This window comes from Coloeus monedula, assembly GCF_965178545.1.
Source record: "Coloeus monedula genome assembly, chromosome: 18".
Lineage (NCBI taxonomy): Eukaryota > Metazoa > Chordata > Aves > Passeriformes > Corvidae > Coloeus > Coloeus monedula.
Window position 1 is genome coordinate 14637461 of NC_138798.1, and position 70016 is coordinate 14707476.

Below are 70016 nucleotides of genomic sequence, written 5' to 3' on the forward strand. Positions count from 1 at the left end.
CTCGTGCCCTGGGCAGCCCACCCGCCAAAGCCAGGGCTCTACAGTGTGGGGATTGGGCCGGTGAGTGGGACCGTGGCCAAAGCCTCGCAGAGGCCAAGGGCTACAAGTGCCCAAGTCCAGGGCCTGCTCAGTGCTACTTCCAGCAGGCTCGGCTGCTGGAGGGGCGCCGGCTACGGCCCTTTGTGACCCAGGCGCGTGGTGTCACAAAGGGCCCTTGGCCATGCGGAACATGGCGGTGCCCAGAGAGCCTTGTGACATCAGAGAGCCCCGCCCTGGCTGAGGGTAGCTAAGGGGCGCAGAACCTGGCAGTGCCCAGTCCGCTGAGAGCCCCTGTCGCAGAAGGAAGCAGCTCCCGCCATCCTTCTGTGCTACAGGACCTCTGAGATGGAAGAGGACAAGGCAAACCCCAGCTCCTCCCAGCCACCCACCCCTGTGCCCAGCGGGCCACAAGACCAGACCCTCAGCTGGCACTTGGTGGGGGCAGAGAGTGCCTCAGTCAGGCCCCAGAGAGACACTGAAGAGGAGCAGGGGCCCTTTGTCATCAGGGAGGCGGAGAGGAAACCTGCCGTGGATGAGGAGCCTTGCCAGGGGAGAGACACTCGACCCCAAGAGCTTTGCCTGTGCGAAGAGGCGACAGGCCGTGAGTTGTCCCAGTGGGTCCCAGCAGTGCCAGTGCAGGAAGTGTCCCTGTGCAGAATGTGGAGTCCCCAAGGGCTGAAGCCGTGGAAGATGGGCCTGAGCATGGAGTGGGGACATGGGGCACAGCAACTGCTCTACCGGTGGCAACAGAGAGTGGAAGTCCAGGAGCTGCCCCACGGGGAAGAAGAAGGGAACGACCCAAAGCTGTCCCAGCGAGGTGAAGGAGGTGCGAGCGGCCAGAAGAACCAGCCGTGTTCTCCTGCCCCCAGTGAGGAGGTGCCATCAGCAGGGCCATGGAGCCTGGTCCCTGCCGCACACAGCAGCTGGGAATACACCTGCATCTTCAGCTTCAGGGTCCCGCCCTCGCTGCCCAAGGCCGCCGCCTGGGACGGAGTCAGCGTGCTCGAGGTAGGCGAAGAAGGCAGGCGCCGAAGCCTGGCAGCTCTTGCGGCAGACGAGCTCCCGCCGCCCGTCCCTCAGGAGGCCTGGGCCGAGCGGCCGGCACGGGAGCCGCTCTGTGCCTCGCTTCCCCCCCTGCAAGGCCGAGCCGCCACGGGACCCGCAGCTTCTCCTGTGCTGGCCTGGCAGGAGCCGGGGCCTGCCCCGCAGAGCCCCCGCGGCCCCTCGGCTGCCCCCAGCAAGCGGCCCGGCCGCCTCAGGCGGGCGCTGCGGGCGCTGCGGGCGCTGCGGGCGCTGTTCCGCTGCCGCTGCCTGGCGCCGCGGACGCTGGAGTAGCGCCCGCCCGGCCCGGGGCGGCCTCGGCCTGGACGGGCCCCGCAGCCTGAGCTGCCCCGGCTGCTTTGGGCCGTGCCGGGGCCGTCTCCGCGACGCCCAAAGTCACCGGCCTGGCCGCCCCCAAACAGCGCCCGTGGAGCGCGCTCGGTGCCGGCGCGCTCGGCGGGGAAGCCCAGGGAGTCACCGAGGTGCCAAAAGAGACCCTGCCGGGCACCCGGTGCCACTGGCACCCTGGCAGCGCCACCGCCGCCCCGAAACCACGTCCCCAAGGGCCACATCTGCACAGCTCCTGACCACTGCGGGGACAAGGACTCCACCACCGCCCTGGGCAACTTCTTCCAGTGCCTCACGCCTCTCCCAAGGAAAAGCTCTTTCAGATATTGAATCTGAACCTCCCCTGGTGGCATCAAAGGCTACGGACAAGACTTCAAGACTTGGACTCAACAAACGGAACTTGACTTTAAGAAAGAGTAGTAGTAGTAAAAAAATAGAAAAAAAAATTTAAAAACCTCCTCATACAGGAGAAAAAAAAAAAGAATAGGAATAGGAATAGGAATAGGAATAGGAATAGGAAGAAGAAGATTATGATGATGAAGAAATAGTAGTAGTAAAAAAAAAGAAAAAAAATTTAAAAACCTCCTCCTCCAGGAGAAAAAAAAAGAATAGGACTAGGACGAGGAATAGGAAGAAGAAGATTATGATGATGAAGAAATAGTAGTAGTAAAAAAAAAGAAAAAAAATTAAAAACCTCCTCCTACAGGAGAAAAAAAAAGAATAGGAATACAAATAGGAATAGGAAGAAGAAGATTATGACGATGAAGAAATAGTAGTAGTAAACAGGAGGAAGAAGAAAAAGGAATAGAATAATAATAAAAATATTAAGTTGAATAAGAATAATAGGAGCATAGGAATAAGTAGAAGAAGAGGAAGAAGAAATAGTAGTAAACAGTAAGAATATGAAAAAGAAAAAAATAACCATAAGCATAACAAGTGAAGAAGATTAATTACAACAAGAAGACTATGATAAAGAAGAAGAAGAAATAGTAGTAGTGAATAAGAAGAAAAATTAAAATAGGAATAAAAAGAATAAGAGTAAGACAAAGAAGAAGCAAGAGTAGTAGTAGTAATTAAAAAGACAGCAAAGAAGAAAAGAAGAAGCAAGAGTAGTAGAAGTAATTGAAAAGAAGGCAAAGAAGAAGATGACTTAGATGAAGAAGAAGAAATAGGAAATAGTAGTAAGCAGAAGAAGAATATCAAATTAAAATACACATCCTCTAGAACGCCATCCCTCGTTCAATAAAATGCATGTCCAGTAAAATCCGTTTGTTGCCCTCATGTGGTCTCACTTGCACCTTCCCTGCGGCACAGGCGTCTCTCTCTCCCCCTCGGCATCCTAACCCACGGGCAGGGTCCCTTCCAGCCACAAGCATGCCGGGATTCTGTCAGCGACTCCCTTCCCTTCCCTCCTTCCCTCTGCTTCCCGCTGGAGAACGTGCAGCAAAGCAGCCTTTGCTGGCTGCTCTGGGAGCCCTCCCAGCTGCTGGACCTTGTCCCCCGGCCCTGCGCAGCTCCCTTGGGAGGCACGGCAGGAGCAGCAGCCTGGGAGCCTCGGGAATGCCCCTCTTGGCATCCATGGCACACACTGCAATGGGCTGCAGTTCCAGTTCCCAGCGAGGAAAAGATCTTCCTGCCCTTCAAGGCAAAGCTCTGAAAGGGCTGAAACCCAAGCGGAGCAAGATCTTACCGTGACATTTCACTGCCAGCCTCCGTAACTTCATCCAGGGCTCTTTTAGCTCCTGGATTGGGGAAAAAAAAACCATCAGGGCAGGCTCTTTGGCTGGGAGCTGCCCTGGGCAAAGGGAGACACTGGGAGGGAAAAAGAGCAGGCAAAGGAAGGCAGGAGAGAAAGGAGGACCCGGCCAAGAGCATCGCTCCGGATCTCTGAGGGAAGGGGAAACCTTTTGTTGTCTGGAAACCAACAAAAGCTCTGAGTATCTCTGCCAGGCCACTGAAGGCCTCTCCTGCCCCACTCTCCCTAAGCAAAGTGCCCCTCCTTGCCCATCCTCGCAGCACTGTCCTCATGCCCTTCTGCTCCTCGGGGATGATGGGGCAGAGGCTTTGTTCCAGGGCATCCTGCAAGCAGCAGGCAGGACAGTTCCACCGGCATGGGAAGCCAGCTCAGGGCTGCGGGACTCAGAAAATCTAAACACCAACACAACACCAGCAGGGCACATTTAATCACTTCTGCCACAAAAGGCAGCACTGAAAATGATGCGTAATGAGAGCCTCCTAATCACCCCAATCCCTTCTCCATTTTAAACCTTCTCCAAAAGAACCAAAATAGCTCTTAAGATTCCTTCATCTTTGTCAGTCCCACATCTTTTGAGAGCAGACTGGGGAAGAGAGCACAACATCAGCATCTTGTTAATCAGACACGGCTTGTTGTCCCTTTCTCCTTACTCAGTTACAGCGGTACATATTGGGAATAACCAGCAATCCTGAGGAATTTTTTCCTGCAGCAAGTTATTTTCCTATCATGCTCCATCTGTCATTTTATTACTTATTCAAACACCAATAGCAATACAGTACAGCACCTTGCAATTACTCCCCCTTATATTTATATACCTCAAAGTTCACCTCAACACCACCACATTCCTGAAACCAGTCTGTGTTCAGGAACACTGATGGCTCTCCAAGCCAGTGCCCACTTTGCCAGGAGTGGCCCTGCCTGCATCTGCTGCCTGGAAAGCCTGGGCAAAGCCTGGCACCCTCGGCATCACGAGGCTTCTGGCACGGAGGCCAAGCACACCCAAACACAGGGGAGAATTCAGCTCAGCATTGGTGTCACCACTGCCAGCACCAATCTGTCAAAAGCTTCATTCATTACGTGTGATTTCAGCTGGAATTGTCCCTCCAGGAGCAGCACTCAGTGGCCCAGCACTGGCCCAGCCGCGGCAGGCTCAGGGCAGGACGTGCCCAGGGAAGCTGCCCACAGGGGCTGTGGGGCAGAGGCACGGGCTGGGCGTGCTCCCCTCGGGCCAGCCCTGCTGGAAGTGGGCAAGGGCACCGGAAAGGCCCAAGGCCCAGCCAGTGCTGCTTCTGGACGTGCTGGGAGCGGCCAGGGAGGCAGCACCAAACGGAGGGATATGAAGGTCTCTCCCGGCCTGCACGAATCCGGGACTCGGGGATCGCCCCGGGCCAGGCGCAGCACCCGGCACTTGGCCTTGTGAGACCTCGTAAGGTTCTCGTTGTGCCCCTTCTCAAGCTTGCCCAGGTCCCTGTGCACGGCCAAATCCTGCCATGGTGCCCCTGCCACGCTCAGCTGCCCGTCCCCTGCAAACGTGCTGAGGGGGAGCTCGAGCCCCTGCCTGTGTCATTGGGGACGCCACTGAAGAGCCCCAGGGCCAAGGCAGAGCCCTGAGGGACACCCCTGGTCCCCGGCCTGCAGCTGCACATGGAGCCAATGCCCCCAAGTCCCTGGCTGCGGCCATCTGGCCAATGGCTCGTGCCCTGGGCAGCCCACCCGCCAAAGCCAGGGCTCTACAGTGTGGGGATTGGGCCGGTGAGTGGGACCGTGGCCAAAGCCTCGCAGAGGCCAAGGGCTACAAGTGCCCAAGTCCAGGGCCTGCTCAGTGCTACTTCCAGCAGGCTCGGCTGCTGGAGGGGCGCCGGCTACGGCCCTTTGTGACCCAGGCGCGTGGTGTCACAAAGGGCCCTTGGCCATGCGGAACATGGCGGTGCCCAGAGAGCCTTGTGACATCAGAGAGCCCCGCCCTGGCTGAGGGTAGCTAAGGGGCGCAGAACCTGGCAGTGCCCAGTCCGCTGAGAGCCCCTGTCGCAGAAGGAAGCAGCTCCCGCCATCCTTCTGTGCTACAGGACCTCTGAGATGGAAGAGGACAAGGCAAACCCCAGCTCCTCCCAGCCACCCACCCCTGTGCCCAGCGGGCCACAAGACCAGACCCTCAGCTGGCACTTGGTGGGGGCAGAGAGTGCCTCAGTCAGGCCCCAGAGAGACACTGAAGAGGAGCAGGGGCCCTTTGTCATCAGGGAGGCGGAGAGGAAACCTGCCGTGGATGAGGAGCCTTGCCAGGGGAGAGACACTCGACCCCAAGAGCTTTGCCTGTGCGAAGAGGCGACAGGCCGTGAGTTGTCCCAGTGGGTCCCAGCAGTGCCAGTGCAGGAAGTGTCCCTGTGCAGAATGTGGAGTCCCCAAGGGCTGAAGCCGTGGAAGATGGGCCTGAGCATGGAGTGGGGACATGGGGCACAGCAACTGCTCTACCGGTGGCAACAGAGAGTGGAAGTCCAGGAGCTGCCCCACGGGGAAGAAGAAGGGAACGACCCAAAGCTGTCCCAGCGAGGTGAAGGAGGTGCGAGCGGCCAGAAGAACCAGCCGTGTTCTCCTGCCCCCAGTGAGGAGGTGCCATCAGCAGGGCCATGGAGCCTGGTCCCTGCCGCACACAGCAGCTGGGAATACACCTGCATCTTCAGCTTCAGGGTCCCGCCCTCGCTGCCCAAGGCCGCCGCCTGGGACGGAGTCAGCGTGCTCGAGGTAGGCGAAGAAGGCAGGCGCCGAAGCCTGGCAGCTCTTGCGGCAGACGAGCTCCCGCCGCCCGTCCCTCAGGAGGCCTGGGCCGAGCGGCCGGCACGGGAGCCGCTCTGTGCCTCGCTTCCCCCCCTGCAAGGCCGAGCCGCCACGGGACCCGCAGCTTCTCCTGTGCTGGCCTGGCAGGAGCCGGGGCCTGCCCCGCAGAGCCCCCGCGGCCCCTCGGCTGCCCCCAGCAAGCGGCCCGGCCGCCTCAGGCGGGCGCTGCGGGCGCTGCGGGCGCTGTTCCGCTGCCGCTGCCTGGCGCCGCGGACGCTGGAGTAGCGCCCGCCCGGCCCGGGGCGGCCTCGGCCTGGACGGGCCCCGCAGCCTGAGCTGCCCCGGCTGCTTTGGGCCGTGCCGGGGCCGTCTCCGCGACGCCCAAAGTCACCGGCCTGGCCGCCCCCAAACAGCGCCCGTGGAGCGCGCTCGGTGCCGGCGCGCTCGGCGGGGAAGCCCAGGGAGTCACCGAGGTGCCAAAAGAGACCCTGCCGGGCACCCGGTGCCACTGGCACCCTGGCAGCGCCACCGCCGCCCCGAAACCACGTCCCCAAGGGCCACATCTGCACAGCTCCTGACCACTGCGGGGACAAGGACTCCACCACCGCCCTGGGCAACTTCTTCCAGTGCCTCACGCCTCTCCCAAGGAAAAGCTCTTTCAGATATTGAATCTGAACCTCCCCTGGTGGCATCAAAGGCTACGGACAAGACTTCAAGACTTGGACTCAACAAACGGAACTTGACTTTAAGAAAGAGTAGTAGTAGTAAAAAAATAGAAAAAAAAATTTAAAAACCTCCTCATACAGGAGAAAAAAAAAAAGAATAGGAATAGGAATAGGAATAGGAATAGGAAGAAGAAGATTATGATGATGAAGAAATAGTAGTAGTAAAAAAAAAGAAAAAAAATTTAAAAACCTCCTCCTCCAGGAGAAAAAAAAAGAATAGGACTAGGACGAGGAATAGGAAGAAGAAGATTATGATGATGAAGAAATAGTAGTAGTAAAAAAAAAGAAAAAAAATTAAAAACCTCCTCCTACAGGAGAAAAAAAAAGAATAGGAATACAAATAGGAATAGGAAGAAGAAGATTATGACGATGAAGAAATAGTAGTAGTAAACAGGAGGAAGAAGAAAAAGGAATAGAATAATAATAAAAATATTAAGTTGAATAAGAATAATAGGAGCATAGGAATAAGTAGAAGAAGAGGAAGAAGAAATAGTAGTAAACAGTAAGAATATGAAAAAGAAAAAAATAACCATAAGCATAACAAGTGAAGAAGATTAATTACAACAAGAAGACTATGATAAAGAAGAAGAAGAAATAGTAGTAGTGAATAAGAAGAAAAATTAAAATAGGAATAAAAAGAATAAGAGTAAGACAAAGAAGAAGCAAGAGTAGTAGTAGTAATTAAAAAGACAGCAAAGAAGAAAAGAAGAAGCAAGAGTAGTAGAAGTAATTGAAAAGAAGGCAAAGAAGAAGATGACTTAGATGAAGAAGAAGAAATAGGAAATAGTAGTAAGCAGAAGAAGAATATCAAATTAAAATACACATCCTCTAGAACGCCATCCCTCGTTCAATAAAATGCATGTCCAGTAAAATCCGTTTGTTGCCCTCATGTGGTCTCACTTGCACCTTCCCTGCGGCACAGGCGTCTCTCTCTCCCCCTCGGCATCCTAACCCACGGGCAGGGTCCCTTCCAGCCACAAGCATGCCGGGATTCTGTCAGCGACTCCCTTCCCTTCCCTCCTTCCCTCTGCTTCCCGCTGGAGAACGTGCAGCAAAGCAGCCTTTGCTGGCTGCTCTGGGAGCCCTCCCAGCTGCTGGACCTTGTCCCCCGGCCCTGCGCAGCTCCCTTGGGAGGCACGGCAGGAGCAGCAGCCTGGGAGCCTCGGGAATGCCCCTCTTGGCATCCATGGCACACACTGCAATGGGCTGCAGTTCCAGTTCCCAGCGAGGAAAAGATCTTCCTGCCCTTCAAGGCAAAGCTCTGAAAGGGCTGAAACCCAAGCGGAGCAAGATCTTACCGTGACATTTCACTGCCAGCCTCCGTAACTTCATCCAGGGCTCTTTTAGCTCCTGGATTGGGGAAAAAAAAACCATCAGGGCAGGCTCTTTGGCTGGGAGCTGCCCTGGGCAAAGGGAGACACTGGGAGGGAAAAAGAGCAGGCAAAGGAAGGCAGGAGAGAAAGGAGGACCCGGCCAAGAGCATCGCTCCGGATCTCTGAGGGAAGGGGAAACCTTTTGTTGTCTGGAAACCAACAAAAGCTCTGAGTATCTCTGCCAGGCCACTGAAGGCCTCTCCTGCCCCACTCTCCCTAAGCAAAGTGCCCCTCCTTGCCCATCCTCGCAGCACTGTCCTCATGCCCTTCTGCTCCTCGGGGATGATGGGGCAGAGGCTTTGTTCCAGGGCATCCTGCAAGCAGCAGGCAGGACAGTTCCACCGGCATGGGAAGCCAGCTCAGGGCTGCGGGACTCAGAAAATCTAAACACCAACACAACACCAGCAGGGCACATTTAATCACTTCTGCCACAAAAGGCAGCACTGAAAATGATGCGTAATGAGAGCCTCCTAATCACCCCAATCCCTTCTCCATTTTAAACCTTCTCCAAAAGAACCAAAATAGCTCTTAAGATTCCTTCATCTTTGTCAGTCCCACATCTTTTGAGAGCAGACTGGGGAAGAGAGCACAACATCAGCATCTTGTTAATCAGACACGGCTTGTTGTCCCTTTCTCCTTACTCAGTTACAGCGGTACATATTGGGAATAACCAGCAATCCTGAGGAATTTTTTCCTGCAGCAAGTTATTTTCCTATCATGCTCCATCTGTCATTTTATTACTTATTCAAACACCAATAGCAATACAGTACAGCACCTTGCAATTACTCCCCCTTATATTTATATACCTCAAAGTTCACCTCAACACCACCACATTCCTGAAACCAGTCTGTGTTCAGGAACACTGATGGCTCTCCAAGCCAGTGCCCACTTTGCCAGGAGTGGCCCTGCCTGCATCTGCTGCCTGGAAAGCCTGGGCAAAGCCTGGCACCCTCGGCATCACGAGGCTTCTGGCACGGAGGCCAAGCACACCCAAACACAGGGGAGAATTCAGCTCAGCATTGGTGTCACCACTGCCAGCACCAATCTGTCAAAAGCTTCATTCATTACGTGTGATTTCAGCTGGAATTGTCCCTCCAGGAGCAGCACTCAGTGGCCCAGCACTGGCCCAGCCGCGGCAGGCTCAGGGCAGGACGTGCCCAGGGAAGCTGCCCACAGGGGCTGTGGGGCAGAGGCACGGGCTGGGCGTGCTCCCCTCGGGCCAGCCCTGCTGGAAGTGGGCAAGGGCACCGGAAAGGCCCAAGGCCCAGCCAGTGCTGCTTCTGGACGTGCTGGGAGCGGCCAGGGAGGCAGCACCAAACGGAGGGATATGAAGGTCTCTCCCGGCCTGCACGAATCCGGGACTCGGGGATCGCCCCGGGCCAGGCGCAGCACCCGGCACTTGGCCTTGTGAGACCTCGTAAGGTTCTCGTTGTGCCCCTTCTCAAGCTTGCCCAGGTCCCTGTGCACGGCCAAATCCTGCCATGGTGCCCCTGCCACGCTCAGCTGCCCGTCCCCTGCAAACGTGCTGAGGGGGAGCTCGAGCCCCTGCCTGTGTCATTGGGGACGCCACTGAAGAGCCCCAGGGCCAAGGCAGAGCCCTGAGGGACACCCCTGGTCCCCGGCCTGCAGCTGCACATGGAGCCAATGCCCCCAAGTCCCTGGCTGCGGCCATCTGGCCAATGGCTCGTGCCCTGGGCAGCCCACCCGCCAAAGCCAGGGCTCTACAGTGTGGGGATTGGGCCGGTGAGTGGGACCGTGGCCAAAGCCTCGCAGAGGCCAAGGGCTACAAGTGCCCAAGTCCAGGGCCTGCTCAGTGCTACTTCCAGCAGGCTCGGCTGCTGGAGGGGCGCCGGCTACGGCCCTTTGTGACCCAGGCGCGTGGTGTCACAGAGGGCCCTTGGCCATGCGGAACATGGCGGTGCCCAGAGAGCCTTGTGACATCAGAGAGCCCCGCCCTGGCTGAGGGTAGCTAAGGGGCGCAGAACCTGGCAGTGCCCAGTCCGCTGAGAGCCCCTGTCGCAGAAGGAAGCAGCTCCCGCCATCCTTCTGTGCTACAGGACCTCTGAGATGGAAGAGGACAAGGCAAACCCCAGCTCCTCCCAGCCACCCACCCCTGTGCCCAGCGGGCCACAAGACCAGACCCTCAGCTGGCACTTGGTGGGGGCAGAGAGTGCCTCAGTCAGGCCCCAGAGAGACACTGAAGAGGAGCAGGGGCCCTTTGTCATCAGGGAGGCGGAGAGGAAACCTGCCGTGGATGAGGAGCCTTGCCAGGGGAGAGACACTCGACCCCAAGAGCTTTGCCTGTGCGAAGAGGCGACAGGCCGTGAGTTGTCCCAGTGGGTCCCAGCAGTGCCAGTGCAGGAAGTGTCCCTGTGCAGAATGTGGAGTCCCCAAGGGCTGAAGCCGTGGAAGATGGGCCTGAGCATGGAGTGGGGACATGGGGCACAGCAACTGCTCTACCGGTGGCAACAGAGAGTGGAAGTCCAGGAGCTGCCCCACGGGGAAGAAGAAGGGAACGACCCAAAGCTGTCCCAGCGAGGTGAAGGAGGTGCGAGCGGCCAGAAGAACCAGCCGTGTTCTCCTGCCCCCAGTGAGGAGGTGCCATCAGCAGGGCCATGGAGCCTGGTCCCTGCCGCACACAGCAGCTGGGAATACACCTGCATCTTCAGCTTCAGGGTCCCGCCCTCGCTGCCCAAGGCCGCCGCCTGGGACGGAGTCAGCGTGCTCGAGGTAGGCGAAGAAGGCAGGCGCCGAAGCCTGGCAGCTCTTGCGGCAGACGAGCTCCCGCCGCCCGTCCCTCGGGAGGCCTGGGCCGAGCGGCCGGCACGGGAGCCGCTCTGTGCCTCGCTTCCCCCCCTGCAAGGCCGAGCCGCCACGGGACCCGCAGCTTCTCCTGTGCTGGCCTGGCAGGAGCCGGGGCCTGCCCCGCAGAGCCCCCGCGGCCCCTCGGCTGCCCCCAGCAAGCGGCCCGGCCGCCTCAGGCGGGCGCTGCGGGCGCTGCGGGCGCTGTTCCGCTGCCGCTGCCTGGCGCCGCGGACGCTGGAGTAGCGCCCGCCCGGCCCGGGGCGGCCTCGGCCTGGACGGGCCCCGCAGCCTGAGCTGCCCCGGCTGCTTTGGGCCGTGCCGGGGCCGTCTCCGCGACGCCCAAAGTCACCGGCCTGGCCGCCCCCGAACAGCGCCCGTGGAGCGCGCTCGGTGCCGGCGCGCTCGGCGGGGAAGCCCAGGGAGTCACCGAGGTGCCAAAAGAGACCCTGCCGGGCACCCGGTGCCACTGGCACCCTGGCAGCGCCACCGCCGCCCCGAAACCACGTCCCCAAGGGCCACATCTGCACAGCTCCTGACCACTGCGGGGACAAGGACTCCACCACCGCCCTGGGCAACTTCTTCCAGTGCCTCACGCCTCTCCCAAGGAAAAGCTCTTTCAGATATTGAATCTGAACCTCCCCTGGTGGCATCAAAGGCTACGGACAAGACTTCAAGACTTGGACTCAACAAACGGAACTTGACTTTAAGAAAGAGTAGTAGTAGTAAAAAAATAGAAAAAAAAATTTAAAAACCTCCTCATACAGGAGAAAAAAAAAAAGAATAGGAATAGGAATAGGAATAGGAAGAAGATTATGATGATGAAGAAATAGTAGTAGTTAAAAAAAAGAAAAAAATTAAAACCCTCCTCCTACAGGAGAAAAAAAAAGAATAGGACTAGGACTAGGAATAGGAAGAAGAAGATTATGATGATGAAGAAATAGTAGTAGTAAAAAAACAGAAAAAAAATTTAAAAACCTCCTCCTACAGGAGAAAAAAAAAGAATAGGAATAGGAATAGGAATAGGAAGAAGATTATGATGATGAAGAAATAGTAGTAGTAAACAGGAGGAAGAAGAAAAAGGAATAGAATAATAATAAAAATATTAAGTTGAATAAGAGTAATAGGAGCATAGGAATAAGTAGAAGAAGAGGAAGAAGAAATAGTAGTAAACAGTAAGAATATGAAAAAGAAAAAAATAACCATAAGCATAACAAGTGAAGAAGATTAATTACAACAAGAAGACTATGATAAAGAAGAAGAAGAAATAGTAGTAGTGAATAAGAAGAAAAATTAAAATAGGAATAAAAAGAATAAGAGTAAGACAAAGAAGAAGCAAGAGTAGTAGTAGTAATTAAAAAGACAGCAAAGAAGAAAAGAAGAAGCAAGAGTAGTAGAAGTAATTGAAAAGAAGGCAAAGAAGAAGATGACTTAGATGAAGAAGAAGAAATAGGAAATAGTAGTAAGCAGAAGAAGAATATCAAATTAAAATACACATCCTCTAGAACGCCATCCCTCGTTCAATAAAATGCATGTCCAGTAAAATCCGTTTGTTGCCCTCATGTGGTCTCACTTGCACCTTCCCTGCGGCACAGGCGTCTCTCTCTCCCCCTCGGCATCCTAACCCACGGGCAGGGTCCCTTCCAGCCACAAGCATGCCGGGATTCTGTCAGCGACTCCCTTCCCTTCCCTCCTTCCCTCTGCTTCCCGCTGGAGAACGTGCAGCAAAGCAGCCTTTGCTGGCTGCTCTGGGAGCCCTCCCAGCTGCTGGACCTTGTCCCCCGGCCCTGCGCAGCTCCCTTGGGAGGCACGGCAGGAGCAGCAGCCTGGGAGCCTCGGGAATGCCCCTCTTGGCATCCATGGCACACACTGCAATGGGCTGCAGTTCCAGTTCCCAGCGAGGAAAAGATCTTCCTGCCCTTCAAGGCAAAGCTCTGAAAGGGCTGAAACCCAAGCAGAGCAAGATCTTACCGTGACATTTCACTGCCAGCCTCCGTAACTTCATCCAGGGCTCTTTTAGCTCCTGGATTGGGGAAAAAAAAACCATCAGGGCAGGCTCTTTGGCTGGGAGCTGCCCTGGGCAAAGGGAGACACTGGGAGGGAAAAAGAGCAGGCAAAGGAAGGCAGGAGAGAAAGGAGGACCCGGCCAAGAGCATCGCTCCGGATCTCTGAGGGAAGGGGAAACCTTTTGTTGTCTGGAAACCAACAAAAGCTCTGAGTATCTCTGCCAGGCCACTGAAGGCCTCTCCTGCCCCACTCTCCCTAAGCAAAGTGCCCCTCCTTGCCCATCCTCGCAGCACTGTCCTCATGCCCTTCTGCTCCTCGGGGATGATGGGGCAGAGGCTTTGTTCCAGGGCATCCTGCAAGCAGCAGGCAGGACAGTTCCACCGGCATGGGAAGCCAGCTCAGGGCTGCGGGACTCAGAAAATCTAAACACCAACACAACACCAGCAGGGCACATTTAATCACTTCTGCCACAAAAGGCAGCACTGAAAATGATGCGTAATGAGAGCCTCCTAATCACCCCAATCCCTTCTCCATTTTAAACCTTCTCCAAAAGAACCAAAATAGCTCTTAAGATTCCTTCATCTTTGTCAGTCCCACATCTTTTGAGAGCAGACTGGGGAAGAGAGCACAACATCAGCATCTTGTTAATCAGACACGGCTTGTTGTCCCTTTCTCCTTACTCAGTTACAGCGGTACATATTGGGAATAACCAGCAATCCTGAGGAATTTTTTCCTGCAGCAAGTTATTTTCCTATCATGCTCCATCTGTCATTTTATTACTTATTCAAACACCAATAGCAATACAGTACAGCACCTTGCAATTACTCCCCCTTATATTTATATACCTCAAAGTTCACCTCAACACCACCACATTCCTGAAACCAGTCTGTGTTCAGGAACACTGATGGCTCTCCAAGCCAGTGCCCACTTTGCCAGGAGTGGCCCTGCCTGCATCTGCTGCCTGGAAAGCCTGGGCAAAGCCTGGCACCCTCGGCATCACGAGGCTTCTGGCACGGAGGCCAAGCACACCCAAACACAGGGCAGAATTCAGCTCAGCATTGGTGTCACCACTGCCAGCACCAATCTGTCAAAAGCTTCATTCATTACGTGTGATTTCAGCTGGAATTGTCCCTCCAGGAGCAGCACTCAGTGGCCCAGCACTGGCCCAGCCGCGGCAGGCTCAGGGCAGGACGTGCCCAGGGAAGCTGCCCACAGGGGCTGTGGGGCAGAGGCACGGGCTGGGCGTGCTCCCCTCGGGCCAGCCCTGCTGGAAGTGGGCAAGGGCACCGGAAAGGCCCAAGGCCCAGCCAGTGCTGCTTCTGGACGTGCTGGGAGCGGCCAGGGAGGCAGCACCAAACGGAGGGATATGAAGGTCTCTCCCGGCCTGCACGAATCCGGGACTCGGGGATCGCCCCGGGCCAGGCGCAGCACCCGGCACTTGGCCTTGTGAGACCTCGTAAGGTTCTCGTTGTGCCCCTTCTCAAGCTTGCCCAGGTCCCTGTGCACGGCCAAATCCTGCCATGGTGCCCCTGCCACGCTCAGCTGCCCGTCCCCTGCAAACGTGCTGAGGGGGAGCTCGAGCCCCTGCCTGTGTCATTGGGGACGCCACTGAAGAGCCCCAGGGCCAAGGCAGAGCCCTGAGGGACACCCCTGGTCCCCGGCCTGCAGCTGCACATGGAGCCAATGCCCCCAAGTCCCTGGCTGCGGCCATCTGGCCAATGGCTCGTGCCCTGGGCAGCCCACCCGCCAAAGCCAGGGCTCTACAGTGTGGGGATTGGGCCGGTGAGTGGGACCGTGGCCAAAGCCTCGCAGAGGCCAAGGGCTACAAGTGCCCAAGTCCAGGGCCTGCTCAGTGCTACTTCCAGCAGGCTCGGCTGCTGGAGGGGCGCCGGCTACGGCCCTTTGTGACCCAGGCGCGTGGTGTCACAGAGGGCCCTTGGCCATGCGGAACATGGCGGTGCCCAGAGAGCCTTGTGACATCAGAGAGCCCCGCCCTGGCTGAGGGTAGCTAAGGGGCGCAGAACCTGGCAGTGCCCAGTCCGCTGAGAGCCCCTGTCGCAGAAGGAAGCAGCTCCCGCCATCCTTCTGTGCTACAGGACCTCTGAGATGGAAGAGGACAAGGCAAACCCCAGCTCCTCCCAGCCACCCACCCCTGTGCCCAGCGGGCCACAAGACCAGACCCTCAGCTGGCACTTGGTGGGGGCAGAGAGTGCCTCAGTCAGGCCCCAGAGAGACACTGAAGAGGAGCAGGGGCCCTTTGTCATCAGGGAGGCGGAGAGGAAACCTGCCGTGGATGAGGAGCCTTGCCAGGGGAGAGACACTCGACCCCAAGAGCTTTGCCTGTGCGAAGAGGCGACAGGCCGTGAGTTGTCCCAGTGGGTCCCAGCAGTGCCAGTGCAGGAAGTGTCCCTGTGCAGAATGTGGAGTCCCCAAGGGCTGAAGCCGTGGAAGATGGGCCTGAGCATGGAGTGGGGACATGGGGCACAGCAACTGCTCTACCGGTGGCAACAGAGAGTGGAAGTCCAGGAGCTGCCCCACGGGGAAGAAGAAGGGAACGACCCAAAGCTGTCCCAGCGAGGTGAAGGAGGTGCGAGCGGCCAGAAGAACCAGCCGTGTTCTCCTGCCCCCAGTGAGGAGGTGCCATCAGCAGGGCCATGGAGCCTGGTCCCTGCCGCACACAGCAGCTGGGAATACACCTGCATCTTCAGCTTCAGGGTCCCGCCCTCGCTGCCCAAGGCCGCCGCCTGGGACGGAGTCAGCGTGCTCGAGGTAGGCGAAGAAGGCAGGCGCCGAAGCCTGGCAGCTCTTGCGGCAGACGAGCTCCCGCCGCCCGTCCCTCGGGAGGCCTGGGCCGAGCGGCCGGCACGGGAGCCGCTCTGTGCCTCGCTTCCCCCCCTGCAAGGCCGAGCCGCCACGGGACCCGCAGCTTCTCCTGTGCTGGCCTGGCAGGAGCCGGGGCCTGCCCCGCAGAGCCCCCGCGGCCCCTCGGCTGCCCCCAGCAAGCGGCCCGGCCGCCTCAGGCGGGCGCTGCGGGCGCTGCGGGCGCTGTTCCGCTGCCGCTGCCTGGCGCCGCGGACGCTGGAGTAGCGCCCGCCCGGCCCGGGGCGGCCTCGGCCTGGACGGGCCCCGCAGCCTGAGCTGCCCCGGCTGCTTTGGGCCGTGCCGGGGCCGTCTCCGCGACGCCCAAAGTCACCGGCCTGGCCGCCCCCAAACAGCGCCCGTGGAGCGCGCTCGGTGCCGGCGCGCTCGGCGGGGAAGCCCAGGGAGTCACCGAGGTGCCAAAAGAGACCCTGCCGGGCACCCGGTGCCACTGGCACCCTGGCAGCGCCACCGCCGCCCCGAAACCACGTCCCCAAGGGCCACATCTGCACAGCTCCTGACCACTGCGGGGACAAGGACTCCACCACCGCCCTGGGCAACTTCTTCCAGTGCCTCACGCCTCTCCCAAGGAAAAGCTCTTTCAGATATTGAATCTGAACCTCCCCTGGTGGCATCAAAGGCTACGGACAAGACTTCAAGACTTGGACTCAACAAACGGAACTTGACTTTAAGAAAGAGTAGTAGTAGTAAAAAAATAGAAAAAAAAATTTAAAAACCTCCTCATACAGGAGAAAAAAAAAAAGAATAGGAATAGGAATAGGAATAGGAAGAAGATTATGATGATGAAGAAATAGTAGTAGTTAAAAAAAAGAAAAAAATTAAAACCCTCCTCCTACAGGAGAAAAAAAAAGAATAGGACTAGGACTAGGAATAGGAAGAAGAAGATTATGATGATGAAGAAATAGTAGTAGTAAAAAAACAGAAAAAAAATTTAAAAACCTCCTCCTACAGGAGAAAAAAAAAGAATAGGAATAGGAATAGGAATAGGAAGAAGATTATGATGATGAAGAAATAGTAGTAGTAAACAGGAGGAAGAAGAAAAAGGAATAGAATAATAATAAAAATATTAAGTTGAATAAGAGTAATAGGAGCATAGGAATAAGTAGAAGAAGAGGAAGAAGAAATAGTAGTAAACAGTAAGAATATGAAAAAGAAAAAAATAACCATAAGCATAACAAGTGAAGAAGATTAATTACAACAAGAAGACTATGATAAAGAAGAAGAAGAAATAGTAGTAGTGAATAAGAAGAAAAATTAAAATAGGAATAAAAAGAATAAGAGTAAGACAAAGAAGAAGCAAGAGTAGTAGTAGTAATTAAAAAGACAGCAAAGAAGAAAAGAAGAAGCAAGAGTAGTAGAAGTAATTGAAAAGAAGGCAAAGAAGAAGATGACTTAGATGAAGAAGAAGAAATAGGAAATAGTAGTAAGCAGAAGAAGAATATCAAATTAAAATACACATCCTCTAGAACGCCATCCCTCGTTCAATAAAATGCATGTCCAGTAAAATCCGTTTGTTGCCCTCATGTGGTCTCACTTGCACCTTCCCTGCGGCACAGGCGTCTCTCTCTCCCCCTCGGCATCCTAACCCACGGGCAGGGTCCCTTCCAGCCACAAGCATGCCGGGATTCTGTCAGCGACTCCCTTCCCTTCCCTCCTTCCCTCTGCTTCCCGCTGGAGAACGTGCAGCAAAGCAGCCTTTGCTGGCTGCTCTGGGAGCCCTCCCAGCTGCTGGACCTTGTCCCCCGGCCCTGCGCAGCTCCCTTGGGAGGCACGGCAGGAGCAGCAGCCTGGGAGCCTCGGGAATGCCCCTCTTGGCATCCATGGCACACACTGCAATGGGCTGCAGTTCCAGTTCCCAGCGAGGAAAAGATCTTCCTGCCCTTCAAGGCAAAGCTCTGAAAGGGCTGAAACCCAAGCGGAGCAAGATCTTACCGTGACATTTCACTGCCAGCCTCCGTAACTTCATCCAGGGCTCTTTTAGCTCCTGGATTGGGGAAAAAAAAACCATCAGGGCAGGCTCTTTGGCTGGGAGCTGCCCTGGGCAAAGGGAGACACTGGGAGGGAAAAAGAGCAGGCAAAGGAAGGCAGGAGAGAAAGGAGGACCCGGCCAAGAGCATCGCTCCGGATCTCTGAGGGAAGGGGAAACCTTTTGTTGTCTGGAAACCAACAAAAGCTCTGAGTATCTCTGCCAGGCCACTGAAGGCCTCTCCTGCCCCACTCTCCCTAAGCAAAGTGCCCCTCCTTGCCCATCCTCGCAGCACTGTCCTCATGCCCTTCTGCTCCTCGGGGATGATGGGGCAGAGGCTTTGTTCCAGGGCATCCTGCAAGCAGCAGGCAGGACAGTTCCACCGGCATGGGAAGCCAGCTCAGGGCTGCGGGACTCAGAAAATCTAAACACCAACACAACACCAGCAGGGCACATTTAATCACTTCTGCCACAAAAGGCAGCACTGAAAATGATGCGTAATGAGAGCCTCCTAATCACCCCAATCCCTTCTCCATTTTAAACCTTCTCCAAAAGAACCAAAATAGCTCTTAAGATTCCTTCATCTTTGTCAGTCCCACATCTTTTGAGAGCAGACTGGGGAAGAGAGCACAACATCAGCATCTTGTTAATCAGACACGGCTTGTTGTCCCTTTCTCCTTACTCAGTTACAGCGGTACATATTGGGAATAACCAGCAATCCTGAGGAATTTTTTCCTGCAGCAAGTTATTTTCCTATCATGCTCCATCTGTCATTTTATTACTTATTCAAACACCAATAGCAATACAGTACAGCACCTTGCAATTACTCCCCCTTATATTTATATACCTCAAAGTTCACCTCAACACCACCACATTCCTGAAACCAGTCTGTGTTCAGGAACACTGATGGCTCTCCAAGCCAGTGCCCACTTTGCCAGGAGTGGCCCTGCCTGCATCTGCTGCCTGGAAAGCCTGGGCAAAGCCTGGCACCCTCGGCATCACGAGGCTTCTGGCACGGAGGCCAAGCACACCCAAACACAGGGGAGAATTCAGCTCAGCATTGGTGTCACCACTGCCAGCACCAATCTGTCAAAAGCTTCATTCATTACGTGTGATTTCAGCTGGAATTGTCCCTCCAGGAGCAGCACTCAGTGGCCCAGCACTGGCCCAGCCGCGGCAGGCTCAGGGCAGGACGTGCCCAGGGAAGCTGCCCACAGGGGCTGTGGGGCAGAGGCACGGGCTGGGCGTGCTCCCCTCGGGCCAGCCCTGCTGGAAGTGGGCAAGGGCACCGGAAAGGCCCAAGGCCCAGCCAGTGCTGCTTCTGGACGTGCTGGGAGCGGCCAGGGAGGCAGCACCAAACGGAGGGATATGAAGGTCTCTCCCGGCCTGCACGAATCCGGGACTCGGGGATCGCCCCGGGCCAGGCGCAGCACCCGGCACTTGGCCTTGTGAGACCTCGTAAGGTTCTCGTTGTGCCCCTTCTCAAGCTTGCCCAGGTCCCTGTGCACGGCCAAATCCTGCCATGGTGCCCCTGCCACGCTCAGCTGCCCGTCCCCTGCAAACGTGCTGAGGGGGAGCTCGAGCCCCTGCCTGTGTCATTGGGGACGCCACTGAAGAGCCCCAGGGCCAAGGCAGAGCCCTGAGGGACACCCCTGGTCCCCGGCCTGCAGCTGCACATGGAGCCAATGCCCCCAAGTCCCTGGCTGCGGCCATCTGGCCAATGGCTCGTGCCCTGGGCAGCCCACCCGCCAAAGCCAGGGCTCTACAGTGTGGGGATTGGGCCGGTGAGTGGGACCGTGGCCAAAGCCTCGCAGAGGCCAAGGGCTACAAGTGCCCAAGTCCAGGGCCTGCTCAGTGCTACTTCCAGCAGGCTCGGCTGCTGGAGGGGCGCCGGCTACGGCCCTTTGTGACCCAGGCGCGTGGTGTCACAGAGGGCCCTTGGCCATGCGGAACATGGCGGTGCCCAGAGAGCCTTGTGACATCAGAGAGCCCCGCCCTGGCTGAGGGTAGCTAAGGGGCGCAGAACCTGGCAGTGCCCAGTCCGCTGAGAGCCCCTGTCGCAGAAGGAAGCAGCTCCCGCCATCCTTCTGTGCTACAGGACCTCTGAGATGGAAGAGGACAAGGCAAACCCCAGCTCCTCCCAGCCACCCACCCCTGTGCCCAGCGGGCCACAAGACCAGACCCTCAGCTGGCACTTGGTGGGGGCAGAGAGTGCCTCAGTCAGGCCCCAGAGAGACACTGAAGAGGAGCAGGGGCCCTTTGTCATCAGGGAGGCGGAGAGGAAACCTGCCGTGGATGAGGAGCCTTGCCAGGGGAGAGACACTCGACCCCAAGAGCTTTGCCTGTGCGAAGAGGCGACAGGCCGTGAGTTGTCCCAGTGGGTCCCAGCAGTGCCAGTGCAGGAAGTGTCCCTGTGCAGAATGTGGAGTCCCCAAGGGCTGAAGCCGTGGAAGATGGGCCTGAGCATGGAGTGGGGACATGGGGCACAGCAACTGCTCTACCGGTGGCAACAGAGAGTGGAAGTCCAGGAGCTGCCCCACGGGGAAGAAGAAGGGAACGACCCAAAGCTGTCCCAGCGAGGTGAAGGAGGTGCGAGCGGCCAGAAGAACCAGCCGTGTTCTCCTGCCCCCAGTGAGGAGGTGCCATCAGCAGGGCCATGGAGCCTGGTCCCTGCCGCACACAGCAGCTGGGAATACACCTGCATCTTCAGCTTCAGGGTCCCGCCCTCGCTGCCCAAGGCCGCCGCCTGGGACGGAGTCAGCGTGCTCGAGGTAGGCGAAGAAGGCAGGCGCCGAAGCCTGGCAGCTCTTGCGGCAGACGAGCTCCCGCCGCCCGTCCCTCGGGAGGCCTGGGCCGAGCGGCCGGCACGGGAGCCGCTCTGTGCCTCGCTTCCCCCCCTGCAAGGCCGAGCCGCCACGGGACCCGCAGCTTCTCCTGTGCTGGCCTGGCAGGAGCCGGGGCCTGCCCCGCAGAGCCCCCGCGGCCCCTCGGCTGCCCCCAGCAAGCGGCCCGGCCGCCTCAGGCGGGCGCTGCGGGCGCTGCGGGCGCTGTTCCGCTGCCGCTGCCTGGCGCCGCGGACGCTGGAGTAGCGCCCGCCCGGCCCGGGGCGGCCTCGGCCTGGACGGGCCCCGCAGCCTGAGCTGCCCCGGCTGCTTTGGGCCGTGCCGGGGCCGTCTCCGCGACGCCCAAAGTCACCGGCCTGGCCGCCCCCAAACAGCGCCCGTGGAGCGCGCTCGGTGCCGGCGCGCTCGGCGGGGAAGCCCAGGGAGTCACCGAGGTGCCAAAAGAGACCCTGCCGGGCACCCGGTGCCACTGGCACCCTGGCAGCGCCACCGCCGCCCCGAAACCACGTCCCCAAGGGCCACATCTGCACAGCTCCTGACCACTGCGGGGACAAGGACTCCACCACCGCCCTGGGCAACTTCTTCCAGTGCCTCACGCCTCTCCCAAGGAAAAGCTCTTTCAGATATTGAATCTGAACCTCCCCTGGTGGCATCAAAGGCTACGGACAAGACTTCAAGACTTGGACTCAACAAACGGAACTTGACTTTAAGAAAGAGTAGTAGTAGTAAAAAAATAGAAAAAAAAATTTAAAAACCTCCTCATACAGGAGAAAAAAAAAAAGAATAGGAATAGGAATAGGAATAGGAAGAAGATTATGATGATGAAGAAATAGTAGTAGTTAAAAAAAAGAAAAAAATTAAAACCCTCCTCCTACAGGAGAAAAAAAAAGAATAGGACTAGGACTAGGAATAGGAAGAAGAAGATTATGATGATGAAGAAATAGTAGTAGTAAAAAAACAGAAAAAAAATTTAAAAACCTCCTCCTACAGGAGAAAAAAAAAGAATAGGAATAGGAATAGGAAGAAGATTATGATGATGAAGAAATAGTAGTAGTAAACAGGAGGAAGAAGAAAAAGGAATAGAATAATAATAAAAATATTAAGTTGAATAAGAGTAATAGGAGCATAGGAATAAGTAGAAGAAGAGGAAGAAGAAATAGTAGTAAACAGTAAGAATATGAAAAAGAAAAAAATAACCATAAGCATAACAAGTGAAGAAGATTAATTACAACAAGAAGACTATGATAAAGAAGAAGAAGAAATAGTAGTAGTGAATAAGAAGAAAAATTAAAATAGGAATAAAAAGAATAAGAGTAAGACAAAGAAGAAGCAAGAGTAGTAGTAGTAATTAAAAAGACAGCAAAGAAGAAAAGAAGAAGCAAGAGTAGTAGAAGTAATTGAAAAGAAGGCAAAGAAGAAGATGACTTAGATGAAGAAGAAGAAATAGGAAATAGTAGTAAGCAGAAGAAGAATATCAAATTAAAATACACATCCTCTAGAACGCCATCCCTCGTTCAATAAAATGCATGTCCAGTAAAATCCGTTTGTTGCCCTCATGTGGTCTCACTTGCACCTTCCCTGCGGCACAGGCGTCTCTCTCTCCCCCTCGGCATCCTAACCCACGGGCAGGGTCCCTTCCAGCCACAAGCATGCCGGGATTCTGTCAGCGACTCCCTTCCCTTCCCTCCTTCCCTCTGCTTCCCGCTGGAGAACGTGCAGCAAAGCAGCCTTTGCTGGCTGCTCTGGGAGCCCTCCCAGCTGCTGGACCTTGTCCCCCGGCCCTGCGCAGCTCCCTTGGGAGGCACGGCAGGAGCAGCAGCCTGGGAGCCTCGGGAATGCCCCTCTTGGCATCCATGGCACACACTGCAATGGGCTGCAGTTCCAGTTCCCAGCGAGGAAAAGATCTTCCTGCCCTTCAAGGCAAAGCTCTGAAAGGGCTGAAACCCAAGCGGAGCAAGATCTTACCGTGACATTTCACTGCCAGCCTCCGTAACTTCATCCAGGGCTCTTTTAGCTCCTGGATTGGGGAAAAAAAAACCATCAGGGCAGGCTCTTTGGCTGGGAGCTGCCCTGGGCAAAGGGAGACACTGGGAGGGAAAAAGAGCAGGCAAAGGAAGGCAGGAGAGAAAGGAGGACCCGGCCAAGAGCATCGCTCCGGATCTCTGAGGGAAGGGGAAACCTTTTGTTGTCTGGAAACCAACAAAAGCTCTGAGTATCTCTGCCAGGCCACTGAAGGCCTCTCCTGCCCCACTCTCCCTAAGCAAAGTGCCCCTCCTTGCCCATCCTCGCAGCACTGTCCTCATGCCCTTCTGCTCCTCGGGGATGATGGGGCAGAGGCTTTGTTCCAGGGCATCCTGCAAGCAGCAGGCAGGACAGTTCCACCGGCATGGGAAGCCAGCTCAGGGCTGCGGGACTCAGAAAATCTAAACACCAACACAACACCAGCAGGGCACATTTAATCACTTCTGCCACAAAAGGCAGCACTGAAAATGATGCGTAATGAGAGCCTCCTAATCACCCCAATCCCTTCTCCATTTTAAACCTTCTCCAAAAGAACCAAAATAGCTCTTAAGATTCCTTCATCTTTGTCAGTCCCACATCTTTTGAGAGCAGACTGGGGAAGAGAGCACAACATCAGCATCTTGTTAATCAGACACGGCTTGTTGTCCCTTTCTCCTTACTCAGTTACAGCGGTACATATTGGGAATAACCAGCAATCCTGAGGAATTTTTTCCTGCAGCAAGTTATTTTCCTATCATGCTCCATCTGTCATTTTATTACTTATTCAAACACCAATAGCAATACAGTACAGCACCTTGCAATTACTCCCCCTTATATTTATATACCTCAAAGTTCACCTCAACACCACCACATTCCTGAAACCAGTCTGTGTTCAGGAACACTGATGGCTCTCCAAGCCAGTGCCCACTTTGCCAGGAGTGGCCCTGCCTGCATCTGCTGCCTGGAAAGCCTGGGCAAAGCCTGGCACCCTCGGCATCACGAGGCTTCTGGCACGGAGGCCAAGCACACCCAAACACAGGGGAGAATTCAGCTCAGCATTGGTGTCACCACTGCCAGCACCAATCTGTCAAAAGCTTCATTCATTACGTGTGATTTCAGCTGGAATTGTCCCTCCAGGAGCAGCACTCAGTGGCCCAGCACTGGCCCAGCCGCGGCAGGCTCAGGGCAGGACGTGCCCAGGGAAGCTGCCCACAGGGGCTGTGGGGCAGAGGCACGGGCTGGGCGTGCTCCCCTCGGGCCAGCCCTGCTGGAAGTGGGCAAGGGCACCGGAAAGGCCCAAGGCCCAGCCAGTGCTGCTTCTGGACGTGCTGGGAGCGGCCAGGGAGGCAGCACCAAACGGAGGGATATGAAGGTCTCTCCCGGCCTGCACGAATCCGGGACTCGGGGATCGCCCCGGGCCAGGCGCAGCACCCGGCACTTGGCCTTGTGAGACCTCGTAAGGTTCTCGTTGTGCCCCTTCTCAAGCTTGCCCAGGTCCCTGTGCACGGCCAAATCCTGCCATGGTGCCCCTGCCACGCTCAGCTGCCCGTCCCCTGCAAACGTGCTGAGGGGGAGCTCGAGCCCCTGCCTGTGTCATTGGGGACGCCACTGAAGAGCCCCAGGGCCAAGGCAGAGCCCTGAGGGACACCCCTGGTCCCCGGCCTGCAGCTGCACATGGAGCCAATGCCCCCAAGTCCCTGGCTGCGGCCATCTGGCCAATGGCTCGTGCCCTGGGCAGCCCACCCGCCAAAGCCAGGGCTCTACAGTGTGGGGATTGGGCCGGTGAGTGGGACCGTGGCCAAAGCCTCGCAGAGGCCAAGGGCTACAAGTGCCCAAGTCCAGGGCCTGCTCAGTGCTACTTCCAGCAGGCTCGGCTGCTGGAGGGGCGCCGGCTACGGCCCTTTGTGACCCAGGCGCGTGGTGTCACAGAGGGCCCTTGGCCATGCGGAACATGGCGGTGCCCAGAGAGCCTTGTGACATCAGAGAGCCCCGCCCTGGCTGAGGGTAGCTAAGGGGCGCAGAACCTGGCAGTGCCCAGTCCGCTGAGAGCCCCTGTCGCAGAAGGAAGCAGCTCCCGCCATCCTTCTGTGCTACAGGACCTCTGAGATGGAAGAGGACAAGGCAAACCCCAGCTCCTCCCAGCCACCCACCCCTGTGCCCAGCGGGCCACAAGACCAGACCCTCAGCTGGCACTTGGTGGGGGCAGAGAGTGCCTCAGTCAGGCCCCAGAGAGACACTGAAGAGGAGCAGGGGCCCTTTGTCATCAGGGAGGCGGAGAGGAAACCTGCCGTGGATGAGGAGCCTTGCCAGGGGAGAGACACTCGACCCCAAGAGCTTTGCCTGTGCGAAGAGGCGACAGGCCGTGAGTTGTCCCAGTGGGTCCCAGCAGTGCCAGTGCAGGAAGTGTCCCTGTGCAGAATGTGGAGTCCCCAAGGGCTGAAGCCGTGGAAGATGGGCCTGAGCATGGAGTGGGGACATGGGGCACAGCAACTGCTCTACCGGTGGCAACAGAGAGTGGAAGTCCAGGAGCTGCCCCACGGGGAAGAAGAAGGGAACGACCCAAAGCTGTCCCAGCGAGGTGAAGGAGGTGCGAGCGGCCAGAAGAACCAGCCGTGTTCTCCTGCCCCCAGTGAGGAGGTGCCATCAGCAGGGCCATGGAGCCTGGTCCCTGCCGCACACAGCAGCTGGGAATACACCTGCATCTTCAGCTTCAGGGTCCCGCCCTCGCTGCCCAAGGCCGCCGCCTGGGACGGAGTCAGCGTGCTCGAGGTAGGCGAAGAAGGCAGGCGCCGAAGCCTGGCAGCTCTTGCGGCAGACGAGCTCCCGCCGCCCGTCCCTCGGGAGGCCTGGGCCGAGCGGCCGGCACGGGAGCCGCTCTGTGCCTCGCTTCCCCCCCTGCAAGGCCGAGCCGCCACGGGACCCGCAGCTTCTCCTGTGCTGGCCTGGCAGGAGCCGGGGCCTGCCCCGCAGAGCCCCCGCGGCCCCTCGGCTGCCCCCAGCAAGCGGCCCGGCCGCCTCAGGCGGGCGCTGCGGGCGCTGCGGGCGCTGTTCCGCTGCCGCTGCCTGGCGCCGCGGACGCTGGAGTAGCGCCCGCCCGGCCCGGGGCGGCCTCGGCCTGGACGGGCCCCGCAGCCTGAGCTGCCCCGGCTGCTTTGGGCCGTGCCGGGGCCGTCTCCGCGACGCCCAAAGTCACCGGCCTGGCCGCCCCCAAACAGCGCCCGTGGAGCGCGCTCGGTGCCGGCGCGCTCGGCGGGGAAGCCCAGGGAGTCACCGAGGTGCCAAAAGAGACCCTGCCGGGCACCCGGTGCCACTGGCACCCTGGCAGCGCCACCGCCGCCCCGAAACCACGTCCCCAAGGGCCACATCTGCACAGCTCCTGACCACTGCGGGGACAAGGACTCCACCACCGCCCTGGGCAACTTCTTCCAGTGCCTCACGCCTCTCCCAAGGAAAAGCTCTTTCAGATATTGAATCTGAACCTCCCCTGGTGGCATCAAAGGCTACGGACAAGACTTCAAGACTTGGACTCAACAAACGGAACTTGACTTTAAGAAAGAGTAGTAGTAAAAAAATAGAGAAAAAAATTTAAAAACCTCCTCATACAGGAGAAAAAAAAAAAGAATAGGAATAGGAATAGGAATAGGAATAGGAAGAAGAAGATTATGATGATGAAGAAATAGTAGTAGTAAAAAAAAAGAAAAAAAATTTAAAAACCTCCTCCTCCAGGAGAAAAAAAAAGAATAGGACTAGGACGAGGAATAGGAAGAAGAAGATTATGATGATGAAGAAATAGTAGTAGTAAAAAAAAAGAAAAAAAATTAAAAACCTCCTCCTACAGGAGAAAAAAAAAGAATAGGAATACAAATAGGAATAGGAAGAAGAAGATTATGACGATGAAGAAATAGTAGTAGTAAACAGGAGGAAGAAGAAAAAGGAATAGAATAATAATAAAAATATTAAGTTGAATAAGAATAATAGGAGCATAGGAATAAGTAGAAGAAGAGGAAGAAGAAATAGTAGTAAACAGTAAGAATATGAAAAAGAAAAAAATAACCATAAGCATAACAAGTGAAGAAGATTAATTACAACAAGAAGACTATGATAAAGAAGAAGAAGAAATAGTAGTAGTGAATAAGAAGAAAAATTAAAATAGGAATAAAAAGAATAAGAGTAAGACAAAGAAGAAGCAAGAGTAGTAGTAGTAATTAAAAAGACAGCAAAGAAGAAAAGAAGAAGCAAGAGTAGTAGAAGTAATTGAAAAGAAGGCAAAGAAGAAGATGACTTAGATGAAGAAGAAGAAATAGGAAATAGTAGTAAGCAGAAGAAGAATATCAAATTAAAATACACATCCTCTAGAACGCCATCCCTCGTTCAATAAAATGCATGTCCAGTAAAATCCGTTTGTTGCCCTCATGTGGTCTCACTTGCACCTTCCCTGCGGCACAGGCGTCTCTCTCTCCCCCTCGGCATCCTAACCCACGGGCAGGGTCCCTTCCAGCCACAAGCATGCCGGGATTCTGTCAGCGACTCCCTTCCCTTCCCTCCTTCCCTCTGCTTCCCGCTGGAGAACGTGCAGCAAAGCAGCCTTTGCTGGCTGCTCTGGGAGCCCTCCCAGCTGCTGGACCTTGTCCCCCGGCCCTGCGCAGCTCCCTTGGGAGGCACGGCAGGAGCAGCAGCCTGGGAGCCTCGGGAATGCCCCTCTTGGCATCCATGGCACACACTGCAATGGGCTGCAGTTCCAGTTCCCAGCGAGGAAAAGATCTTCCTGCCCTTCAAGGCAAAGCTCTGAAAGGGCTGAAACCCAAGCGGAGCAAGATCTTACCGTGACATTTCACTGCCAGCCTCCGTAACTTCATCCAGGGCTCTTTTAGCTCCTGGATTGGGGAAAAAAAAACCATCAGGGCAGGCTCTTTGGCTGGGAGCTGCCCTGGGCAAAGGGAGACACTGGGAGGGAAAAAGAGCAGGCAAAGGAAGGCAGGAGAGAAAGGAGGACCCGGCCAAGAGCATCGCTCCGGATCTCTGAGGGAAGGGGAAACCTTTTGTTGTCTGGAAACCAACAAAAGCTCTGAGTATCTCTGCCAGGCCACTGAAGGCCTCTCCTGCCCCACTCTCCCTAAGCAAAGTGCCCCTCCTTGCCCATCCTCGCAGCACTGTCCTCATGCCCTTCTGCTCCTCGGGGATGATGGGGCAGAGGCTTTGTTCCAGGGCATCCTGCAAGCAGCAGGCAGGACAGTTCCACCGGCATGGGAAGCCAGCTCAGGGCTGCGGGACTCAGAAAATCTAAACACCAACACAACACCAGCAGGGCACATTTAATCACTTCTGCCACAAAAGGCAGCACTGAAAATGATGCGTAATGAGAGCCTCCTAATCACCCCAATCCCTTCTCCATTTTAAACCTTCTCCAAAAGAACCAAAATAGCTCTTAAGATTCCTTCATCTTTGTCAGTCCCACATCTTTTGAGAGCAGACTGGGGAAGAGAGCACAACATCAGCATCTTGTTAATCAGACACGGCTTGTTGTCCCTTTCTCCTTACTCAGTTACAGCGGTACATATTGGGAATAACCAGCAATCCTGAGGAATTTTTTCCTGCAGCAAGTTATTTTCCTATCATGCTCCATCTGTCATTTTATTACTTATTCAAACACCAATAGCAATACAGTACAGCACCTTGCAATTACTCCCCCTTATATTTATATACCTCAAAGTTCACCTCAACACCACCACATTCCTGAAACCAGTCTGTGTTCAGGAACACTGATGGCTCTCCAAGCCAGTGCCCACTTTGCCAGGAGTGGCCCTGCCTGCATCTGCTGCCTGGAAAGCCTGGGCAAAGCCTGGCACCCTCGGCATCACGAGGCTTCTGGCACGGAGGCCAAGCACACCCAAACACAGGGGAGAATTCAGCTCAGCATTGGTGTCACCACTGCCAGCACCAATCTGTCAAAAGCTTCATTCATTACGTGTGATTTCAGCTGGAATTGTCCCTCCAGGAGCAGCACTCAGTGGCCCAGCACTGGCCCAGCCGCGGCAGGCTCAGGGCAGGACGTGCCCAGGGAAGCTGCCCACAGGGGCTGTGGGGCAGAGGCACGGGCTGGGCGTGCTCCCCTCGGGCCAGCCCTGCTGGAAGTGGGCAAGGGCACCGGAAAGGCCCAAGGCCCAGCCAGTGCTGCTTCTGGACGTGCTGGGAGCGGCCAGGGAGGCAGCACCAAACGGAGGGATATGAAGGTCTCTCCCGGCCTGCACGAATCCGGGACTCGGGGATCGCCCCGGGCCAGGCGCAGCACCCGGCACTTGGCCTTGTGAGACCTCGTAAGGTTCTCGTTGTGCCCCTTCTCAAGCTTGCCCAGGTCCCTGTGCACGGCCAAATCCTGCCATGGTGCCCCTGCCACGCTCAGCTGCCCGTCCCCTGCAAACGTGCTGAGGGGGAGCTCGAGCCCCTGCCTGTGTCATTGGGGACGCCACTGAAGAGCCCCAGGGCCAAGGCAGAGCCCTGAGGGACACCCCTGGTCCCCGGCCTGCAGCTGCACATGGAGCCAATGCCCCCAAGTCCCTGGCTGCGGCCATCTGGCCAATGGCTCGTGCCCTGGGCAGCCCACCCGCCAAAGCCAGGGCTCTACAGTGTGGGGATTGGGCCGGTGAGTGGGACCGTGGCCAAAGCCTCGCAGAGGCCAAGGGCTACAAGTGCCCAAGTCCAGGGCCTGCTCAGTGCTACTTCCAGCAGGCTCGGCTGCTGGAGGGGCGCCGGCTACGGCCCTTTGTGACCCAGGCGCGTGGTGTCACAAAGGGCCCTTGGCCATGCGGAACATGGCGGTGCCCAGAGAGCCTTGTGACATCAGAGAGCCCCGCCCTGGCTGAGGGTAGCTAAGGGGCGCAGAACCTGGCAGTGCCCAGTCCGCTGAGAGCCCCTGTCGCAGAAGGAAGCAGCTCCCGCCATCCTTCTGTGCTACAGGACCTCTGAGATGGAAGAGGACAAGGCAAACCCCAGCTCCTCCCAGCCACCCACCCCTGTGCCCAGCGGGCCACAAGACCAGACCCTCAGCTGGCACTTGGTGGGGGCAGAGAGTGCCTCAGTCAGGCCCCAGAGAGACACTGAAGAGGAGCAGGGGCCCTTTGTCATCAGGGAGGCGGAGAGGAAACCTGCCGTGGATGAGGAGCCTTGCCAGGGGAGAGACACTCGACCCCAAGAGCTTTGCCTGTGCGAAGAGGCGACAGGCCGTGAGTTGTCCCAGTGGGTCCCAGCAGTGCCAGTGCAGGAAGTGTCCCTGTGCAGAATGTGGAGTCCCCAAGGGCTGAAGCCGTGGAAGATGGGCCTGAGCATGGAGTGGGGACATGGGGCACAGCAACTGCTCTACCGGTGGCAACAGAGAGTGGAAGTCCAGGAGCTGCCCCACGGGGAAGAAGAAGGGAACGACCCAAAGCTGTCCCAGCGAGGTGAAGGAGGTGCGAGCGGCCAGAAGAACCAGCCGTGTTCTCCTGCCCCCAGTGAGGAGGTGCCATCAGCAGGGCCATGGAGCCTGGTCCCTGCCGCACACAGCAGCTGGGAATACACCTGCATCTTCAGCTTCAGGGTCCCGCCCTCGCTGCCCAAGGCCGCCGCCTGGGACGGAGTCAGCGTGCTCGAGGTAGGCGAAGAAGGCAGGCGCCGAAGCCTGGCAGCTCTTGCGGCAGACGAGCTCCCGCCGCCCGTCCCTCGGGAGGCCTGGGCCGAGCGGCCGGCACGGGAGCCGCTCTGTGCCTCGCTTCCCCCCCTGCAAGGCCGAGCCGCCACGGGACCCGCAGCTTCTCCTGTGCTGGCCTGGCAGGAGCCGGGGCCTGCCCCGCAGAGCCCCCGCGGCCCCTCGGCTGCCCCCAGCAAGCGGCCCGGCCGCCTCAGGCGGGCGCTGCGGGCGCTGCGGGCGCTGTTCCGCTGCCGCTGCCTGGCGCCGCGGACGCTGGAGTAGCGCCCGCCCGGCCCGGGGCGGCCTCGGCCTGGACGGGCCCCGCAGCCTGAGCTGCCCCGGCTGCTTTGGGCCGTGCCGGGGCCGTCTCCGCGACGCCCAAAGTCACCGGCCTGGCCGCCCCCAAACAGCGCCCGTGGAGCGCGCTCGGTGCCGGCGCGCTCGGCGGGGAAGCCCAGGGAGTCACCGAGGTGCCAAAAGAGACCCTGCCGGGCACCCGGTGCCACTGGCACCCTGGCAGCGCCACCGCCGCCCCGAAACCACGTCCCCAAGGGCCACATCTGCACAGCTCCTGACCACTGCGGGGACAAGGACTCCACCACCGCCCTGGGCAACTTCTTCCAGTGCCTCACGCCTCTCCCAAGGAAAAGCTCTTTCAGATATTGAATCTGAACCTCCCCTGGTGGCATCAAAGGCTACGGACAAGACTTCAAGACTTGGACTCAACAAACGGAACTTGACTTTAAGAAAGAGTAGTAGTAAAAAAATAGAGAAAAAAATTTAAAAACCTCCTCATACAGGAGAAAAAAAAAAAGAATAGGAATAGGAATAGGAATAGGAATAGGAAGAAGAAGATTATGATGATGAAGAAATAGTAGTAGTAAAAAAAAAGAAAAAAAATTTTAAAACCTCCTCCTCCAGGAGAAAAAAAAAGAATAGGACTAGGACGAGGAATAGGAAGAAGAAGATTATGATGATGAAGAAATAGTAGTAGTAAAAAAAAAGAAAAAAAATTAAAAACCTCCTCCTACAGGAGAAAAAAAAAGAATAGGAATACAAATAGGAATAGGAAGAAGAAGATTATGACGATGAAGAAATAGTAGTAGTAAACAGGAGGAAGAAGAAAAAGGAATAGAATAATAATAAAAATATTAAGTTGAATAAGAATAATAGGAGCATAGGAATAAGTAGAAGAAGAGGAAGAAGAAATAGTAGTAAACAGTAAGAATATGAAAAAGAAAAAAATAACCATAAGCATAACAAGTGAAGAAGATTAATTACAACAAGAAGACTATGATAAAGAAGAAGAAGAAATAGTAGTAGTGAATAAGAAGAAAAATTAAAATAGGAATAAAAAGAATAAGAGTAAGACAAAGAAGAAGCAAGAGTAGTAGTAGTAATTAAAAAGACAGCAAAGAAGAAAAGAAGAAGCAAGAGTAGTAGAAGTAATTGAAAAGAAGGCAAAGAAGAAGATGACTTAGATGAAGAAGAAGAAATAGGAAATAGTAGTAAGCAGAAGAAGAATATCAAATTAAAATACACATCCTCTAGAACGCCATCCCTCGTTCAATAAAATGCATGTCCAGTAAAATCCGTTTGTTGCCCTCATGTGGTCTCACTTGCACCTTCCCTGCGGCACAGGCGTCTCTCTCTCCCCCTCGGCATCCTAACCCACGGGCAGGGTCCCTTCCAGCCACAAGCATGCCGGGATTCTGTCAGCGACTCCCTTCCCTTCCCTCCTTCCCTCTGCTTCCCGCTGGAGAACGTGCAGCAAAGCAGCCTTTGCTGGCTGCTCTGGGAGCCCTCCCAGCTGCTGGACCTTGTCCCCCGGCCCTGCGCAGCTCCCTTGGGAGGCACGGCAGGAGCAGCAGCCTGGGAGCCTCGGGAATGCCCCTCTTGGCATCCATGGCACACACTGCAATGGGCTGCAGTTCCAGTTCCCAGCGAGGAAAAGATCTTCCTGCCCTTCAAGGCAAAGCTCTGAAAGGGCTGAAACCCAAGCGGAGCAAGATCTTACCGTGACATTTCACTGCCAGCCTCCGTAACTTCATCCAGGGCTCTTTTAGCTCCTGGATTGGGGAAAAAAAAACCATCAGGGCAGGCTCTTTGGCTGGGAGCTGCCCTGGGCAAAGGGAGACACTGGGAGGGAAAAAGAGCAGGCAAAGGAAGGCAGGAGAGAAAGGAGGACCCGGCCAAGAGCATCGCTCCGGATCTCTGAGGGAAGGGGAAACCTTTTGTTGTCTGGAAACCAACAAAAGCTCTGAGTATCTCTGCCAGGCCACTGAAGGCCTCTCCTGCCCCACTCTCCCTAAGCAAAGTGCCCCTCCTTGCCCATCCTCGCAGCACTGTCCTCATGCCCTTCTGCTCCTCGGGGATGATGGGGCAGAGGCTTTGTTCCAGGGCATCCTGCAAGCAGCAGGCAGGACAGTTCCACCGGCATGGGAAGCCAGCTCAGGGCTGCGGGACTCAGAAAATCTAAACACCAACACAACACCAGCAGGGCACATTTAATCACTTCTGCCACAAAAGGCAGCACTGAAAATGATGCGTAATGAGAGCCTCCTAATCACCCCAATCCCTTCTCCATTTTAAACCTTCTCCAAAAGAACCAAAATAGCTCTTAAGATTCCTTCATCTTTGTCAGTCCCACATCTTTTGAGAGCAGACTGGGGAAGAGAGCACAACATCAGCATCTTGTTAATCAGACACGGCTTGTTGTCCCTTTCTCCTTACTCAGTTACAGCGGTACATATTGGGAATAACCAGCAATCCTGAGGAATTTTTTCCTGCAGCAAGTTATTTTCCTATCATGCTCCATCTGTCATTTTATTACTTATTCAAACACCAATAGCAATACAGTACAGCACCTTGCAATTACTCCCCCTTATATTTATATACCTCAAAGTTCACCTCAACACCACCACATTCCTGAAACCAGTCTGTGTTCAGGAACACTGATGGCTCTCCAAGCCAGTGCCCACTTTGCCAGGAGTGGCCCTGCCTGCATCTGCTGCCTGGAAAGCCTGGGCAAAGCCTGGCACCCTCGGCATCACGAGGCTTCTGGCACGGAGGCCAAGCACACCCAAACACAGGGGAGAATTCAGCTCAGCATTGGTGTCACCACTGCCAGCACCAATCTGTCAAAAGCTTCATTCATTACGTGTGATTTCAGCTGGAATTGTCCCTCCAGGAGCAGCACTCAGTGGCCCAGCACTGGCCCAGCCGCGGCAGGCTCAGGGCAGGACGTGCCCAGGGAAGCTGCCCACAGGGGCTGTGGGGCAGAGGCACGGGCTGGGCGTGCTCCCCTCGGGCCAGCCCTGCTGGAAGTGGGCAAGGGCACCGGAAAGGCCCAAGGCCCAGCCAGTGCTGCTTCTGGACGTGCTGGGAGCGGCCAGGGAGGCAGCACCAAACGGAGGGATATGAAGGTCTCTCCCGGCCTGCACGAATCCGGGACTCGGGGATCGCCCCGGGCCAGGCGCAGCACCCGGCACTTGGCCTTGTGAGACCTCATAAGGTTCTCGTTGTGCCCCTTCTCAAGCTTGCCCAGGTCCCTGTGCACGGCCAAATCCTGCCATGGTGCCCCTGCCACGCTCAGCTGCCCGTCCCCTGCAAACGTGCTGAGGGGGAGCTCGAGCCCCTGCCTGTGTCATTGGGGACGCCACTGAAGAGCCCCAGGGCCAAGGCAGAGCCCTGAGGGACACCCCTGGTCCCCGGCCTGCAGCTGCACATGGAGCCAATGCCCCCAAGTCCCTGGCTGCGGCCATCTGGCCAATGGCTCGTGCCCTGGGCAGCCCACCCGCCAAAGCCAGGGCTCTACAGTGTGGGGATTGGGCCGGTGAGTGGGACCGTGGCCAAAGCCTCGCAGAGGCCAAGGGCTACAAGTGCCCAAGTCCAGGGCCTGCTCAGTGCTACTTCCAGCAGGCTCGGCTGCTGGAGGGGCGCCGGCTACGGCCCTTTGTGACCCAGGCGCGTGGTGTCACAAAGGGCCCTTGGCCATGCGGAACATGGCGGTGCCCAGAGAGCCTTGTGACATCAGAGAGCCCCGCCCTGGCTGAGGGTAGCTAAGGGGCGCAGAACCTGGCAGTGCCCAGTCCGCTGAGAGCCCCTGTCGCAGAAGGAAGCAGCTCCCGCCATCCTTCTGTGCTACAGGACCTCTGAGATGGAAGAGGACAAGGCAAACCCCAGCTCCTCCCAGCCACCCACCCCTGTGCCCAGCGGGCCACAAGACCAGACCCTCAGCTGGCACTTGGTGGGGGCAGAGAGTGCCTCAGTCAGGCCCCAGAGAGACACTGAAGAGGAGCAGGGGCCCTTTGTCATCAGGGAGGCGGAGAGGAAACCTGCCGTGGATGAGGAGCCTTGCCAGGGGAGAGACACTCGACCCCAAGAGCTTTGCCTGTGCGAAGAGGCGACAGGCCGTGAGTTGTCCCAGTGGGTCCCAGCAGTGCCAGTGCAGGAAGTGTCCCTGTGCAGAATGTGGAGTCCCCAAGGGCTGAAGCCGTGGAAGATGGGCCTGAGCATGGAGTGGGGACATGGGGCACAGCAACTGCTCTACCGGTGGCAACAGAGAGTGGAAGTCCAGGAGCTGCCCCACGGGGAAGAAGAAGGGAACGACCCAAAGCTGTCCCAGCGAGGTGAAGGAGGTGCGAGCGGCCAGAAGAACCAGCCGTGTTCTCCTGCCCCCAGTGAGGAGGTGCCATCAGCAGGGCCATGGAGCCTGGTCCCTGCCGCACACAGCAGCTGGGAATACACCTGCATCTTCAGCTTCAGGGTCCCGCCCTCGCTGCCCAAGGCCGCCGCCTGGGACGGAGTCAGCGTGCTCGAGGTAGGCGAAGAAGGCAGGCGCCGAAGCCTGGCAGCTCTTGCGGCAGACGAGCTCCCGCCGCCCGTCCCTCAGGAGGCCTGGGCCGAGCGGCCGGCACGGGAGCCGCTCTGTGCCTCGCTTCCCCCCCTGCAAGGCCGAGCCGCCACGGGACCCGCAGCTTCTCCTGTGCTGGCCTGGCAGGAGCCGGGGCCTGCCCCGCAGAGCCCCCGCGGCCCCTCGGCTGCCCCCAGCAAGCGGCCCGGCCGCCTCAGGCGGGCGCTGCGGGCGCTGCGGGCGCTGTTCCGCTGCCGCTGCCTGGCGCCGCGGACGCTGGAGTAGCGCCCGCCCGGCCCGGGGCGGCCTCGGCCTGGACGGGCCCCGCAGCCTGAGCTGCCCCGGCTGCTTTGGGCCGTGCCGGGGCCGTCTCCGCGACGCCCAAAGTCACCGGCCTGGCCGCCCCCAAACAGCGCCCGTGGAGCGCGCTCGGTGCCGGCGCGCTCGGCGGGGAAGCCCAGGGAGTCACCGAGGTGCCAAAAGAGACCCTGCCGGGCACCCGGTGCCACTGGCACCCTGGCAGCGCCACCGCCGCCCCGAAACCACGTCCCCAAGGGCCACATCTGCACAGCTCCTGACCACTGCGGGGACAAGGACTCCACCACCGCCCTGGGCAACTTCTTCCAGTGCCTCACGCCTCTCCCAAGGAAAAGCTCTTTCAGATATTGAATCTGAACCTCCCCTGGTGGCATCAAAGGCTACGGACAAGACTTCAAGACTTGGACTCAACAAACGGAACTTGACTTTAAGAAAGAGTAGTAGTAGTAAAAAAATAGAAAAAAAAATTTAAAAACCTCCTCATACAGGAGAAAAAAAAAAAGAATAGGAATAGGAATAGGAATAGGAATAGGAAGAAGAAGATTATGATGATGAAGAAATAGTAGTAGTAAAAAAAAAGAAAAAAAATTTAAAAACCTCCTCCTCCAGGAGAAAAAAAAAGAATAGGACTAGGACGAGGAATAGGAAGAAGAAGATTATGATGATGAAGAAATAGTAGTAGTAAAAAAAAAGAAAAAAAATTAAAAACCTCCTCCTACAGGAGAAAAAAAAAGAATAGGAATACAAATAGGAATAGGAAGAAGAAGATTATGACGATTAAGAAATAGTAGTAGTAAACAGGAGGAAGAAGAAAAAGGAATAGAATAATAATAAAAATATTAAGTTGAATAAGAATAATAGGAGCATAGGAATAAGTAGAAGAAGAGGAAGAAGAAATAGTAGTAAACAGTAAGAATATGAAAAAGAAAAAAATAACCATAAGCATAACAAGTGAAGAAGATTAATTACAACAAGAAGACTATGATAAAGAAGAAGAAGAAATAGTAGTAGTGAATAAGAAGAAAAATTAAAATAGGAATAAAAAGAATAAGAGTAAGACAAAGAAGAAGCAAGAGTAGTAGTAGTAATTAAAAAGACAGCAAAGAAGAAAAGAAGAAGCAAGAGTAGTAGAAGTAATTGAAAAGAAGGCAAAGAAGAAGATGACTTAGATGAAGAAGAAGAAATAGGAAATAGTAGTAAGCAGAAGAAGAATATCAAATTAAAATACACATCCTCTAGAACGCCATCCCTCGTTCAATAAAATGCATGTCCAGTAAAATCCGTTTGTTGCCCTCATGTGGTCTCACTTGCACCTTCCCTGCGGCACAGGCGTCTCTCTCTCCCCCTCGGCATCCTAACCCACGGGCAGGGTCCCTTCCAGCCACAAGCATGCCGGGATTCTGTCAGCGACTCCCTTCCCTTCCCTCCTTCCCTCTGCTTCCCGCTGGAGAACGTGCAGCAAAGCAGCCTTTGCTGGCTGCTCTGGGAGCCCTCCCAGCTGCTGGACCTTGTCCCCCGGCCCTGCGCAGCTCCCTTGGGAGGCACGGCAGGAGCAGCAGCCTGGGAGCCTCGGGAATGCCCCTCTTGGCATCCATGGCACACACTGCAATGGGCTGCAGTTCCAGTTCCCAGCGAGGAAAAGATCTTCCTGCCCTTCAAGGCAAAGCTCTGAAAGGGCTGAAACCCAAGCGGAGCAAGATCTTACCGTGACATTTCACTGCCAGCCTCCGTAACTTCATCCAGGGCTCTTTTAGCTCCTGGATTGGGGAAAAAAAAACCATCAGGGCAGGCTCTTTGGCTGGGAGCTGCCCTGGGCAAAGGGAGACACTGGGAGGGAAAAAGAGCAGGCAAAGGAAGGCAGGAGAGAAAGGAGGACCCGGCCAAGAGCATCGCTCCGGATCTCTGAGGGAAGGGGAAACCTTTTGTTGTCTGGAAACCAACAAAAGCTCTGAGTATCTCTGCCAGGCCACTGAAGGCCTCTCCTGCCCCACTCTCCCTAAGCAAAGTGCCCCTCCTTGCCCATCCTCGCAGCACTGTCCTCATGCCCTTCTGCTCCTCGGGGATGATGGGGCAGAGGCTTTGTTCCAGGGCATCCTGCAAGCAGCAGGCAGGACAGTTCCACCGGCATGGGAAGCCAGCTCAGGGCTGCGGGACTCAGAAAATCTAAACACCAACACAACACCAGCAGGGCACATTTAATCACTTCTGCCACAAAAGGCAGCACTGAAAATGATGCGTAATGAGAGCCTCCTAATCACCCCAATCCCTTCTCCATTTTAAACCTTCTCCAAAAGAACCAAAATAGCTCTTAAGATTCCTTCATCTTTGTCAGTCCCACATCTTTTGAGAGCAGACTGGGGAAGAGAGCACAACATCAGCATCTTGTTAATCAGACACGGCTTGTTGTCCCTTTCTCCTTACTCAGTTACAGCGGTACATATTGGGAATAACCAGCAATCCTGAGGAATTTTTTCCTGCAGCAAGTTATTTTCCTATCATGCTCCATCTGTCATTTTATTACTTATTCAAACACCAATAGCAATACAGTACAGCACCTTGCAATTACTCCCCCTTATATTTATATACCTCAAAGTTCACCTCAACACCACCACATTCCTGAAACCAGTCTGTGTTCAGGAACACTGATGGCTCTCCAAGCCAGTGCCCACTTTGCCAGGAGTGGCCCTGCCTGCATCTGCTGCCTGGAAAGCCTGGGCAAAGCCTGGCACCCTCGGCATCACGAGGCTTCTGGCACGGAGGCCAAGCACACCCAAACACAGGGGAGAATTCAGCTCAGCATTGGTGTCACCACTGCCAGCACCAATCTGTCAAAAGCTTCATTCATTACGTGTGATTTCAGCTGGAATTGTCCCTCCAGGAGCAGCACTCAGTGGCCCAGCACTGGCCCAGCCGCGGCAGGCTCAGGGCAGGACGTGCCCAGGGAAGCTGCCCACAGGGGCTGTGGGGCAGAGGCACGGGCTGGGCGTGCTCCCCTCGGGCCAGCCCTGCTGGAAGTGGGCAAGGGCACCGGAAAGGCCCAAGGCCCAGCCAGTGCTGCTTCTGGACGTGCTGGGAGCGGCCAGGGAGGCAGCACCAAACGGAGGGATATGAAGGTCTCTCCCGGCCTGCACGAATCCGGGACTCGGGGATCGCCCCGGGCCAGGCGCAGCACCCGGCACTTGGCCTTGTGAGACCTCGTAAGGTTCTCGTTGTGCCCCTTCTCAAGCTTGCCCAGGTCCCTGTGCACGGCCAAATCCTGCCATGGTGCCCCTGCCACGCTCAGCTGCCCGTCCCCTGCAAACGTGCTGAGGGGGAGCTCGAGCCCCTGCCTGTGTCATTGGGGACGCCACTGAAGAGCCCCAGGGCCAAGGCAGAGCCCTGAGGGACACCCCTGGTCCCCGGCCTGCAGCTGCACATGGAGCCAATGCCCCCAAGTCCCTGGCTGCGGCCATCTGGCCAATGGCTCGTGCCCTGGGCAGCCCACCCGCCAAAGCCAGGGCTCTACAGTGTGGGGATTGGGCCGGTGAGTGGGACCGTGGCCAAAGCCTCGCAGAGGCCAAGGGCTACAAGTGCCCAAGTCCAGGGCCTGCTCAGTGCTACTTCCAGCAGGCTCGGCTGCTGGAGGGGCGCCGGCTACGGCCCTTTGTGACCCAGGCGCGTGGTGTCACAGAGGGCCCTTGGCCATGCGGAACATGGCGGTGCCCAGAGAGCCTTGTGACATCAGAGAGCCCCGCCCTGGCTGAGGGTAGCTAAGGGGCGCAGAACCTGGCAGTGCCCAGTCCGCTGAGAGCCCCTGTCGCAGAAGGAAGCAGCTCCCGCCATCCTTCTGTGCTACAGGACCTCTGAGATGGAAGAGGACAAGGCAAACCCCAGCTCCTCCCAGCCACCCACCCCTGTGCCCAGCGGGCCACAAGACCAGACCCTCAGCTGGCACTTGGTGGGGGCAGAGAGTGCCTCAGTCAGGCCCCAGAGAGACACTGAAGAGGAGCAGGGGCCCTTTGTCATCAGGGAGGCGGAGAGGAAACCTGCCGTGGATGAGGAGCCTTGCCAGGGGAGAGACACTCGACCCCAAGAGCTTTGCCTGTGCGAAGAGGCGACAGGCCGTGAGTTGTCCCAGTGGGTCCCAGCAGTGCCAGTGCAGGAAGTGTCCCTGTGCAGAATGTGGAGTCCCCAAGGGCTGAAGCCGTGGAAGATGGGCCTGAGCATGGAGTGGGGACATGGGGCACAGCAACTGCTCTACCGGTGGCAACAGAGAGTGGAAGTCCAGGAGCTGCCCCACGGGGAAGAAGAAGGGAACGACCCAAAGCTGTCCCAGCGAGGTGAAGGAGGTGCGAGCGGCCAGAAGAACCAGCCGTGTTCTCCTGCCCCCAGTGAGGAGGTGCCATCAGCAGGGCCATGGAGCCTGGTCCCTGCCGCACACAGCAGCTGGGAATACACCTGCATCTTCAGCTTCAGGGTCCCGCCCTCGCTGCCCAAGGCCGCCGCCTGGGACGGAGTCAGCGTGCTCGAGGTAGGCGAAGAAGGCAGGCGCCGAAGCCTGGCAGCTCTTGCGGCAGACGAGCTCCCGCCGCCCGTCCCTCGGGAGGCCTGGGCCGAGCGGCCGGCACGGGAGCCGCTCTGTGCCTCGCTTCCCCCCCTGCAAGGCCGAGCCGCCACGGGACCCGCAGCTTCTCCTGTGCTGGCCTGGCAGGAGCCGGGGCCTGCCCCGCAGAGCCCCCGCGGCCCCTCGGCTGCCCCCAGCAAGCGGCCCGGCCGCCTCAGGCGGGCGCTGCGGGCGCTGCGGGCGCTGTTCCGCTGCCGCTGCCTGGCGCCGCGGACGCTGGAGTAGCGCCCGCCCGGCCCGGGGCGGCCTCGGCCTGGACGGGCCCCGCAGCCTGAGCTGCCCCGGCTGCTTTGGGCCGTGCCGGGGCCGTCTCCGCGACGCCCAAAGTCACCGGCCTGGCCGCCCCCGAACAGCGCCCGTGGAGCGCGCTCGGTGCCGGCGCGCTCGGCGGGGAAGCCCAGGGAGTCACCGAGGTGCCAAAAGAGACCCTGCCGGGCACCCGGTGCCACTGGCACCCTGGCAGCGCCACCGCCGCCCCGAAACCACGTCCCCAAGGGCCACATCTGCACAGCTCCTGACCACTGCGGGGACAAGGACTCCACCACCGCCCTGGGCAACTTCTTCCAGTGCCTCACGCCTCTCCCAAGGAAAAGCTCTTTCAGATATTGAATCTGAACCTCCCCTGGTGGCATCAAAGGCTACGGACAAGACTTCAAGACTTGGACTCAACAAACGGAACTTGACTTTAAGAAAGAGTAGTAGTAGTAAAAAAATAGAGAAAAAAATTTAAAAACCTCCTCATACAGGAGAAAAAAAAAAAGAATAGGAATAGGAATAGGAATAGGAAGAAGATTATGATGATGAAGAAATAGTAGTAGTTAAAAAAAAGAAAAAAATTAAAACCCTCCTCCTACAGGAGAAAAAAAAAGAATAGGACTAGGACTAGGAATAGGAAGAAGAAGATTATGATGATGAAGAAATAGTAGTAGTAAAAAAACAGAAAAAAAATTTAAAAACCTCCTCCTACAGGAGAAAAAAAAAGAATAGGAATAGGAATAGGAATAGGAAGAAGATTATGATGATGAAGAAATAGTAGTAGTAAACAGGAGGAAGAAGAAAAAGGAATAGAATAATAATAAAAATATTAAGTTGAATAAGAGTAATAGGAGCATAGGAATAAGTAGAAGAAGAGGAAGAAGAAATAGTAGTAAACAGTAAGAATATGAAAAAGAAAAAAATAACCATAAGCATAACAAGTGAAGAAGATTAATTACAACAAGAAGACTATGATAAAGAAGAAGAAGAAATAGTAGTAGTGAATAAGAAGAAAAATTAAAATAGGAATAAAAAGAATAAGAGTAAGACAAAGAAGAAGCAAGAGTAGTAGTAGTAATTAAAAAGACAGCAAAGAAGAAAAGAAGAAGCAAGAGTAGTAGAAGTAATTGAAAAGAAGGCAAAGAAGAAGATGACTTAGATGAAGAAGAAGAAATAGGAAATAGTAGTAAGCAGAAGAAGAATATCAAATTAAAATACACATCCTCTAGAACGCCATCCCTCGTTCAATAAAATGCATGTCCAGTAAAATCCGTTTGTTGCCCTCATGTGGTCTCACTTGCACCTTCCCTGCGGCACAGGCGTCTCTCTCTCCCCCTCGGCATCCTAACCCACGGGCAGGGTCCCTTCCAGCCACAAGCATGCCGGGATTCTGTCAGCGACTCCCTTCCCTTCCCTCCTTCCCTCTGCTTCCCGCTGGAGAACGTGCAGCAAAGCAGCCTTTGCTGGCTGCTCTGGGAGCCCTCCCAGCTGCTGGACCTTGTCCCCCGGCCCTGCGCAGCTCCCTTGGGAGGCACGGCAGGAGCAGCAGCCTGGGAGCCTCGGGAATGCCCCTCTTGGCATCCATGGCACACACTGCAATGGGCTGCAGTTCCAGTTCCCAGCGAGGAAAAGATCTTCCTGCCCTTCAAGGCAAAGCTCTGAAAGGGCTGAAACCCAAGCAGAGCAAGATCTTACCGTGACATTTCACTGCCAGCCTCCGTAACTTCATCCAGGGCTCTTTTAGCTCCTGGATTGGGGAAAAAAAAACCATCAGGGCAGGCTCTTTGGCTGGGAGCTGCCCTGGGCAAAGGGAGACACTGGGAGGGAAAAAGAGCAGGCAAAGGAAGGCAGGAGAGAAAGGAGGACCCGGCCAAGAGCATCGCTCCGGATCTCTGAGGGAAGGGGAAACCTTTTGTTGTCTGGAAACCAACAAAAGCTCTGAGTATCTCTGCCAGGCCACTGAAGGCCTCTCCTGCCCCACTCTCCCTAAGCAAAGTGCCCCTCCTTGCCCATCCTCGCAGCACTGTCCTCATGCCCTTCTGCTCCTCGGGGATGATGGGGCAGAGGCTTTGTTCCAGGGCATCCTGCAAGCAGCAGGCAGGACAGTTCCACCGGCATGGGAAGCCAGCTCAGGGCTGCGGGACTCAGAAAATCTAAACACCAACACAACACCAGCAGGGCACATTTAATCACTTCTGCCACAAAAGGCAGCACTGAAAATGATGCGTAATGAGAGCCTCCTAATCACCCCAATCCCTTCTCCATTTTAAACCTTCTCCAAAAGAACCAAAATAGCTCTTAAGATTCCTTCATCTTTGTCAGTCCCACATCTTTTGAGAGCAGACTGGGGAAGAGAGCACAACATCAGCATCTTGTTAATCAGACACGGCTTGTTGTCCCTTTCTCCTTACTCAGTTACAGCGGTACATATTGGGAATAACCAGCAATCCTGAGGAATTTTTTCCTGCAGCAAGTTATTTTCCTATCATGCTCCATCTGTCATTTTATTACTTATTCAAACACCAATAGCAATACAGTACAGCACCTTGCAATTACTCCCCCTTATATTTATATACCTCAAAGTTCACCTCAACACCACCACATTCCTGAAACCAGTCTGTGTTCAGGAACACTGATGGCTCTCCAAGCCAGTGCCCACTTTGCCAGGAGTGGCCCTGCCTGCATCTGCTGCCTGGAAAGCCTGGGCAAAGCCTGGCACCCTCGGCATCACGAGGCTTCTGGCACGGAGGCCAAGCACACCCAAACACAGGGCAGAATTCAGCTCAGCATTGGTGTCACCACTGCCAGCACCAATCTGTCAAAAGCTTCATTCATTACGTGTGATTTCAGCTGGAATTGTCCCTCCAGGAGCAGCACTCAGTGGCCCAGCACTGGCCCAGCCGCGGCAGGCTCAGGGCAGGACGTGCCCAGGGAAGCTGCCCACAGGGGCTGTGGGGCAGAGGCACGGGCTGGGCGTGCTCCCCTCGGGCCAGCCCTGCTGGAAGTGGGCAAGGGCACCGGAAAGGCCCAAGGCCCAGCCAGTGCTGCTTCTGGACGTGCTGGGAGCGGCCAGGGAGGCAGCACCAAACGGAGGGATATGAAGGTCTCTCCCGGCCTGCACGAATCCGGGACTCGGGGATCGCCCCGGGCCAGGCGCAGCACCCGGCACTTGGCCTTGTGAGACCTCGTAAGGTTCTCGTTGTGCCCCTTCTCAAGCTTGCCCAGGTCCCTGTGCACGGCCAAATCCTGCCATGGTGCCCCTGCCACGCTCAGCTGCCCGTCCCCTGCAAACGTGCTGAGGGGGAGCTCGAGCCCCTGCCTGTGTCATTGGGGACGCCACTGAAGAGCCCCAGGGCCAAGGCAGAGCCCTGAGGGACACCCCTGGTCCCCGGCCTGCAGCTGCACATGGAGCCAATGCCCCCAAGTCCCTGGCTGCGGCCATCTGGCCAATGGCTCGTGCCCTGGGCAGCCCACCCGCCAAAGCCAGGGCTCTACAGTGTGGGGATTGGGCCGGTGAGTGGGACCGTGGCCAAAGCCTCGCAGAGGCCAAGGGCTACAAGTGCCCAAGTCCAGGGCCTGCTCAGTGCTACTTCCAGCAGGCTCGGCTGCTGGAGGGGCGCCGGCTACGGCCCTTTGTGACCCAGGCGCGTGGTGTCACAGAGGGCCCTTGGCCATGCGGAACATGGCGGTGCCCAGAGAGCCTTGTGACATCAGAGAGCCCCGCCCTGGCTGAGGGTAGCTAAGGGGCGCAGAACCTGGCAGTGCCCAGTCCGCTGAGAGCCCCTGTCGCAGAAGGAAGCAGCTCCCGCCATCCTTCTGTGCTACAGGACCTCTGAGATGGAAGAGGACAAGGCAAACCCCAGCTCCTCCCAGCCACCCACCCCTGTGCCCAGCGGGCCACAAGACCAGACCCTCAGCTGGCACTTGGTGGGGGCAGAGAGTGCCTCAGTCAGGCCCCAGAGAGACACTGAAGAGGAGCAGGGGCCCTTTGTCATCAGGGAGGCGGAGAGGAAACCTGCCGTGGATGAGGAGCCTTGCCAGGGGAGAGACACTCGACCCCAAGAGCTTTGCCTGTGCGAAGAGGCGACAGGCCGTGAGTTGTCCCAGTGGGTCCCAGCAGTGCCAGTGCAGGAAGTGTCCCTGTGCAGAATGTGGAGTCCCCAAGGGCTGAAGCCGTGGAAGATGGGCCTGAGCATGGAGTGGGGACATGGGGCACAGCAACTGCTCTACCGGTGGCAACAGAGAGTGGAAGTCCAGGAGCTGCCCCACGGGGAAGAAGAAGGGAACGACCCAAAGCTGTCCCAGCGAGGTGAAGGAGGTGCGAGCGGCCAGAAGAACCAGCCGTGTTCTCCTGCCCCCAGTGAGGAGGTGCCATCAGCAGGGCCATGGAGCCTGGTCCCTGCCGCACACAGCAGCTGGGAATACACCTGCATCTTCAGCTTCAGGGTCCCGCCCTCGCTGCCCAAGGCCGCCGCCTGGGACGGAGTCAGCGTGCTCGAGGTAGGCGAAGAAGGCAGGCGCCGAAGCCTGGCAGCTCTTGCGGCAGACGAGCTCCCGCCGCCCGTCCCTCGGGAGGCCTGGGCCGAGCGGCCGGCACGGGAGCCGCTCTGTGCCTCGCTTCCCCCCCTGCAAGGCCGAGCCGCCACGGGACCCGCAGCTTCTCCTGTGCTGGCCTGGCAGGAGCCGGGGCCTGCCCCGCAGAGCCCCCGCGGCCCCTCGGCTGCCCCCAGCAAGCGGCCCGGCCGCCTCAGGCGGGCGCTGCGGGCGCTGCGGGCGCTGTTCCGCTGCCGCTGCCTGGCGCCGCGGACGCTGGAGTAGCGCCCGCCCGGCCCGGGGCGGCCTCGGCCTGGACGGGCCCCGCAGCCTGAGCTGCCCCGGCTGCTTTGGGCCGTGCCGGGGCCGTCTCCGCGACGCCCAAAGTCACCGGCCTGGCCGCCCCCAAACAGCGCCCGTGGAGCGCGCTCGGTGCCGGCGCGCTCGGCGGGGAAGCCCAGGGAGTCACCGAGGTGCCAAAAGAGACCCTGCCGGGCACCCGGTGCCACTGGCACCCTGGCAGCGCCACCGCCGCCCCGAAACCACGTCCCCAAGGGCCACATCTGCACAGCTCCTGACCACTGCGGGGACAAGGACTCCACCACCGCCCTGGGCAACTTCTTCCAGTGCCTCACGCCTCTCCCAAGGAAAAGCTCTTTCAGATATTGAATCTGAACCTCCCCTGGTGGCATCAAAGGCTACGGACAAGACTTCAAGACTTGGACTCAACAAACGGAACTTGACTTTAAGAAAGAGTAGTAGTAGTAAAAAAATAGAAAAAAAAATTTAAAAACCTCCTCATACAGGAGAAAAAAAAAAAGAATAGGAATAGGAATAGGAATAGGAAGAAGATTATGATGATGAAGAAATAGTAGTAGTTAAAAAAAAGAAAAAAATTAAAACCCTCCTCCTACAGGAGAAAAAAAAAGAATAGGACTAGGACTAGGAATAGGAAGAAGAAGATTATGATGATGAAGAAATAGTAGTAGTAAAAAAACAGAAAAAAAATTTAAAAACCTCCTCCTACAGGAGAAAAAAAAAGAATAGGAATAGGAATAGGAATAGGAAGAAGATTATGATGATGAAGAAATAGTAGTAGTAAACAGGAGGAAGAAGAAAAAGGAATAGAATAATAATAAAAATATTAAGTTGAATAAGAGTAATAGGAGCATAGGAATAAGTAGAAGAAGAGGAAGAAGAAATAGTAGTAAACAGTAAGAATATGAAAAAGAAAAAAATAACCATAAGCATAACAAGTGAAGAAGATTAATTACAACAAGAAGACTATGATAAAGAAGAAGAAGAAATAGTAGTAGTGAATAAGAAGAAAAATTAAAATAGGAATAAAAAGAATAAGAGTAAGACAAAGAAGAAGCAAGAGTAGTAGTAGTAATTAAAAAGACAGCAAAGAAGAAAAGAAGAAGCAAGAGTAGTAGAAGTAATTGAAAAGAAGGCAAAGAAGAAGATGACTTAGATGAAGAAGAAGAAATAGGAAATAGTAGTAAGCAGAAGAAGAATATCAAATTAAAATACACATCCTCTAGAACGCCATCCCTCGTTCAATAAAATGCATGTCCAGTAAAATCCGTTTGTTGCCCTCATGTGGTCTCACTTGCACCTTCCCTGCGGCACAGGCGTCTCTCTCTCCCCCTCGGCATCCTAACCCACGGGCAGGGTCCCTTCCAGCCACAAGCATGCCGGGATTCTGTCAGCGACTCCCTTCCCTTCCCTCCTTCCCTCTGCTTCCCGCTGGAGAACGTGCAGCAAAGCAGCCTTTGCTGGCTGCTCTGGGAGCCCTCCCAGCTGCTGGACCTTGTCCCCCGGCCCTGCGCAGCTCCCTTGGGAGGCACGGCAGGAGCAGCAGCCTGGGAGCCTCGGGAATGCCCCTCTTGGCATCCATGGCACACACTGCAATGGGCTGCAGTTCCAGTTCCCAGCGAGGAAAAGATCTTCCTGCCCTTCAAGGCAAAGCTCTGAAAGGGCTGAAACCCAAGCGGAGCAAGATCTTACCGTGACATTTCACTGCCAGCCTCCGTAACTTCATCCAGGGCTCTTTTAGCTCCTGGATTGGGGAAAAAAAAACCATCAGGGCAGGCTCTTTGGCTGGGAGCTGCCCTGGGCAAAGGGAGACACTGGGAGGGAAAAAGAGCAGGCAAAGGAAGGCAGGAGAGAAAGGAGGACCCGGCCAAGAGCATCGCTCCGGATCTCTGAGGGAAGGGGAAACCTTTTGTTGTCTGGAAACCAACAAAAGCTCTGAGTATCTCTGCCAGGCCACTGAAGGCCTCTCCTGCCCCACTCTCCCTAAGCAAAGTGCCCCTCCTTGCCCATCCTCGCAGCACTGTCCTCATGCCCTTCTGCTCCTCGGGGATGATGGGGCAGAGGCTTTGTTCCAGGGCATCCTGCAAGCAGCAGGCAGGACAGTTCCACCGGCATGGGAAGCCAGCTCAGGGCTGCGGGACTCAGAAAATCTAAACACCAACACAACACCAGCAGGGCACATTTAATCACTTCTGCCACAAAAGGCAGCACTGAAAATGATGCGTAATGAGAGCCTCCTAATCACCCCAATCCCTTCTCCATTTTAAACCTTCTCCAAAAGAACCAAAATAGCTCTTAAGATTCCTTCATCTTTGTCAGTCCCACATCTTTTGAGAGCAGACTGGGGAAGAGAGCACAACATCAGCATCTTGTTAATCAGACACGGCTTGTTGTCCCTTTCTCCTTACTCAGTTACAGCGGTACATATTGGGAATAACCAGCAATCCTGAGGAATTTTTTCCTGCAGCAAGTTATTTTCCTATCATGCTCCATCTGTCATTTTATTACTTATTCAAACACCAATAGCAATACAGTACAGCACCTTGCAATTACTCCCCCTTATATTTATATACCTCAAAGTTCACCTCAACACCACCACATTCCTGAAACCAGTCTGTGTTCAGGAACACTGATGGCTCTCCAAGCCAGTGCCCACTTTGCCAGGAGTGGCCCTGCCTGCATCTGCTGCCTGGAAAGCCTGGGCAAAGCCTGGCACCCTCGGCATCACGAGGCTTCTGGCACGGAGGCCAAGCACACCCAAACACAGGGGAGAATTCAGCTCAGCATTGGTGTCACCACTGCCAGCACCAATCTGTCAAAAGCTTCATTCATTACGTGTGATTTCAGCTGGAATTGTCCCTCCAGGAGCAGCACTCAGTGGCCCAGCACTGGCCCAGCCGCGGCAGGCTCAGGGCAGGACGTGCCCAGGGAAGCTGCCCACAGGGGCTGTGGGGCAGAGGCACGGGCTGGGCGTGCTCCCCTCGGGCCAGCCCTGCTGGAAGTGGGCAAGGGCACCGGAAAGGCCCAAGGCCCAGCCAGTGCTGCTTCTGGACGTGCTGGGAGCGGCCAGGGAGGCAGCACCAAACGGAGGGATATGAAGGTCTCTCCCGGCCTGCACGAATCCGGGACTCGGGGATCGCCCCGGGCCAGGCGCAGCACCCGGCACTTGGCCTTGTGAGACCTCGTAAGGTTCTCGTTGTGCCCCTTCTCAAGCTTGCCCAGGTCCCTGTGCACGGCCAAATCCTGCCATGGTGCCCCTGCCACGCTCAGCTGCCCGTCCCCTGCAAACGTGCTGAGGGGGAGCTCGAGCCCCTGCCTGTGTCATTGGGGACGCCACTGAAGAGCCCCAGGGCCAAGGCAGAGCCCTGAGGGACACCCCTGGTCCCCGGCCTGCAGCTGCACATGGAGCCAATGCCCCCAAGTCCCTGGCTGCGGCCATCTGGCCAATGGCTCGTGCCCTGGGCAGCCCACCCGCCAAAGCCAGGGCTCTACAGTGTGGGGATTGGGCCGGTGAGTGGGACCGTGGCCAAAGCCTCGCAGAGGCCAAGGGCTACAAGTGCCCAAGTCCAGGGCCTGCTCAGTGCTACTTCCAGCAGGCTCGGCTGCTGGAGGGGCGCCGGCTACGGCCCTTTGTGACCCAGGCGCGTGGTGTCACAGAGGGCCCTTGGCCATGCGGAACATGGCGGTGCCCAGAGAGCCTTGTGACATCAGAGAGCCCCGCCCTGGCTGAGGGTAGCTAAGGGGCGCAGAACCTGGCAGTGCCCAGTCCGCTGAGAGCCCCTGTCGCAGAAGGAAGCAGCTCCCGCCATCCTTCTGTGCTACAGGACCTCTGAGATGGAAGAGGACAAGGCAAACCCCAGCTCCTCCCAGCCACCCACCCCTGTGCCCAGCGGGCCACAAGACCAGACCCTCAGCTGGCACTTGGTGGGGGCAGAGAGTGCCTCAGTCAGGCCCCAGAGAGACACTGAAGAGGAGCAGGGGCCCTTTGTCATCAGGGAGGCGGAGAGGAAACCTGCCGTGGATGAGGAGCCTTGCCAGGGGAGAGACACTCGACCCCAAGAGCTTTGCCTGTGCGAAGAGGCGACAGGCCGTGAGTTGTCCCAGTGGGTCCCAGCAGTGCCAGTGCAGGAAGTGTCCCTGTGCAGAATGTGGAGTCCCCAAGGGCTGAAGCCGTGGAAGATGGGCCTGAGCATGGAGTGGGGACATGGGGCACAGCAACTGCTCTACCGGTGGCAACAGAGAGTGGAAGTCCAGGAGCTGCCCCACGGGGAAGAAGAAGGGAACGACCCAAAGCTGTCCCAGCGAGGTGAAGGAGGTGCGAGCGGCCAGAAGAACCAGCCGTGTTCTCCTGCCCCCAGTGAGGAGGTGCCATCAGCAGGGCCATGGAGCCTGGTCCCTGCCGCACACAGCAGCTGGGAATACACCTGCATCTTCAGCTTCAGGGTCCCACCCTCGCTGCCCAAGGCCGCCGCCTGGGACGGAGTCAGCGTGCTCGAGGTAGGCGAAGAAGGCAGGCGCCGAAGCCTGGCAGCTCTTGCGGCAGACGAGCTCCCGCCGCCCGTCCCTCGGGAGGCCTGGGCCGAGCGGCCGGCACGGGAGCCGCTCTGTGCCTCGCTTCCCCCCCTGCAAGGCCGAGCCGCCACGGGACCCGCAGCTTCTCCTGTGCTGGCCTGGCAGGAGCCGGGGCCTGCCCCGCAGAGCCCCCGCGGCCCCTCGGCTGCCCCCAGCAAGCGGCCCGGCCGCCTCAGGCGGGCGCTGCGGGCGCTGCGGGCGCTGTTCCGCTGCCGCTGCCTGGCGCCGCGGACGCTGGAGTAGCGCCCGCCCGGCCCGGGGCGGCCTCGGCCTGGACGGGCCCCGCAGCCTGAGCTGCCCCGGCTGCTTTGGGCCGTGCCGGGGCCGTCTCCGCGACGCCCAAAGTCACCGGCCTGGCCGCCCCCAAACAGCGCCCGTGGAGCGCGCTCGGTGCCGGCGCGCTCGGCGGGGAAGCCCAGGGAGTCACCGAGGTGCCAAAAGAGACCCTGCCGGGCACCCGGTGCCACTGGCACCCTGGCAGCGCCACCGCCGCCCCGAAACCACGTCCCCAAGGGCCACATCTGCACAGCTCCTGACCACTGCGGGGACAAGGACTCCACCACCGCCCTGGGCAACTTCTTCCAGTGCCTCACGCCTCTCCCAAGGAAAAGCTCTTTCAGATATTGAATCTGAACCTCCCCTGGTGGCATCAAAGGCTACGGACAAGACTTCAAGACTTGGACTCAACAAACGGAACTTGACTTTAAGAAAGAGTAGTAGTAAAAAAATAGAAAAAAAAATTTAAAAACCTCCTCATACAGGAGAAAAAAAAAAAGAATAGGAATAGGAATAGGAATAGGAATAGGAAGAAGAAGATTATGATGATGAAGAAATAGTAGTAGTAAAAAAAAAGAAAAAAAATTTAAAAACCTCCTCCTCCAGGAGAAAAAAAAAGAATAGGACTAGGACGAGGAATAGGAAGAAGAAGATTATGATGATGAAGAAATAGTAGTAGTAAAAAAAAAGAAAAAAAATTAAAAACCTCCTCCTACAGGAGAAAAAAAAAGAATAGGAATACAAATAGGAATAGGAAGAAGAAGATTATGACGATGAAGAAATAGTAGTAGTAAACAGGAGGAAGAAGAAAAAGGAATAGAATAATAATAAAAATATTAAGTTGAATAAGAATAATAGGAGCATAGGAATAAGTAGAAGAAGAGGAAGAAGAAATAGTAGTAAACAGTAAGAATATGAAAAAGAAAAAAATAACCATAAGCATAACAAGTGAAGAAGATTAATTACAACAAGAAGACTATGATAAAGAAGAAGAAGAAATAGTAGTAGTGAATAAGAAGAAAAATTAAAATAGGAATAAAAAGAATAAGAGTAAGACAAAGAAGAAGCAAGAGTAGTAGTAGTAATTAAAAAGACAGCAAAGAAGAAAAGAAGAAGCAAGAGTAGTAGAAGTAATTGAAAAGAAGGCAAAGAAGAAGATGACTTAGATGAAGAAGAAGAAATAGGAAATAGTAGTAAGCAGAAGAAGAATATCAAATTAAAATACACATCCTCTAGAACGCCATCCCTCGTTCAATAAAATGCATGTCCAGTAAAATCCGTTTGTTGCCCTCATGTGGTCTCACTTGCACCTTCCCTGCGGCACAGGCGTCTCTCTCTCCCCCTCGGCATCCTAACCCACGGGCAGGGTCCCTTCCAGCCACAAGCATGCCGGGATTCTGTCAGCGACTCCCTTCCCTTCCCTCCTTCCCTCTGCTTCCCGCTGGAGAACGTGCAGCAAAGCAGCCTTTGCTGGCTGCTCTGGGAGCCCTCCCAGCTGCTGGACCTTGTCCCCCGGCCCTGCGCAGCTCCCTTGGGAGGCACGGCAGGAGCAGCAGCCTGGGAGCCTCGGGAATGCCCCTCTTGGCATCCATGGCACACACTGCAATGGGCTGCAGTTCCAGTTCCCAGCGAGGAAAAGATCTTCCTGCCCTTCAAGGCAAAGCTCTGAAAGGGCTGAAACCCAAGCGGAGCAAGATCTTACCGTGACATTTCACTGCCAGCCTCCGTAACTTCATCCAGGGCTCTTTTAGCTCCTGGATTGGGGAAAAAAAAACCATCAGGGCAGGCTCTTTGGCTGGGAGCTGCCCTGGGCAAAGGGAGACACTGGGAGGGAAAAAGAGCAGGCAAAGGAAGGCAGGAGAGAAAGGAGGACCCGGCCAAGAGCATCGCTCCGGATCTCTGAGGGAAGGGGAAACCTTTTGTTGTCTGGAAACCAACAAAAGCTCTGAGTATCTCTGCCAGGCCACTGAAGGCCTCTCCTGCCCCACTCTCCCTAAGCAAAGTGCCCCTCCTTGCCCATCCTCGCAGCACTGTCCTCATGCCCTTCTGCTCCTCGGGGATGATGGGGCAGAGGCTTTGTTCCAGGGCATCCTGCAAGCAGCAGGCAGGACAGTTCCACCGGCATGGGAAGCCAGCTCAGGGCTGCGGGACTCAGAAAATCTAAACACCAACACAACACCAGCAGGGCACATTTAATCACTTCTGCCACAAAAGGCAGCACTGAAAATGATGCGTAATGAGAGCCTCCTAATCACCCCAATCCCTTCTCCATTTTAAACCTTCTCCAAAAGAACCAAAATAGCTCTTAAGATTCCTTCATCTTTGTCAGTCCCACATCTTTTGAGAGCAGACTGGGGAAGAGAGCACAACATCAGCATCTTGTTAATCAGACACGGCTTGTTGTCCCTTTCTCCTTACTCAGTTACAGCGGTACATATTGGGAATAACCAGCAATCCTGAGGAATTTTTTCCTGCAGCAAGTTATTTTCCTATCATGCTCCATCTGTCATTTTATTACTTATTCAAACACCAATAGCAATACAGTACAGCACCTTGCAATTACTCCCCCTTATATTTATATACCTCAAAGTTCACCTCAACACCACCACATTCCTGAAACCAGTCTGTGTTCAGGAACACTGATGGCTCTCCAAGCCAGTGCCCACTTTGCCAGGAGTGGCCCTGCCTGCATCTGCTGCCTGGAAAGCCTGGGCAAAGCCTGGCACCCTCGGCATCACGAGGCTTCTGGCACGGAGGCCAAGCACACCCAAACACAGGGGAGAATTCAGCTCAGCATTGGTGTCACCACTGCCAGCACCAATCTGTCAAAAGCTTCATTCATTACGTGTGATTTCAGCTGGAATTGTCCCTCCAGGAGCAGCACTCAGTGGCCCAGCACTGGCCCAGCCGCGGCAGGCTCAGGGCAGGACGTGCCCAGGGAAGCTGCCCACAGGGGCTGTGGGGCAGAGGCACGGGCTGGGCGTGCTCCCCTCGGGCCAGCCCTGCTGGAAGTGGGCAAGGGCACCGGAAAGGCCCAAGGCCCAGCCAGTGCTGCTTCTGGACGTGCTGGGAGCGGCCAGGGAGGCAGCACCAAACGGAGGGATATGAAGGTCTCTCCCGGCCTGCACGAATCCGGGACTCGGGGATCGCCCCGGGCCAGGCGCAGCACCCGGCACTTGGCCTTGTGAGACCTCGTAAGGTTCTCGTTGTGCCCCTTCTCAAGCTTGCCCAGGTCCCTGTGCACGGCCAAATCCTGCCATGGTGCCCCTGCCACGCTCAGCTGCCCGTCCCCTGCAAACGTGCTGAGGGGGAGCTCGAGCCCCTGCCTGTGTCATTGGGGACGCCACTGAAGAGCCCCAGGGCCAAGGCAGAGCCCTGAGGGACACCCCTGGTCCCCGGCCTGCAGCTGCACATGGAGCCAATGCCCCCAAGTCCCTGGCTGCGGCCATCTGGCCAATGGCTCGTGCCCTGGGCAGCCCACCCGCCAAAGCCAGGGCTCTACAGTGTGGGGATTGGGCCGGTGAGTGGGACCGTGGCCAAAGCCTCGCAGAGGCCAAGGGCTACAAGTGCCCAAGTCCAGGGCCTGCTCAGTGCTACTTCCAGCAGGCTCGGCTGCTGGAGGGGCGCCGGCTACGGCCCTTTGTGACCCAGGCGCGTGGTGTCACAGAGGGCCCTTGGCCATGCGGAACATGGTGGTGCCCAGAGAGCCTTGTGACATCAGAGAGCCCCGCCCTGGCTGAGGGTAGCTAAGGGGCGCAGAACCTGGCAGTGCCCAGTCCGCTGAGAGCCCCTGTCGCAGAAGGAAGCAGCTCCCGCCATCCTTCTGTGCTACAGGACCTCTGAGATGGAAGAGGACAAGGCAAACCCCAGCTCCTCCCAGCCACCCACCCCTGTGCCCAGCGGGCCACAAGACCAGACCCTCAGCTGGCACTTGGTGGGGGCAGAGAGTGCCTCAGTCAGGCCCCAGAGAGACACTGAAGAGGAGCAGGGGCCCTTTGTCATCAGGGAGGCGGAGAGGAAACCTGCCGTGGATGAGGAGCCTTGCCAGGGGAGAGACACTCGACCCCAAGAGCTTTGCCTGTGCGAAGAGGCGACAGGCCGTGAGTTGTCCCAGTGGGTCCCAGCAGTGCCAGTGCAGGAAGTGTCCCTGTGCAGAATGTGGAGTCCCCAAGGGCTGAAGCCGTGGAAGATGGGCCTGAGCATGGAGTGGGGACATGGGGCACAGCAACTGCTCTACCGGTGGCAACAGAGAGTGGAAGTCCAGGAGCTGCCCCACGGGGAAGAAGAAGGGAACGACCCAAAGCTGTCCCAGCGAGGTGAAGGAGGTGCGAGCGGCCAGAAGAACCAGCCGTGTTCTCCTGCCCCCAGTGAGGAGGTGCCATCAGCAGGGCCATGGAGCCTGGTCCCTGCCGCACACAGCAGCTGGGAATACACCTGCATCTTCAGCTTCAGGGTCCCGCCCTCGCTGCCCAAGGCCGCCGCCTGGGACGGAGTCAGCGTGCTCGAGGTAGGCGAAGAAGGCAGGCGCCGAAGCCTGGCAGCTCTTGCGGCAGACGAGCTCCCGCCGCCCGTCCCTCGGGAGGCCTGGGCCGAGCGGCCGGCACGGGAGCCGCTCTGTGCCTCGCTTCCCCCCCTGCAAGGCCGAGCCGCCACGGGACCCGGAGCTTCTCCTGTGCTGGCCTGGCAGGAGCCGGGGCCTGCCCCGCAGAGCCCCCGCGGCCCCTCGGCTGCCCCCAGCAAGCGGCCCGGCCGCCTCAGGCGGGCGCTGCGGGCGCTGCGGGCGCTGTTCCGCTGCCGCTGCCTGGCGCCGCGGACGCTGGAGTAGCGCCCGCCCGGCCCGGGGCGGCCTCGGCCTGGACGGGCCCCGCAGCCTGAGCTGCCCCGGCTGCTTTGGGCCGTGCCGGGGCCGTCTCCGCGACGCCCAAAGTCACCGGCCTGGCCGCCCCCAAACAGCGCCCGTGGAGCGCGCTCGGTGCCGGCGCGCTCGGCGGGGAAGCCCAGGGAGTCACCGAGGTGCCAAAAGAGACCCTGCCGGGCACCCGGTGCCACTGGCACCCTGGCAGCGCCACCGCCGCCCCGAAACCACGTCCCCAAGGGCCACATCTGCACAGCTCCTGACCACTGCGGGGACAAGGACTCCACCACCGCCCTGGGCAACTTCTTCCAGTGCCTCACGCCTCTCCCAAGGAAAAGCTCTTTCAGATATTGAATCTGAACCTCCCCTGGTGGCATCAAAGGCTACGGACAAGACTTCAAGACTTGGACTCAACAAACGGAACTTGACTTTAAGAAAGAGTAGTAGTAAAAAAATAGAGAAAAAAATTTAAAAACCTCCTCATACAGGAGAAAAAAAAAAAGAATAGGAATAGGAATAGGAATAGGAATAGGAATAGGAAGAAGAAGATTATGATGATGAAGAAATAGTAGTAGTAAAAAAAAAAGAAAAAAAATTTAAAAACCTCCTCCTCCAGGAGAAAAAAAAAGAATAGGACTAGGACGAGGAATAGGAAGAAGAAGATTATGATGATGAAGAAATAGTAGTAGTAAAAAAAAAGAAAAAAAATTAAAAACCTCCTCCTACAGGAGAAAAAAAAAGAATAGGAATACAAATAGGAATAGGAAGAAGAAGATTATGACGATGAAGAAATAGTAGTAGTAAACAGGAGGAAGAAGAAAAAGGAATAGAATAATAATAAAAATATTAAGTTGAATAAGAATAATAGGAGCATAGGAATAAGTAGAAGAAGAGGAAGAAGAAATAGTAGTAAACAGTAAGAATATGAAAAAGAAAAAAATAACCATAAGCATAACAAGTGAAGAAGATTAATTACAACAAGAAGACTATGATAAAGAAGAAGAAGAAATAGTAGTAGTGAATAAGAAGAAAAATTAAAATAGGAATAAAAAGAATAAGAGTAAGACAAAGAAGAAGCAAGAGTAGTAGTAGTAATTAAAAAGACAGCAAAGAAGAAAAGAAGAAGCAAGAGTAGTAGAAGTAATTGAAAAGAAGGCAAAGAAGAAGATGACTTAGATGAAGAAGAAGAAATAGGAAATAGTAGTAAGCAGAAGAAGAATATCAAATTAAAATACACATCCTCTAGAACGCCATCCCTCGTTCAATAAAATGCATGTCCAGTAAAATCCGTTTGTTGCCCTCATGTGGTCTCACTTGCACCTTCCCTGCGGCACAGGCGTCTCTCTCTCCCCCTCGGCATCCTAACCCACGGGCAGGGTCCCTTCCAGCCACAAGCATGCCGGGATTCTGTCAGCGACTCCCTTCCCTTCCCTCCTTCCCTCTGCTTCCCGCTGGAGAACGTGCAGCAAAGCAGCCTTTGCTGGCTGCTCTGGGAGCCCTCCCAGCTGCTGGACCTTGTCCCCCGGCCCTGCGCAGCTCCCTTGGGAGGCACGGCAGGAGCAGCAGCCTGGGAGCCTCGGGAATGCCCCTCTTGGCATCCATGGCACACACTGCAATGGGCTGCAGTTCCAGTTCCCAGCGAGGAAAAGATCTTCCTGCCCTTCAAGGCAAAGCTCTGAAAGGGCTGAAACCCAAGCGGAGCAAGATCTTACCGTGACATTTCACTGCCAGCCTCCGTAACTTCATCCAGGGCTCTTTTAGCTCCTGGATTGGGGAAAAAAAAACCATCAGGGCAGGCTCTTTGGCTGGGAGCTGCCCTGGGCAAAGGGAGACACTGGGAGGGAAAAAGAGCAGGCAAAGGAAGGCAGGAGAGAAAGGAGGACCCGGCCAAGAGCATCGCTCCGGATCTCTGAGGGAAGGGGAAACCTTTTGTTGTCTGGAAACCAACAAAAGCTCTGAGTATCTCTGCCAGGCCACTGAAGGCCTCTCCTGCCCCACTCTCCCTAAGCAAAGTGCCCCTCCTTGCCCATCCTCGCAGCACTGTCCTCATGCCCTTCTGCTCCTCGGGGATGATGGGGCAGAGGCTTTGTTCCAGGGCATCCTGCAAGCAGCAGGCAGGACAGTTCCACCGGCATGGGAAGCCAGCTCAGGGCTGCGGGACTCAGAAAATCTAAACACCAACACAACACCAGCAGGGCACATTTAATCACTTCTGCCACAAAAGGCAGCACTGAAAATGATGCGTAATGAGAGCCTCCTAATCACCCCAATCCCTTCTCCATTTTAAACCTTCTCCAAAAGAACCAAAATAGCTCTTAAGATTCCTTCATCTTTGTCAGTCCCACATCTTTTGAGAGCAGACTGGGGAAGAGAGCACAACATCAGCATCTTGTTAATCAGACACGGCTTGTTGTCCCTTTCTCCTTACTCAGTTACAGCGGTACATATTGGGAATAACCAGCAATCCTGAGGAATTTTTTCCTGCAGCAAGTTATTTTCCTATCATGCTCCATCTGTCATTTTATTACTTATTCAAACACCAATAGCAATACAGTACAGCACCTTGCAATTACTCCCCCTTATATTTATATACCTCAAAGTTCACCTCAACACCACCACATTCCTGAAACCAGTCTGTGTTCAGGAACACTGATGGCTCTCCAAGCCAGTGCCCACTTTGCCAGGAGTGGCCCTGCCTGCATCTGCTGCCTGGAAAGCCTGGGCAAAGCCTGGCACCCTCGGCATCACGAGGCTTCTGGCACGGAGGCCAAGCACACCCAAACACAGGGGAGAATTCAGCTCAGCATTGGTGTCACCACTGCCAGCACCAATCTGTCAAAAGCTTCATTCATTACGTGTGATTTCAGCTGGAATTGTCCCTCCAGGAGCAGCACTCAGTGGCCCAGCACTAGCCCAGCCGCGGCAGGCTCAGGGCAGGACGTGCCCAGGGAAGCTGCCCACAGGGGCTGTGGGGCAGAGGCACGGGCTGGGCGTGCTCCCCTCGGGCCAGCCCTGCTGGAAGTGGGCAAGGGCACCGGAAAGGCCCAAGGCCCAGCCAGTGCTGCTTCTGGACGTGCTGGGAGCGGCCAGGGAGGCAGCACCAAACGGAGGGATATGAAGGTCTCTCCCGGCCTGCACGAATCCGGGACTCGGGGATCGCCCCGGGCCAGGCGCAGCACCCGGCACTTGGCCTTGTGAGACCTCGTAAGGTTCTCGTTGTGCCCCTTCTCAAGCTTGCCCAGGTCCCTGTGCACGGCCAAATCCTGCCATGGTGCCCCTGCCACGCTCAGCTGCCCGTCCCCTGCAAACGTGCTGAGGGGGAGCTCGAGCCCCTGCCTGTGTCATTGGGGACGCCACTGAAGAGCCCCAGGGCCAAGGCAGAGCCCTGAGGGACACCCCTGGTCCCCGGCCTGCAGCTGCACATGGAGCCAATGCCCCCAAGTCCCTGGCTGCGGCCATCTGGCCAATGGCTCGTGCCCTGGGCAGCCCACCCGCCAAAGCCAGGGCTCTACAGTGTGGGGATTGGGCCGGTGAGTGGGACCGTGGCCAAAGCCTCGCAGAGGCCAAGGGCTACAAGTGCCCAAGTCCAGGGCCTGCTCAGTGCTACTTCCAGCAGGCTCGGCTGCTGGAGGGGCGCCGGCTACGGCCCTTTGTGACCCAGGCGCGTGGTGTCACAGAGGGCCCTTGGCCATGCGGAACATGGTGGTGCCCAGAGAGCCTTGTGACATCAGAGAGCCCCGCCCTGGCTGAGGGTAGCTAAGGGGCGCAGAACCTGGCAGTGCCCAGTCCGCTGAGAGCCCCTGTCGCAGAAGGAAGCAGCTCCCGCCATCCTTCTGTGCTACAGGACCTCTGAGATGGAAGAGGACAAGGCAAACCCCAGCTCCTCCCAGCCACCCACCCCTGTGCCCAGCGGGCCACAAGACCAGACCCTCAGCTGGCACTTGGTGGGGGCAGAGAGTGCCTCAGTCAGGCCCCAGAGAGACACTGAAGAGGAGCAGGGGCCCTTTGTCATCAGGGAGGCGGAGAGGAAACCTGCCGTGGATGAGGAGCCTTGCCAGGGGAGAGACACTCGACCCCAAGAGCTTTGCCTGTGCGAAGAGGCGACAGGCCGTGAGTTGTCCCAGTGGGTCCCAGCAGTGCCAGTGCAGGAAGTGTCCCTGTGCAGAATGTGGAGTCCCCAAGGGCTGAAGCCGTGGAAGATGGGCCTGAGCATGGAGTGGGGACATGGGGCACAGCAACTGCTCTACCGGTGGCAACAGAGAGTGGAAGTCCAGGAGCTGCCCCACGGGGAAGAAGAAGGGAACGACCCAAAGCTGTCCCAGCGAGGTGAAGGAGGTGCGAGCGGCCAGAAGAACCAGCCGTGTTCTCCTGCCCCCAGTGAGGAGGTGCCATCAGCAGGGCCATGGAGCCTGGTCCCTGCCGCACACAGCAGCTGGGAATACACCTGCATCTTCAGCTTCAGGGTCCCGCCCTCGCTGCCCAAGGCCGCCGCCTGGGACGGAGTCAGCGTGCTCGAGGTAGGCGAAGAAGGCAGGCGCCGAAGCCTGGCAGCTCTTGCGGCAGACGAGCTCCCGCCGCCCGTCCCTCGGGAGGCCTGGGCCGAGCGGCCGGCACGGGAGCCGCTCTGTGCCTCGCTTCCCCCCCTGCAAGGCCGAGCCGCCACGGGACCCGCAGCTTCTCCTGTGCTGGCCTGGCAGGAGCCGGGGCCTGCCCCGCAGAGCCCCCGCGGCCCCTCGGCTGCCCCCAGCAAGCGGCCCGGCCGCCTCAGGCGGGCGCTGCGGGCGCTGCGGGCGCTGTTCCGCTGCCGCTGCCTGGCGCCGCGGACGCTGGAGTAGCGCCCGCCCGGCCCGGGGCGGCCTCGGCCTGGACGGGCCCCGCAGCCTGAGCTGCCCCGGCTGCTTTGGGCCGTGCCGGGGCCGTCTCCGCGACGCCCAAAGTCACCGGCCTGGCCGCCCCCAAACAGCGCCCGTGGAGCGCGCTCGGTGCCGGCGCGCTCGGCGGGGAAGCCCAGGGAGTCACCGAGGTGCCAAAAGAGACCCTGCCGGGCACCCGGTGCCACTGGCACCCTGGCAGCGCCACCGCCGCCCCGAAACCACGTCCCCAAGGGCCACATCTGCACAGCTCCTGACCACTGCGGGGACAAGGACTCCACCACCGCCCTGGGCAACTTCTTCCAGTGCCTCACGCCTCTCCCAAGGAAAAGCTCTTTCAGATATTGAATCTGAACCTCCCCTGGTGGCATCAAAGGCTACGGACAAGACTTCAAGACTTGGACTCAACAAACGGAACTTGACTTTAAGAAAGAGTAGTAGTAAAAAAATAGAGAAAAAAATTTAAAAACCTCCTCATACAGGAGAAAAAAAAAAAGAATAGGAATAGGAATAGGAATAGGAATAGGAAGAAGAAGATTATGATGATGAAGAAATAGTAGTAGTAAAAAAAAAAGAAAAAAAATTTAAAAACCTCCTCCTCCAGGAGAAAAAAAAAGAATAGGACTAGGACGAGGAATAGGAAGAAGAAGATTATGATGATGAAGAAATAGTAGTAGTAAAAAAAAAGAAAAAAAATTAAAAACCTCCTCCTACAGGAGAAAAAAAAAGAATAGGAATACAAATAGGAATAGGAAGAAGAAGATTATGACGATGAAGAAATAGTAGTAGTAAACAGGAGGAAGAAGAAAAAGGAATAGAATAATAATAAAAATATTAAGTTGAATAAGAATAATAGGAGCATAGGAATAAGTAGAAGAAGAGGAAGAAGAAATAGTAGTAAACAGTAAGAATATGAAAAAGAAAAAAATAACCATAAGCATAACAAGTGAAGAAGATTAATTACAACAAGAAGACTATGATAAAGAAGAAGAAGAAATAGTAGTAGTGAATAAGAAGAAAAATTAAAATAGGAATAAAAAGAATAAGAGTAAGACAAAGAAGAAGCAAGAGTAGTAGTAGTAATTAAAAAGACAGCAAAGAAGAAAAGAAGAAGCAAGAGTAGTAGAAGTAATTGAAAAGAAGGCAAAGAAGAAGATGACTTAGATGAAGAAGAAGAAATAGGAAATAGTAGTAAGCAGAAGAAGAATATCAAATTAAAATACACATCCTCTAGAACGCCATCCCTCGTTCAATAAAATGCATGTCCAGTAAAATCCGTTTGTTGCCCTCATGTGGTCTCACTTGCACCTTCCCTGCGGCACAGGCGTCTCTCTCTCCCCCTCGGCATCCTAACCCACGGGCAGGGTCCCTTCCAGCCACAAGCATGCCGGGATTCTGTCAGCGACTCCCTTCCCTTCCCTCCTTCCCTCTGCTTCCCGCTGGAGAACGTGCAGCAAAGCAGCCTTTGCTGGCTGCTCTGGGAGCCCTCCCAGCTGCTGGACCTTGTCCCCCGGCCCTGCGCAGCTCCCTTGGGAGGCACGGCAGGAGCAGCAGCCTGGGAGCCTCGGGAATGCCCCTCTTGGCATCCATGGCACACACTGCAATGGGCTGCAGTTCCAGTTCCCAGCGAGGAAAAGATCTTCCTGCCCTTCAAGGCAAAGCTCTGAAAGGGCTGAAACCCAAGCGGAGCAAGATCTTACCGTGACATTTCACTGCCAGCCTCCGTAACTTCATCCAGGGCTCTTTTAGCTCCTGGATTGGGGAAAAAAAAACCATCAGGGCAGGCTCTTTGGCTGGGAGCTGCCCTGGGCAAAGGGAGACACTGGGAGGGAAAAAGAGCAGGCAAAGGAAGGCAGGAGAGAAAGGAGGACCCGGCCAAGAGCATCGCTCCGGATCTCTGAGGGAAGGGGAAACCTTTTGTTGTCTGGAAACCAACAAAAGCTCTGAGTATCTCTGCCAGGCCACTGAAGGCCTCTCCTGCCCCACTCTCCCTAAGCAAAGTGCCCCTCCTTGCCCATCCTCGCAGCACTGTCCTCATGCCCTTCTGCTCCTCGGGGATGATGGGGCAGAGGCTTTGTTCCAGGGCATCCTGCAAGCAGCAGGCAGGACAGTTCCACCGGCATGGGAAGCCAGCTCAGGGCTGCGGGACTCAGAAAATCTAAACACCAACACAACACCAGCAGGGCACATTTAATCACTTCTGCCACAAAAGGCAGCACTGAAAATGATGCGTAATGAGAGCCTCCTAATCACCCCAATCCCTTCTCCATTTTAAACCTTCTCCAAAAGAACCAAAATAGCTCTTAAGATTCCTTCATCTTTGTCAGTCCCACATCTTTTGAGAGCAGACTGGGGAAGAGAGCACAACATCAGCATCTTGTTAATCAGACACGGCTTGTTGTCCCTTTCTCCTTACTCAGTTACAGCGGTACATATTGGGAATAACCAGCAATCCTGAGGAATTTTTTCCTGCAGCAAGTTATTTTCCTATCATGCTCCATCTGTCATTTTATTACTTATTCAAACACCAATAGCAATACAGTACAGCACCTTGCAATTACTCCCCCTTATATTTATATACCTCAAAGTTCACCTCAACACCACCACATTCCTGAAACCAGTCTGTGTTCAGGAACACTGATGGCTCTCCAAGCCAGTGCCCACTTTGCCAGGAGTGGCCCTGCCTGCATCTGCTGCCTGGAAAGCCTGGGCAAAGCCTGGCACCCTCGGCATCACGAGGCTTCTGGCACGGAGGCCAAGCACACCCAAACACAGGGGAGAATTCAGCTCAGCATTGGTGTCACCACTGCCAGCACCAATCTGTCAAAAGCTTCATTCATTACGTGTGATTTCAGCTGGAATTGTCCCTCCAGGAGCAGCACTCAGTGGCCCAGCACTAGCCCAGCCGCGGCAGGCTCAGGGCAGGACGTGCCCAGGGAAGCTGCCCACAGGGGCTGTGGGGCAGAGGCACGGGCTGGGCGTGCTCCCCTCGGGCCAGCCCTGCTGGAAGTGGGCAAGGGCACCGGAAAGGCCCAAGGCCCAGCCAGTGCTGCTTCTGGACGTGCTGGGAGCGGCCAGGGAGGCAGCACCAAACGGAGGGATATGAAGGTCTCTCCCGGCCTGCACGAATCCGGGACTCGGGGATCGCCCCGGGCCAGGCGCAGCACCCGGCACTTGGCCTTGTGAGACCTCGTAAGGTTCTCGTTGTGCCCCTTCTCAAGCTTGCCCAGGTCCCTGTGCACGGCCAAATCCTGCCATGGTGCCCCTGCCACGCTCAGCTGCCCGTCCCCTGCAAACGTGCTGAGGGGGAGCTCGAGCCCCTGCCTGTGTCATTGGGGACGCCACTGAAGAGCCCCAGGGCCAAGGCAGAGCCCTGAGGGACACCCCTGGTCCCCAGCCTGCAGCTGCACATGGAGCCAATGCCCCCAAGTCCCTGGCTGCGGCCATCTGGCCAATGGCTCGTGCCCTGGGCAGCCCACCCGCCAAAGCCAGGGCTCTACAGTGTGGGGATTGGGCCGGTGAGTGGGACCGTGGCCAAAGCCTCGCAGAGGCCAAGGGCTACAAGTGCCCAAGTCCAGGGCCTGCTCAGTGCTACTTCCAGCAGGCTCGGCTGCTGGAGGGGCGCCGGCTACGGCCCTTTGTGACCCAGGCGCGTGGTGTCACAAAGGGCCCTTGGCCATGCGGAACATGGCGGTGCCCAGAGAGCCTTGTGACATCAGAGAGCCCCGCCCTGGCTGAGGGTAGCTAAGGGGCGCAGAACCTGGCAGTGCCCAGTCCGCTGAGAGCCCCTGTCGCAGAAGGAAGCAGCTCCCGCCATCCTTCTGTGCTACAGGACCTCTGAGATGGAAGAGGACAAGGCAAACCCCAGCTCCTCCCAGCCACCCACCCCTGTGCCCAGCGGGCCACAAGACCAGACCCTCAGCTGGCACTTGGTGGGGGCAGAGAGTGCCTCAGTCAGGCCCCAGAGAGACACTGAAGAGGAGCAGGGGCCCTTTGTCATCAGGGAGGCGGAGAGGAAACCTGCCGTGGATGAGGAGCCTTGCCAGGGGAGAGACACTCGACCCCAAGAGCTTTGCCTGTGCGAAGAGGCGACAGGCCGTGAGTTGTCCCAGTGGGTCCCAGCAGTGCCAGTGCAGGAAGTGTCCCTGTGCAGAATGTGGAGTCCCCAAGGGCTGAAGCCGTGGAAGATGGGCCTGAGCATGGAGTGGGGACATGGGGCACAGCAACTGCTCTACCGGTGGCAACAGAGAGTGGAAGTCCAGGAGCTGCCCCACGGGGAAGAAGAAGGGAACGACCCAAAGCTGTCCCAGCGAGGTGAAGGAGGTGCGAGCGGCCAGAAGAACCAGCCGTGTTCTCCTGCCCCCAGTGAGGAGGTGCCATCAGCAGGGCCATGGAGCCTGGTCCCTGCCGCACACAGCAGCTGGGAATACACCTGCATCTTCAGCTTCAGGGTCCCACCCTCGCTGCCCAAGGCCGCCGCCTGGGACGGAGTCAGCGTGCTCGAGGTAGGCGAAGAAGGCAGGCGCCGAAGCCTGGCAGCTCTTGCGGCAGACGAGCTCCCGCCGCCCGTCCCTCGGGAGGCCTGGGCCGAGCGGCCGGCACGGGAGCCGCTCTGTGCCTCGCTTCCCCCCCTGCAAGGCCGAGCCGCCACGGGACCCGCAGCTTCTCCTGTGCTGGCCTGGCAGGAGCCGGGGCCTGCCCCGCAGAGCCCCCGCGGCCCCTCGGCTGCCCCCAGCAAGCGGCCCGGCCGCCTCAGGCGGGCGCTGCGGGCGCTGTTCCGCTGCCGCTGCCTGGCGCCGCGGACGCTGGAGTAGCGCCCGCCCGGCCCGGGGCGGCCTCGGCCTGGACGGGCCCCGCAGCCTGAGCTGCCCCGGCTGCTTTGGGCCGTGCCGGGGCCGTCTCCGCGACGCCCAAAGTCACCGGCCTGGCCGCCCCCAAACAGCGCCCGTGGAGCGCGCTCGGTGCCGGCGCGCTCGGCGGGGAAGCCCAGGGAGTCACCGAGGTGCCAAAAGAGACCCTGCCGGGCACCCGGTGCCACTGGCACCCTGGCAGCGCCACCGCCGCCCCGAAACCACGTCCCCAAGGGCCACATCTGCACAGCTCCTGACCACTGCGGGGACAAGGACTCCACCACCGCCCTGGGCAACTTCTTCCAGTGCCTCACGCCTCTCCCAAGGAAAAGCTCTTTCAGATATTGAATCTGAACCTCCCCTGGTGGCATCAAAGGCTACGGACAAGACTTCAAGACTTGGACTCAACAAACGGAACTTGACTTTAAGAAAGAGTAGTAGTAAAAAAATAGAGAAAAAAATTTAAAAACCTCCTCATACAGGAGAAAAAAAAAAAGAATAGGAATAGGAATAGGAATAGGAATAGGAAGAAGAAGATTATGATGATGAAGAAATAGTAGTAGTAAAAAAAAAGAAAAAAAATTTAAAAACCTCCTCCTCCAGGAGAAAAAAAAAGAATAGGACTAGGACGAGGAATAGGAAGAAGAAGATTATGATGATGAAGAAATAGTAGTAGTAAAAAAAAAGAAAAAAAATTAAAAACCTCCTCCTACAGGAGAAAAAAAAAGAATAGGAATACAAATAGGAATAGGAAGAAGAAGATTATGACGATGAAGAAATAGTAGTAGTACACAGGAGGAAGAAGAAAAAGGAATAGAATAATAATAAAAATATTAAGTTGAATAAGAATAATAGGAGCATAGGAATAAGTAGAAGAAGAGGAAGAAGAAATAGTAGTAAACAGTAAGAATATGAAAAAGAAAAAAATAACCATAAGCATAACAAGTGAAGAAGATTAATTACAACAAGAAGACTATGATAAAGAAGAAGAAGAAATAGTAGTAGTGAATAAGAAGAAAAATTAAAATAGGAATAAAAAGAATAAGAGTAAGACAAAGAAGAAGCAAGAGTAGTAGTAGTAATTAAAAAGACAGCAAAGAAGAAAAGAAGAAGCAAGAGTAGTAGAAGTAATTGAAAAGAAGGCAAAGAAGAAGATGACTTAGATGAAGAAGAAGAAATAGGAAATAGTAGTAAGCAGAAGAAGAATATCAAATTAAAATACACATCCTCTAGAACGCCATCCCTCGTTCAATAAAATGCATGTCCAGTAAAATCCGTTTGTTGCCCTCATGTGGTCTCACTTGCACCTTCCCTGCGGCACAGGCGTCTCTCTCTCCCCCTCGGCATCCTAACCCACGGGCAGGGTCCCTTCCAGCCACAAGCATGCCGGGATTCTGTCAGCGACTCCCTTCCCTTCCCTCCTTCCCTCTGCTTCCCGCTGGAGAACGTGCAGCAAAGCAGCCTTTGCTGGCTGCTCTGGGAGCCCTCCCAGCTGCTGGACCTTGTCCCCCGGCCCTGCGCAGCTCCCTTGGGAGGCACGGCAGGAGCAGCAGCCTGGGAGCCTCGGGAATGCCCCTCTTGGCATCCATGGCACACACTGCAATGGGCTGCAGTTCCAGTTCCCAGCGAGGAAAAGATCTTCCTGCCCTTCAAGGCAAAGCTCTGAAAGGGCTGAAACCCAAGCGGAGCAAGATCTTACCGTGACATTTCACTGCCAGCCTCCGTAACTTCATCCAGGGCTCTTTTAGCTCCTGGATTGGGGAAAAAAAAACCATCAGGGCAGGCTCTTTGGCTGGGAGCTGCCCTGGGCAAAGGGAGACACTGGGAGGGAAAAAGAGCAGGCAAAGGAAGGCAGGAGAGAAAGGAGGACCCGGCCAAGAGCATCGCTCCGGATCTCTGAGGGAAGGGGAAACCTTTTGTTGTCTGGAAACCAACAAAAGCTCTGAGTATCTCTGCCAGGCCACTGAAGGCCTCTCCTGCCCCACTCTCCCTAAGCAAAGTGCCCCTCCTTGCCCATCCTCGCAGCACTGTCCTCATGCCCTTCTGCTCCTCGGGGATGATGGGGCAGAGGCTTTGTTCCAGGGCATCCTGCAAGCAGCAGGCAGGACAGTTCCACCGGCATGGGAAGCCAGCTCAGGGCTGCGGGACTCAGAAAATCTAAACACCAACACAACACCAGCAGGGCACATTTAATCACTTCTGCCACAAAAGGCAGCACTGAAAATGATGCGTAATGAGAGCCTCCTAATCACCCCAATCCCTTCTCCATTTTAAACCTTCTCCAAAAGAACCAAAATAGCTCTTAAGATTCCTTCATCTTTGTCAGTCCCACATCTTTTGAGAGCAGACTGGGGAAGAGAGCACAACATCAGCATCTTGTTAATCAGACACGGCTTGTTGTCCCTTTCTCCTTACTCAGTTACAGCGGTACATATTGGGAATAACCAGCAATCCTGAGGAATTTTTTCCTGCAGCAAGTTATTTTCCTATCATGCTCCATCTGTCATTTTATTACTTATTCAAACACCAATAGCAATACAGTACAGCACCTTGCAATTACTCCCCCTTATATTTATATACCTCAAAGTTCACCTCAACACCACCACATTCCTGAAACCAGTCTGTGTTCAGGAACACTGATGGCTCTCCAAGCCAGTGCCCACTTTGCCAGGAGTGGCCCTGCCTGCATCTGCTGCCTGGAAAGCCTGGGCAAAGCCTGGCACCCTCGGCATCACGAGGCTTCTGGCACGGAGGCCAAGCACACCCAAACACAGGGGAGAATTCAGCTCAGCATTGGTGTCACCACTGCCAGCACCAATCTGTCAAAAGCTTCATTCATTACGTGTGATTTCAGCTGGAATTGTCCCTCCAGGAGCAGCACTCAGTGGCCCAGCACTAGCCCAGCCGCGGCAGGCTCAGGGCAGGACGTGCCCAGGGAAGCTGCCCACAGGGGCTGTGGGGCAGAGGCACGGGCTGGGCGTGCTCCCCTCGGGCCAGCCCTGCTGGAAGTGGGCAAGGGCACCGGAAAGGCCCAAGGCCCAGCCAGTGCTGCTTCTGGACGTGCTGGGAGCGGCCAGGGAGGCAGCACCAAACGGAGGGATATGAAGGTCTCTCCCGGCCTGCACGAATCCGGGACTCGGGGATCGCCCCGGGCCAGGCGCAGCACCCGGCACTTGGCCTTGTGAGACCTCGTAAGGTTCTCGTTGTGCCCCTTCTCAAGCTTGCCCAGGTCCCTGTGCACGGCCAAATCCTGCCATGGTGCCCCTGCCACGCTCAGCTGCCCGTCCCCTGCAAACGTGCTGAGGGGGAGCTCGAGCCCCTGCCTGTGTCATTGGGGACGCCACTGAAGAGCCCCAGGGCCAAGGCAGAGCCCTGAGGGACACCCCTGGTCCCCGGCCTGCAGCTGCACATGGAGCCAATGCCCCCAAGTCCCTGGCTGCGGCCATCTGGCCAATGGCTCGTGCCCTGGGCAGCCCACCCGCCAAAGCCAGGGCTCTACAGTGTGGGGATTGGGCCGGTGAGTGGGACCGTGGCCAAAGCCTCGCAGAGGCCAAGGGCTACAAGTGCCCAAGTCCAGGGCCTGCTCAGTGCTACTTCCAGCAGGCTCGGCTGCTGGAGGGGCGCCGGCTACGGCCCTTTGTGACCCAGGCGCGTGGTGTCACAAAGGGCCCTTGGCCATGCGGAACATGGCGGTGCCCAGAGAGCCTTGTGACATCAGAGAGCCCCGCCCTGGCTGAGGGTAGCTAAGGGGCGCAGAACCTGGCAGTGCCCAGTCCGCTGAGAGCCCCTGTCGCAGAAGGAAGCAGCTCCCGCCATCCTTCTGTGCTACAGGACCTCTGAGATGGAAGAGGACAAGGCAAACCCCAGCTCCTCCCAGCCACCCACCCCTGTGCCCAGCGGGCCACAAGACCAGACCCTCAGCTGGCACTTGGTGGGGGCAGAGAGTGCCTCAGTCAGGCCCCAGAGAGACACTGAAGAGGAGCAGGGGCCCTTTGTCATCAGGGAGGCGGAGAGGAAACCTGCCGTGGATGAGGAGCCTTGCCAGGGGAGAGACACTCGACCCCAAGAGCTTTGCCTGTGCGAAGAGGCGACAGGCCGTGAGTTGTCCCAGTGGGTCCCAGCAGTGCCAGTGCAGGAAGTGTCCCTGTGCAGAATGTGGAGTCCCCAAGGGCTGAAGCCGTGGAAGATGGGCCTGAGCATGGAGTGGGGACATGGGGCACAGCAACTGCTCTACCGGTGGCAACAGAGAGTGGAAGTCCAGGAGCTGCCCCACGGGGAAGAAGAAGGGAACGACCCAAAGCTGTCCCAGCGAGGTGAAGGAGGTGCGAGCGGCCAGAAGAACCAGCCGTGTTCTCCTGCCCCCAGTGAGGAGGTGCCATCAGCAGGGCCATGGAGCCTGGTCCCTGCCGCACACAGCAGCTGGGAATACACCTGCATCTTCAGCTTCAGGGTCCCACCCTCGCTGCCCAAGGCCGCCGCCTGGGACGGAGTCAGCGTGCTCGAGGTAGGCGAAGAAGGCAGGCGCCGAAGCCTGGCAGCTCTTGCGGCAGACGAGCTCCCGCCGCCCGTCCCTCGGGAGGCCTGGGCCGAGCGGCCGGCACGGGAGCCGCTCTGTGCCTCGCTTCCCCCCCTGCAAGGCCGAGCCGCCACGGGACCCGCAGCTTCTCCTGTGCTGGCCTGGCAGGAGCCGGGGCCTGCCCCGCAGAGCCCCCGCGGCCCCTCGGCTGCCCCCAGCAAGCGGCCCGGCCGCCTCAGGCGGGCGCTGCGGGCGCTGCGGGCGCTGTTCCGCTGCCGCTGCCTGGCGCCGCGGACGCTGGAGTAGCGCCCGCCCGGCCCGGGGCGGCCTCGGCCTGGACGGGCCCCGCAGCCTGAGCTGCCCCGGCTGCTTTGGGCCGTGCCGGGGCCGTCTCCGCGACGCCCAAAGTCACCGGCCTGGCCGCCCCCAAACAGCGCCCGTGGAGCGCGCTCGGTGCCGGCGCGCTCGGCGGGGAAGCCCAGGGAGTCACCGAGGTGCCAAAAGAGACCCTGCCGGGCACCCGGTGCCACTGGCACCCTGGCAGCGCCACCGCCGCCCCGAAACCACGTCCCCAAGGGCCACATCTGCACAGCTCCTGACCACTGCGGGGACAAGGACTCCACCACCGCCCTGGGCAACTTCTTCCAGTGCCTCACGCCTCTCCCAAGGAAAAGCTCTTTCAGATATTGAATCTGAACCTCCCCTGGTGGCATCAAAGGCTACGGACAAGACTTCAAGACTTGGACTCAACAAACGGAACTTGACTTTAAGAAAGAGTAGTAGTAAAAAAATAGAGAAAAAAATTTAAAAACCTCCTCATACAGGAGAAAAAAAAAAAGAATAGGAATAGGAATAGGAATAGGAATAGGAAGAAGAAGATTATGATGATGAAGAAATAGTAGTAGTAAAAAAAAAGAAAAAAAATTTAAAAACCTCCTCCTCCAGGAGAAAAAAAAAGAATAGGACTAGGACGAGGAA